The 72,089-nt window shown below is 46.5% G+C and overlaps 2 protein-coding genes across 2 annotated transcripts in view; one reads left to right on the top strand and one right to left on the bottom strand.

The window, feature by feature from the left end:
- Positions 1–27,070, bottom strand: part of LOC121538524 (FH1/FH2 domain-containing protein 3) — a 157,030-nt gene extending 129,960 nt beyond the window's left edge. The window contains exon 1 of the mRNA XM_041846639.2: positions 26,448–27,070. Within this exon, the coding sequence (XP_041702573.2) occupies positions 26,448–26,612 (165 nt within the window). The 5' untranslated portion in view covers positions 26,613–27,070. The remainder of the gene's footprint in view (positions 1–26,447) is intronic.
- Positions 27,071–33,772: 6,702 nt separating this feature from the next.
- LOC121538525 (sodium-dependent neutral amino acid transporter B(0)AT1-like) lies at positions 33,773–62,840 on the top strand. The gene is made up of 12 exons (XM_041846640.2): positions 33,773–34,220; positions 56,382–56,522; positions 57,109–57,246; positions 57,408–57,589; positions 58,168–58,278; positions 58,396–58,508; positions 58,714–58,842; positions 59,323–59,479; positions 59,734–59,938; positions 60,160–60,319; positions 60,892–61,054; positions 62,028–62,840. Exons 1-12 carry the CDS (start codon positions 34,019–34,021, stop codon positions 62,223–62,225), a joined length of 1,899 nt encoding a protein of 632 aa, XP_041702574.2. The 5' UTR covers positions 33,773–34,018; the 3' UTR covers positions 62,226–62,840.
- The last annotated feature ends 9,249 nt before the right edge of the window (positions 62,841–72,089 follow it).

The raw sequence follows: 72,089 nt of genomic DNA, 5'->3' as shown, positions 1-72,089 counted from the left end.
TTACCCAGCGTGCTAGTTGTGGCTAGAGAGAGGGTGTTACCCAGCGTGCTAGTTGTGGCTAGAGAGAGGGTGTGACCCAGCGTGCTAGTTGTGGCTAGAGAGAGGGTGTGACCCAGAGTGCTAGTTGTGGCTAGAGAGAGGGTGTGACCCAGCGTGCTAGTAGTGGCTAGAGAGAGGGTGTTACCCAGCGTGCTAGTTGTGGCTAGAGAGAGGGTGTGACCCAGCGTGCTAGCTGAAGCTAGAGAGAGGGTGTTACCCAGCGTGCTAGTTGTGGCTAGAGAGAGGGTGTGACCCAGCGTGCTAGTAGTGGCTAGAGAGAGGGTGTTACCCAGCGTGCTAGTTGTGGCTAGAGAGAGGGTGTGACCCAGCGTGCTAGCTGAAGCTAGAGAGAGGGTGTGACCCAGCGTGCTAGTTGTGGCTAGAGAGAGGGTGTTACCCAGCGTGCTAGTTGTGGCTAGAGAGAGGGTGTGACCCAGCGTGCTAGCTGAAGCTAGAGAGAGGGTGTTACCCAGCGTGCTAGTTGTGGCTAGAGAGAGGGTGTTACCCAGCGTGCTAGTTGTGGCTAGAGAGAGTGTGACCCAGCGTGCTAGTTGTGGCTAGAGAGAGGGTGTTACCCAGCGTGCTAGTTGTGGCTAGAGAGAGGGTGTTACCCAGCGTGCTAGTTGTGGCTAGAGAGAGGGTGTTACCCAGCGTGCTAGCTGAAGCTAGAGAGAGGGTGTTACCCAGCGTGCTAGTTGTGGCTAGAGAGAGGGTGTGACCCAGCGTGCTAGCTGAAGCTAGAGAGAGGGTGTTACCCAGCGTGCTAGCTGAAGCTAGAGAGAGGGTGTGACCCAGCGTGCTAGCTGAAGCTAGAGAGAGGGTGTGACCCAGCGTGCTAGCTGAAGCTAGAGAGAGGGTGTTACCCAGCGTGCTAGCTGAAGCTAGAGAGAGGGTGTTACCCAGCGTGCTAGTTGTGGCTAGAGAGAGGGTGTGACCCAGCGTGCTAGTTGTGGCTAGAGAGAGGGTGTGACCCAGCGTGCTAGTTGTGGCTAGAGAGAGGGTGTGACCCAGCGTGCTAGCTGAAGCTAGAGAGAGGGTGTGACCCAGCGTGCTAGTTGTGGCTAGAGAGAGGGTGTGACCCAGCGTGCTAGTTGTGGCTAGAGAGAGGGTGTGACCCAGCGTGCTAGCTGAAGCTAGAGAGAGGGTGTTACCCAGCGTGCTAGCTGAAGCTAGAGAGAGGGTGTTACCCAGCGTGCTAGCTGAAGCTAGAGAGAGGGTGTGACCCAGCGTGCTAGCTGAAGCTAGAGAGAGGGTGTTACCCAGCGTGCTAGCTGAAGCTAGAGAGAGGGTGTGACCCAGCGTGCTAGCTGAAGCTAGAGAGAGGGTTTGACCCAGCGTGCTAGTTGTGGCTAGAGAGAGGGTGTGACCCAGCGTGCTAGTTGTGGCTAGAGAGAGGGTGTGACCCAGCGTGCTAGCTGAAGCTAGAGAGAGGGTGTGACCCAGCGTGCTAGTTGTGGCTAGAGAGAGGGTGTGACCCAGCGTGCTAGCTGAAGCTAGAGAGAGGGTGTGACCCAGCGTGCTAGTTGTGGCTAGAGAGAGGGTGTGACCCAGCGTGCTAGTTGTGGCTAGAGAGAGGGTGTGACCCAGCGTGCTAGTTGTGGCTAGAGAGAGGGTGTGACCCAGCGTGCTAGTTGTGGCTAGAGAGAGGGTGTGACCCAGCGTGCTAGTTGTGGCTAGAGAGAGGGTGTGACCCAGCGTGCTAGTTGTGGCTAGAGAGAGGGTGTGACCCAGCGTGCTAGCTGAAGCTAGAGAGAGGGTGTGACCCAGCGTGCTAGCCGTAGCTAGAGAGAGGGTGTGACCATGCATAGATCAGTACAGAGCGAACAGGGAAGACTAAACTCAACTGGCCCCGAGTGTTCTGTTGTTTGTCACTAGCTAGCTATACTGGAATGGACAGAAGTTTGGTGGTTTTGAAATGAGGGGTATTAAACCACTAACCCTACAGGGAGAAGGCTAAACTCTACTGGCCCTCTTGGTGACGGTCTGGCCAGACATACTAGAAAGGTTGGAAGTATTAAAACCACTAACCCTAACCTTAAAACGCCCCATAACCCTAGCATGTTTTGAAGAAATAGAATGAACAAGAACTGCATGATGCCAACTTGGGGGTTTCCCATTTCCCAATGGACAGTGCTTCACTACCAACCAATCGCCATTCTGTTGTGGATTATGACTTAACTCAGTATGGCACTAGTTTATTCCTTAAATAATCAATTGCTGTCAGATTAAAATGTTTGATGTAAAAAAGGCATGCAGAGCAGATTATTTCACTATTATCATTTGGGATTGAAGCTGGGTGGATCTAACCAACAGATGGCATGGGACATCATCTCGACGTGAGGCCACTTTTGAGGTCCGACAATGATCGCGTCCCAAATGGCACCCTATTCCCTACGTAGTGCACTACTTCTGACCAGGGCCCATAGGGGTGCCATTTGGGATGTAGCCACCGTGCATCTCTCTCTCTCTCTCTCTCTCTCTCTCTCTCTCTCTCTCTCTCTCTCTCTCTCTCTCTCTCTCTCTCTCTCTCTCTCTCTCTCTCTCTCTCTCTCTCTCTCTCTCTCTCTCTCTCTCTCTCTCTCTCTCTCTCTCTCTCTCTCTCTCTCTCTCTCTCTCTCTCTCTCTCTCTCTCTCTCTCTCTCTCTCTCTCTCTCTCTCTCTCTCTCTCTCTCTCTCTCTCTCTCTCTCTCTCTCTCTCTCTCTCTCTCTCTCTCTCTCTCTCTCTCTCTCTCTCTCTCTCTCTCTCTCTCTCTCTCTCTCTCTCTCTCTCTCTCTCTCTCTCTCTCTCTCTCTCTCTCTCTCTCTCTCTCTCTCTCTCTCTCTCTCTCTCTCTCTCTCTCTCTCTCTCTCTCTCTCTCTCTCTCTCTCTCTCTCTCTCTCTCTCTCTCTCTCTCTCTCTCTCTCTCTCTCTCTCTCTCTCTCTCTCTCTCTCAACCTGGGAACTGTAGCTCCTGGCCCTAAACACAATAAGGCTACAGAAAACCCCATCATACTCTCATACAGCTTCTACCCCCAAGCCATAAGACTGCTGAACCATTAATAAAATGGCCACCCGGACTATTTACATTGAAGTACCGGTACCCCTTGTATATAGCCTCATTATTGTTATTTTATTGTGTTACTTTAGTTTATTTAGTAAATATTTTCTTACCTCAATTTTCTTACAACTGCATTGCTGCTTAAGGACGTGTAAGTAAGCATTTCACGGTTGTATTCGGTCACATGTGACAAATACAATTTCATTTGATTTGATTTGACAAACCAGGGAATTAGAGACTAAGCAGGAACCGAAACCAAACCTCCACCTCTCCTCATCATGACATCCCTCCGCCCCAGTCTGGGTGAAGAAACCAAACCTCCACCTCTCCTCATCATGAGATCCCTCCGCCCCAGTCTGGGAGAAGAAACCAAACCTCCACCTCTCCTCATCATGAGAACCCTCCGCCCCAGTCTAGGAGAAGAAACCAAACCTCCACCTCTCCTCATCATGAGAACCCTCCGCCCCAGTCTGGGAGAAGAAACCAAACCTCCACCTCTCCTCATCATGAGAACCCTCCGCCCCAGCCCTCCGCCCCAGCCCTCCGCCCCAGTCTGGGAGAAGAAACCAAACCTCCACCTCTCCTCATCATGAGAACCCTCCGCCCCAGTCTGGGTGAAGAAACCAAACCTCCACCTCTCCTCATCATGAGAACCCTCCGCCCCAGTCTGGGAGAAGAAAAGGAAGCTGTTAGTGGCTAGTTGTAAGCCTAGTAGTCTTTACACTTGTTTAATCAGAAAAACCCTGACCTTGTTCTCCCAGTGAACAGAGAGAGGGAGGGCGTAATTACTTAAAACAACATCTCATGTGTGTGTGTGTGTCTGTGTGCGCATGTGCGTTAGTGTGTGTGTTTTAACAACGTTTTTCCATGTCTATGGGAACCACAGAGGAAGAAGTTCTTTGAACAGAGGAGAGGGTGTGTTCTGTAGCACTAATGCTGTTTTAATGGAGAGGGTTTGTTCATGAAATAAAGACAACTGTTTAGTCTTGGTGGTGTTGGGGGACAGCTTGACTCCATTCATGTCTAGTTGTAATAGACAGTTGGTTCATTGTGAGACGGAAATAACAACCTTCACTTACGGTATGTTCCCTCATGAATCGATCGTTGAGCACAGTATTATTTAGTTGCAAGTTCAGTTGATTGTGTGACTAGAATAACCACAATGTTAAGACTATCCATGTACTGCATATAGTCTGTTCACTCACGAATCCTTGAGTCCAGAGACCCTGGATTTTTATTTATTTTTATTTTTATTTCACCTTTATTTAACCAGGTAAACCAGTTGAGAACAAGTTCTCATTTACAACTGCGACCTGGCCAAGATAAAGCAAAGCAGTGCGATAAAAAACAACAACTGTGATGTCACGAGAGGCTGTGTCCTGGAGGGACGTTACATCCCCCTGAGGTGGCTGCAAACCCAGACAGCTATGGCTCCATCTGCTGGTATGGTCGGGAACTCCACCCCTCTATGGCCAATCTTCCCACGCAGCTGAAACAAATGAGGAGCTGATGAGCTGAAGGTTTGGGAAGTGAAGAGACACAGTCTCCAACCTGGGCTCTCTGGAGGACAAGAGTGCTGCATGTCCACTTCCATGAGGAATATAAGGATTTGGAGATACTTACCTTTGGGAAATACTCACCTTTGGATATATGCACCTGTGGAAATACGTGAGAGACATTTGGAAGGACGTTTTGCTGGGTTGGCCACTAGCTGCAACGTGGAATACAGTAAGACTGGGGAAAAGTTATTTGAGCGAGGGAGAGTTATGATTTTGGATGTGGAAGAGACATCCCTGAACTGTTAACCCTTAAAGAGCCACCAGAGAACAGAATTGTGTTATACTTTCGTTAGTTTCCCAAGACCTTTAATAAAATCCTTGTTTTGGTTGAACCTGGTCTCCTTGCACTACTTGAGCAATCCCGCTGAAAGCTGTGTAGCCTCTCGTGACATCACAGATGGTGGAGAATACGGGCACGCTCAAGCGTTAATAGTGCATGTCAGAGGAGGATACCGAAGGTTTGATCACCCAGTTTTCCAAGTTGGCCGTAGGCTCCCCGCCGACTGAAATGGAGGACATATTGAAAGCCCTTGTTGCTGGCCAGCAAGCCCAGATGCAAGCAAACGTGGCTCTCTTGGAGGAGCAAAAGAAAGCCAACCTTCTGAAGGCAGAGGAATTGCAGTTGCAGAGACAGAGGGTGGTCCAAAATACCCGCCCAATAAAGGCAAGTGACTTTATATCTAAGATGGGAGCTACCGATGACATTGAGGCATACCTGCATGCATTTGAGGCCACGGCCACTAGGAAGCCTGGCCCAAGCAACAGTGGGTTGGTCTGTTAGCCCCCCTTTCTAACCGGGGAATCGCTGAATGCTGTCCGGGACCTGGGCCCTGACCAGGTTACTGACTATGATGCCCTGAAGTCTGAGATCCTCAGCAGATATGGACTCACAAAGTTTGGTATGGCCCAGCGCTTTCACAGCTGGACCTTCCAACCAGACCAACCTCCTCGGGCGCAGATGCATGAACTTGTCCGAATCGCAGGAAATGGCTGGATCCGCAGAGGAATCCAGCAGCGGCGGTGGTGGAGGCCGTTGTGGTGGATCGTTACCTACGCGCCCTGCCTTATGAGGCAAAAGCGGTTCATCAGTCAACAGGCCTTGACCACGGCTGATCTGACCGTGGAAGCTGTGGAAAAGTACCAGGCCACAGCGGAGATGCTGAATGCTTCCGAAAAGACCCCAGGAGTGCGGCCCCACCACAAATGGGAAGAACCCGTCCAAAGGACCCCAAGGTCTCGAACCCAGCCACGTCAGGACTTATCCCGGCTCCAGGGGGAGCCAGAAACCAGGCGGGTCCAAGAAGAGTACACCAGGAGGGGGAAACTCGACAGTGTTGCCGGTGTGGGGAGATGGGACATATCTCCTGGCAGTGTGGGAAACCAGCCGATGAACCTATGCCCACTGCGGAGTCCTCCAGCTCAGCACCCACACACCGTTTTGCCTCGCTCTTGGGAGTCGTAGATGGCGGCCCAGATCGACCCCCCACCTGGCCGGTAACTGTGAATCACCATGATGTGGAGGCCTTACTGGATTCTGGTAGCCGGGCCACCCTGGTGCGTAAGGATTTGGTGGGCCCAACGTGTCTGACCCCGGGGAAAGTCCTCCCAGTTTCCTGTGTCCATGGGGACACCAGAGAATACCCCATTACTGAACTTACAATGACCAGCACACGGGGAACCATACACACGACGGCGGGGGTGGTTGATTCCCTCCCCGTCCCTGTCCCTAATTGGACGAGACTGCCCAGCCTTTTACCCACTCTGGAGAGAGTCTCAGGAGAGGATAACCCGAGTACCTCGGAAACGGAGAGGCAAGACTCATCCTGGGAAGGCTCCGGTGCAATCCTCCGAGTTACTCACTCCCGCCCGGGCTCTGATAGGGATGGCAGGTGCCCAGACCGACACAGAGACGGAGCTACAGAATCTGGACAAAGAACTGTCTGGTCTGAAGGGGACCGCTGAGAGGTATCGTTTGTTAAAGCAACAGTTAGACATGAAGACAGAAGAGTTAGATATCCTCCAGGCTAAACTCCAACAGAGCTCCTTCCCTAAGCAACCGGAGGAGCTGGAGAGGCTGCGCAGGACCATCGAGGAGTGTGAGGAGACCCTGCGCAGTAGTAAGGAGGTCCAGAAGAAGGCAGAGGAGAAGTACAAGGTGTTGGAGAACAAGATGAAGAATGCGGAGGCAGAGAGAGAGGAAGGAACTGAAAGCTGCTCAACAGAAGCTAAACTCTGCTAAAACCAAGGCTGATGCGTTCAGTAAGAAACTCAAGGAGAGACAACAGGAGGCTGAGTCCCTGGTCCTAGAGTTGGAGGAGTTGAAGAGAGAGCAGTCTGGCAAGCACCACGGCAATGCAGACGCCCTCTCCCGGCGTGATGCCTTCTTCGCTGCCTTTACCCCGACGAGGACGTCGGTCCCGAGGGGGATGTGTGATGTCACGAGAGGCTGTGTCCTGGAGGGACGTTACATCCCCCTGAGGTGGCTGCAAACCCAGACAGCTATGGCTCCATCTGCTGGTATGGTCGGGAACTCCACCCCTCTATGGCCAATCTTCCCACGCAGCTGAAACAAATGAGGAGCTGATGAGCTGAAGGTTTGGGAAGTGAAGAGACACAGTCTCCAACCTGGGCTCTCTGGAGGACAAGAGTGCTGCACGTCCACTTCCATGAGGAATATAAGGATTTGGAGATACTTACCTTTGGGAAATACTCACCTTTGGATATATGCACCTGTGGAAATACGTGAGAGACATTTGGAAGGACGTTTTGCTGGGTTGGCCACTAGCTGCAACGTGGAATACAGTAAGACTGGGGAAAAGTTATTTGAGCGAGGGAGAGTTATGATTTTGGATGTGGAAGAGACATCCCTGAACTGTTAACCCTTAAAGAGCCACCAGAGAACAGAATTGTGTTATACTTTCGTTAGTTTCCCAAGACCTTTAATAAAATCCTTGTTTTGGTTGAACCTGGTCTCCTTGCACTACTTGAGCAATCCCGCTGAAAGCTGTGTAGCCTCTCGTGACATCACACAACACAGAGTTACATATGGGGTAAAACAAAACAAAGTCAAAAATACAGAAACAGAAATACATATATATACAGTGTGTGCAAATTTAGCAAGTTATGGAGGTAAGGCAATAAAATAGGCTATAGTGCAAAATAATTACAATTTAGTATTAACACTGGAATGATGTGCAAGAGATGATGTGCAAATAGAGATACTGGGGTACAAATGAGCAAAATAAATAACAATATAGGGATGAGGTAGTTGGGCGGGCTAATTTCAGATGGGCTGTGTACAGGTGCAGTGATCGGTAAGGTGCTCTGACAACTGATGCTTAAAGTTAGTGAGGGAGATAAGTGTCTCCAGCTTCAGAGATTTTTGCAATTTGTTCCAGTCATTGGCAGCAGAGAACTGGAAGGAATTGCGGCCAAAGGAGGTGTTGGCTTTGGGGATGACCAGTGAGATATACCCGCTGGAGCGCAGACTACGGGTGGGTGTTGCTATGGTGACCAATGAGCTAAGATAAGGCGGGGATTTGCCTAGCAGTGATTTATAGATGGCCTGGAGCCAGTGGGTTTGGCGACGAATATGTAGTGAGGACCAGCCAACAAGAGCGTACAGGTCACAGTGGTGGGTATTATATGGGGCTTTGGAGACAAAACGGATGGCACTGTGATAGACAACATCCAATTTGCTGAGTAGAGTGTTGGAGGCTATTTTGTAAATGACATCGCCGAAGTCAAGGATCGGTAGGATAGTCAGTTTCACGAGGGCATGTTTGGCAGCATGAGTGAAGGAGGCTTTGTTGCGAAATAGGAAACCGATTCTAGATTTAACTTTGGATTGGAGATTCTTAATGTGAGTCTGGAAGGAGAGTTTACAGTCTAACCAGACACCTAGATATTTGTAGTTGTCCACATACTCTAGGTCAGACCCGTCTAGAGTAGTGATTCTAGTCGGGTGGGCAGGTGCAAGCAGCGTTCGGTTGAAGAGCATGCATTTAGTTTTACTAGTGTTTAAGAGCAGTTGGAGGCTACTGAAGGAGTGTTGTATGGAATTGAAGCTCGTTTGGAGGTTTGTTAACACAGTGTCCAATGAAGGGCCAGATGTATACAAAATGGTGTCGTCTGCGTAGAGGTGGATCTGAGAGTCACCAGCAGCAAGAGCGACGTCATTGATATACACAGAGAAAAGAGTTGGCCCAAGAATTGAACCCTGTGGCACCCCCATAGAGACTGCCATAGGTCCAGACAACAGGCCCTCCGATTTGACACATTGAACTCTATCTGAGAAGTAGTTGGTGAACCAGGCGAGGCAGTCATTTGAGAAACCAAGGCTATTTAGTCTGCCAGTAAGAATGCGGTGGTTGACAGAGTCGAAAGCCTTGGCCAGGTCAATGAAAACGGCTGCACAGTACTGTCTATTATCGATCGCGGTTATAATATCGTTTAGGACCTTGAGCGTGGCTGAAGTGCACCCATGACCAGCTCGGAAACCGGATTGCATAGCGGAGAAGGTACGGTGGGATTCGAAATGGTCGGTGATCTGTTTGTTGACTTGGCTTTCAAAAACTTTTGAAAGGCAGGGCAGGATGGATATGGGTCTGTAACAGTTTGGATCTAGAGTGTCACCCCCTTTGAAGAGGGGGATGACCGCGGCAGCTTTCAATCTCTGGGGATCTCAGACGTTACGAAAGAGAGGTTGAACAGGCTAGTAATAGGGGTTGCGACAATTTCGCGGCTAGTTTTAGGAAAGAAAGGGTCCAGATTGTCTAGCCCAGATGATTTGTAGGGGTCCAGATTTTGCAGCTCTTTTAGAACATCAGCTGTCTGGATTTGTGTGAAGGAGAAGCGGGGGGCATGGGTAAGTTGCAGCGGAGGGTGCAGAGCTGGTGGCCGGGGGTAGTGGTAGCCAGGTGGAAAGCATGGCCAGCCGTAGCAAAATGCTTGTTGAAATTCTCGATTATTGTAGATTTATCGGTGGTGATAGTGTTTCCTAGCCTCAGTGCAGTGGGCAGCTGGGAGGAAGTGCTCTTATTTTCCATGGACTTTACAGTGTCCCAAAACTTTTTGGAGTTAGTGCTACAGGATGCAAATTTCTGTTTGAAAAAGTTAGCCTTTGCTTTCCTAACTGCTTGTGTATATCGGTTCCTAACTTCCTCTGTAGCTCAGCTGGTAGAGCACGGCGCTTGAAACGCCAAGGTAGTGGGTTCGATCCCCGGGACCACCCATACACAAAAATGTATGCACGCATGACTGTAAGTCGCTTTGGATAAAAGCGTCTGCTAAATGGCATATTATTATTATTATTATTATTATTCCCTGAAAAGTTGCATATCGCGGGGGCTATTTGATGCTAATGCAGTACGCCACAGGATGTTTTTGTGCTGGTCAAGGGCAGTCAAGTCTGAGGAGAACCAGGGGCTATATCTGTTCTTAGTTCTGTATTTCTTGAATGGGGCATGTCTATTTAAGATTGAGAGGAAATTACTTTTAAAGAACAACCAGGCATCCTCTACTGACGGAATGAGATCTATATCCATCCAGGATACCTGGGCCAGGTCAATTAGGAAGGCCTGCTCGCTGAAGTGTTTTTGGGAGCGTTTGACAGTGATGAGGGGTGGTCGTTTGACCGCGGACCCGTTACGGACGCAGGCAATAAGGCAGTGATCGCTGAGATCCTGGTTGAAGACAGCGGAGGTGTATTTAGAGGTAAGTTAGTCAGGATGATATCTGTGAGGGTACCCATGTTTACGGATTTAGGGTTGTACCTGGTAGGTTCGTTGATAATTTGTGTGAGATTGAGGGCATCTAGTTTAGATTGTAGGATGGCCGGGGTGTTAAGCATATCCCAATTTAGGTCACCAAGCAGTACGAACTCTGAGGATAGATGGGGGGCGATCAATTCACATATGGTGTCCAGGGCACAGCTGGGGGCTGAGGGGGTCTGTAGCAAGCGGCAACAGTGAGAGATTTATTTCTGGAAAGGTGGATTTTTAGAAGTAGAAGCTCAAACTGTTTGGGCACAGACCTGGATAGTATGATGGAGCTCTGCAGGCTATCTCTACAGTAGATTGCAACTCCACCCCCTTTGGCAGTTCTATCTAGACGGAAAATGTTATAGTTGGGGATGGAAATTTCAGAATTTTTGGTGGCCTTCCTAAGCCAGGATTCAGACACTGCTAGAACATCAGGGTTGGCGGAGTGTGCTAACGCAGTGAATAACTCAAACTTAGGAAGGAGGCTTCTGATATTTATGTGCAGAAAACCAATACTTTTACGGTTACAGAAGTCAACAAATGATAGCTCCTGGGGAGTAGGAGTGATACTGGGGGCTGCAGGGCCTGGGTTAGCCTCTACATCACCAGAGGAACAGAGGAGGACTAGAATAAGGATACGACTAAAGGCTTTAAGAACTGGTCTTCTAGTGCGTTGGGTACATAGAATAAAGGGGGCAGTTCTCCGAGCGTTGTAGAAAAGATTCAGGGCATTATGTACAGAAAAGGATATGGAAGGATATGAGTACAGTTCAGGTAACCCTAAGCGTTGTGTAACAATGAAAGAGATAGCGTCATTGGAGGCATCGATTGAGCCGGTCTCGGCGTGTATGGGGGGAACAAAGGAACTGTATGAGGCAGTTTGAGAGGGACTAGGGGTTCTACATTGAAATTGTATAATAAGAACTAACCCAAACAGCAATAGGCAAGGCATAATTGACATGGGAGAGAGGCATAAAGCAGTCACATGTGTTATTAGAGAGAGCTAAGACACAACTGGAAATAGCGATAACGTTTGGGCTAAGACTAAACAGAATAAACAGGACAGGGTACCGTGTAAAGGAACAGTCCAGCAGGCATCAGCTGTGCAGCTGAGTGATCATAAGGTCCAGTGAACAGCAATATGTGAGTCCGAGAGCAGTTCAAATTGGTGCTTTGGCACAGCTAGCAGGGAGCACAGTTGTGGTTTGCGTGTGCTAGCGGGCCGGGGGTAGCAGATGGATCTTCGTGGTCGTCGCAACGGGAAGCCTGTTGAAACCACATCAGACTATTTCGTCGGCAAACCAGTCGTGTTGGATCGGCGGGGCTCAGTGTCAACACTAGGAGGTCCCGTCCGGTTACAGAGAGGTAGATAGCCGGGAGATGGGCCTGAGGCTAGCTCAAGGCTAACTGGTGCTTGCTATAGGGCAATGGTAATGGTAATCAGCCAACAACAGGTTGAAGCTAGCTAGCTAGCTGGTTGTGATGATCCGGCGCTAGGGTCCAGTGATTCCGGCAGAAAGTCCAATAAGCTCTGGGTCGATAGCACGCTGGGTCGATAGCACGCTGTGCAGACTGGCCGACGAATTGTCCAGGCTAGAGCTAGAACTGGCTGGTGGATAGTGTAGGCCACGGACAGTGGGGAAGACGCTAACGGTGACTAATAACAGGTAGCCATTCAGTTGCGGCTACACTAGAATCAGCTTACGATTCTTGATGAAAGTTATAAAGAAATAATAGAATCCTTTCCACGTTGGGTGAGGCGGGTTGCAGGAAAGTATATTTAGTTAAAGAATGAAAGTAAAAAAATTGAGAAATATAGACAAAAACAAGAAACGGGATATTTACACAGGACGAAAAATAAACGCGACCGCACTGCTACGCCATCTTGGATCAATGATGCAATGATGCATTGAAAAGTTTATCTTGCAGTTGATTATAGATCTGCTGTTGAGAGCCATTAATACTACAGGACTGAGGTTACTGTTAGTTAGCAAGGAACTTCACAGTTGTCCTGTTGGTCACTATAATATGCAAATCTACTGCAACTTGTGTCTGTTTAGTGGCTTTGTCTGCTTAGACAAATCAACAGTCACAATGTAAAAGTGTAGTCCAGAAGAGAAAGTGTAGTCCAGAAGAGAAAGTGTACTGCAGAAGGGAAAGTGTAGTCCAGAAGAGAAAGTGTAGTCCAGAAGGGAAAGTGTAGTCCAGAAGAGAAAGTGTAGTCCAGAAGAGAAAGTGTAGTCCAGAAGAGAAAGTGTAGTCCAGAAGAGAAAGTGTAGTCCAGAAGGGAAAGTGTAGTCCAGAAGGGAAAGTGTAGTCCAGAAGAGAAAGTGTAGTCCAGAAGAGAAAGTGTAGTCCAGAAGAGAAAGTGTAGTCCAGAAGGGAAAGTGTAGTCCAGAAGAGAAAGTGTACTGCAGAAGGGAAAGTGTAGTCCAGAAGAGAAAGTGTAGTCCAGAAGGGAAAGTGTAGTCCAGAAGAGAAAGTGTAGTCCAGAAGAGAAAGTGTAGTCCAGAAGAGAAAGTGTAGTCCAGAAGAGAAACCTTTCAAATGGCCAGGCTACACACAGGAGAGGACAGGTAGTCTCCTCTATTCTAAGGTCAGTGGTACAGTCTTTAACTGTCAGGCCTTGTCAAGCCTTAAGCCACTCGTATCCCTCTAGGCTTCCCTGCTGCCCTGCTGCCCTGCTTCCCTGCTGCCCTGCTTCCCTGCTTCCCTGCTGCCCTGTCTGTCTGTCTGTCTGTCTGTCTGTCTGTCTGTCTGTCTGTCTGTCTGTCTGTCTGTCTGTCTGTCTGTCTGTCGCGGACAAAGGGATTGGCCAGGAATTAGGTTTGTGTCAGGGTTAGTTTAGCTGTGCGTACAATGTTGTCTTTGGTCTGATTCCAGACCTGCCTGCTCCAAATACTCACACAAATGTAAACACAAGGAATGTGTCCACACACCTAAACGCACCAAAAAAGACAGACAGAGCAAGACACAAACATGAATGTAGCACGCATGCACCCCCAACCTCATTTTCAGACCATTCTGATTTCAGTTGACTCTGTCACGGTGGATGCCTGCGCTTCGTCCAAGGTCATGCAGTAAAACTAGAGAGCCAAAGTGATGCTCCAGCCCTAACCCACAGGCATTCTGGGACACTGGTCTATATTTTACATTTGAAAGATCTCAGCCATCAGTCTCATAATGACATGTTAGGAGGAAGACAAAAATCACACACAGAGAGAGAGAGAGAAAGAGAGAGAGAGAGAGAGAGAGACAGAGAGAGAGAGAGGGGGGGGGGAGAGAGAGAGAGAGAGAGAGAGAGCGCGCTGGACAAGAACCTGACACCCTCAGCACACAGGGGGACAAACACTTACCTGGAGGAGAGGTGACAGAATTCCGTCCCCCATAGACACAACTACGACAACATAACCAACCAACAAAAAACGTGTCACAACTCCTGCAGCTCTGGAGGGTTCGAAGGTACTCCTACAGTAGGTACACCTACAGCTCATCTCTTGGCAGTAGTACTGTAGACTACTTTATCACCGACCTCAACCCAGAGTCTCTTAAGAGCGTTCAGAGTCAGCCCACTGACACCCCTATCAGATCACAGCAAAATCACAATCTACTTCAACAGAGCAATAATCAACCATGAGGCATCTTGCATGGAGCCCCAGGCCGAGAGAGATTGACAGTTATTTTGTGTTTCTTCCATTTGCGAATAATCGCACCAACTGTTGTCACCTTCTCACCAAGCTGCTTGCCGATGGTCTTGTAGCCCATTCCAGCCTTGTGTAGGTCTACAATCTTGTCCCTGACATCCTTGGAGAGCTCTTTGGTCTTGGCCATGGTGGAGAGTTTGGAATCTGATTGGTTGATTGCTTCTGTGGACAGGTGTCTTTTATACAGGTAACAAACTGAGATTAGGAGCACTCCCTTTAAGAGTGTGCTCCTAATCTCAGCTCGTTACCTGTATAAAAGACACCTGGGAGCCAGAAATCTTTCTGATTGAGAGGGGGTCAAATCCTTATTTCCCTCATTAAAATGCAAATCAATTTATAACATTTTTTACATGCGTTTTCTGGATTTTTTTGTTGTTATTCTGTCTCTCACTGTTCAAATAAACCTACCATGAAAATGATAGACTGATCATTTCTTTGTCAGTGGGCAAATGTACAAAATCAGCAGGGGATCAAATATTTTTTTCCCTCACTGTATGTAAACTTCTGACCCACTGGAATTGTGATACAGTGAATTATAAGTGAAATAATCAGTCTGTAAACAATTGTTTGAAAAATTACTTGTGTCATGCTCAAAGTAGATGTCCTAACCGACTTGCCAAAACTATAGTTTGTTAACAAGAAATGTGTGGAGTGGTTGAAAAATGAGTTTTAATGACTCCAACCTAAGTGTATGTAAACTTCCGACTTCAACTGTATATATGGGGCATACAACAATCTCAGCTCTGTAGATTTTGCTGCGAAGAGACAGAATCACTAGAACATGTATTCTGGTATTGCCCCTATGTAGTTTTTTTCTGGTCACAGGTTCAGGAATGGTAAAAAAAAATCACAACATTCACTTAAAATTAACCTTACAAATAGCAGTGTTGGCCGATTTTGGAAAGCCAGTCAGTCAATAAATAATATAATAATACTCGTAGGAAAGGTTTTCATATTTAGCTCACAATCTGTGGATACTATATGATTAGAAAGGTTCCAAATGTATGTAAAACATCACAGCACAATTGAAAAATATATGGCACATGGAAACCAAACAAGGGTGGTCTATGGTGATAGGTGGGATGGGGCTGAGAGTGGCTGACGGGTGGTCTATGGTGATAGGTGGGATGGGGCTGAGAGTGGCTGACGGGTGGTCTATGGTGATAGGTGGGATGGGGCTGCGAGTGGCTGACGGGTGGGATTAAAGAGCTTATGTTTGGTAATGTATTATTGTTGTGTGATTGCTTTATATAAAAGTACCACGTATGTCAAATGTGTATGTAAAATGTATATGTGAAATGTATGTATATGTAGCAGAAAAGCTGTAAGAAAGCAAAAAAGATATTTGTCCTCCGAAAAGGCGAAGTTATCTATCCAAAATGGAGATGTATGGATACACCACTTCTCCAACCTTTTGGGCCATATAACAATGAACACAGATCAAAAACATATACATGATAATTTACAAAACTTAGAATAAACTATTAAAGACTAAAAGAACCCACTGGATTCTCAAATTACGTTGGATGAGCTACAGGACAAAATACAAACCCTCCAACCCAAAAAAGGCATGTGGTGTTGATGGTATACTAAACTAAATGATAAAATATACAGACCACAAATTCCAATTGTTAAACTCTTCAACATTATCCTCAGCTCTGGCATCTTCCCTAATATAAAAATCCTCTGCAATATCATCAACAGCAGATTCCAACATTTCCTCAGTGAAAACAACGTCCTGAGCAAATGTCAAATTGGCTTGTTATCAAATTACCGTACGACAGACCACGTATTCAACCTGCACACCCTTATTGACAAACAAACAAAACAAAACAAAAGCAAAGTCTTCTCATGCTTTGTTGATTTCAAAAAAGCTTTTGACTCAATTTGGCATGAGGGTCTTATATACAAATTGATGGAAAGCGGTGTTGGGGGAAAAACAACAAATTGGCAATAAACACACACATTTCTTTCCTGCTGTTTTTTTCAGGGCCATGGGGTGAGACAGGGATGCAGCTTTAGCCCCACCCTCTTCAACATATACAGTCTATCAATGAATTGGAGAGGGCACTAGAACAGTCTGCAGCACCCGGCCTCACCCTACTAGAATCTGAAGTCAAATGTATATTGTTTGCTAATGATCTGGTGCTTCTGTCCCCAACCAAGGAGGGCCTACAGCAGCACCTAGATCTTCTGCACAGACTCTGTCAGACCTGGGCCCTGACAGTAAATCTCAGTAATAATGGTGTTACCAAAAAGGTCCAGTTGCCAGGACCACAAATAGAAATTCCATCTAGACACTGTTGCCCTAGAGCACACAAAGAATTACACCTACCTCGGCCTAAACATCAGCGCCACAGGTAACTTCCACAAGGCTGTGAACGATCTAAGAGACAAGGCAAGAAGGGCCTTCTATGCCATCAAAAGGAACATAAAACTCAACATCCCAATTAGGATCTGGCTAAAAATACATCAATCAGTTACAGAACCCATTGCTCTTTATGGTTGTGAGGTCTGGGGTCCGCTCACCAACCAAGAATTCACAAAATGGGACAAACACCCAATTGAGACTCTGCATGCAGAATTCTGCAAAAATATACATTGTGTACAATGCAAAACCTCAAATAATGCATGCAGAGCAGAATTAGGACTAAACCCGCTAGTTATCAAAATCCAAAAAATATCTGTTAAATTCTATAACCACTTAAAAGGAAGTGAAGCCATCACATTCCACCACAAAGCCATCACCTACAGAGAGATTAACCTAGGAAAGAGCCAGCTGGTTCTAGGACACAAACAGACCCTCACAGAGCCCCAGGACAGCAACACATTTAGACCCAACCAAATTATGAGAAAGCAAAAAGATAATTACTTGATACACTGGAAAGAATCAACCAAACCAAAAAACTGAGCAAATTAGAATGCTATCTGGCCTTAAACAGAGAGTACACAGTGGCAGAATAACTGACCATTGTGACTGACCCCAAATTAAGAAAATCCTTGACTGTGTACAGACTCAGTGAGTATAGCCTTGCTATTGAGAAAGGCTGCCGTAGGCAGACCTGGCTCTCAAGAGAAGACAGGCTATGAGCACACTGCCCACAAAATGAGGTGGAAACTGAGCTGCACTTCCTAACCTCCTGCCAAATGTATGACCACATTAGAGACACATATTTCCCACAGATCACACAGACCCAAAAATAATTTGAAAACAAATATAACATTGATAAACTCCCATATCTGTTAGGCTAAATACCGCTGTGTGCAGTCACAGCAAAAAGATGTGGCCCGTTGCCATGAGAAAAGGGCAAACAGTGGAGCACAAACAACATTGTAAATACAACCTAAACTCAGCAAAAAAAGAAACGTCCTCTCACTGTCAACTGCGTTTATTTCAGCAAACGTAACATGTGTAAATATTTGTATGAACATAACAAGATTCAACAACAGACATAAACTGAACAAGTTCCACAGACATGTGACTAACATAAATTGAATAATGTGTCCCTGAACAAAGGGGGGGGTCAAAATCAAAAGTAACAGTCAGTATCTGGTGTGGCCACCAGCTGCATTAAGTACTGCAGTGCATCTCCTCCTCATGGACTGCACCAGATTTGCCAGTTCTTGCTGTGAGATGTTACCCCACTCTTCCACCAAGGCACCTGAAAGTTCCCCGACATTTCTGGGGGGAATGGCCCTAGCTCTCACCCTCCGATCCAACAGGTCCCAGACGTGCTCAATGGGATTGAGATCCGGGCTCTTCGCTGGCCATGGCAGAACACTGACATTCCTGTCTTGCAGGAAATCACGCACAGAACGAGCAGTATGGCTGGTGGCATTGTCATGCTGGAGGGTCATGTCAGGATGAGCCTGCATGAAGGGTACCACATAAGGGAGGAGGATGTCTTCCTCGTAACGCACAGCGTTGAGATTTCCTGCAATGACAGCAAGCTCAGTCCGATGATGCTGTGACACACCGCCCCAGACCATGACGGACCCTCTCCTCCAAATCGATCCTGCTCCATAGTACAGGCCTCAGTGTAACGCTCATTCCTTCAACGATAAACGCGAATCAGACCATCACCCCTGGTGAGACAAAACCGTGGCTCGTCAGTGAAGAGCACTTTTTGCCAGTCCTGTCTGGTCCAGCGACGGTGGTTTTGTGCCCATAGGCGACGTTGTTGCTGGTGATGTCTGGTGAGGACCTGCCTTACAACAGGCCTACAAGCCCTCATTGTGCGTTCCTGGTGTAACTCGGGCAGTTGTTGTTGCCATCCTGTACCTGTCCCGCAGGTGTGATGTTCGGATGTACCGATCCTGTGCAGGTGTTGTTACACGTGGTCTGCCACTGTGAAGATGATCAGCTGTCTGTCCTGTCTCCCTGTAGCGCTGTCTTAGGCGTCTCACAGTACGGACATTGCAATGTATTGCCCTGGCCACATCTGCACGTTCACGCAGATGAGCAGGGACCCTGGGCATCTTCCTTTTGGTGTTTTTCAGTCAGTAGAAAGGCCTCTTTAGTGTCCTAAGTTTTCATAACTGTGGCCTTAATTGCCCACCGTCTGTAAGCTGTTAAGTGTTTTAACGACCGTTCCACAGGTGCATGTTCATTAATTGTTTATGGTTCATTGAACAAGCATGGGAAACAGTGTTTAAACCCTTTACAATGAAGATCTGTGAAGTTATTTGGATTTTTACGAATTATCTTTGAAAGACAGGGTCCTGAAAAAGGGACGTTTGTTTTTTTGCTGAGATTATATTTATCTGTTTATTTATTTTCCCTTTTGTACTTCAACTATTTGCACATTGTTACAACACTGTATATAGCCAATAATATAACATTTGAAATGTCTATATTATTTTACAACTTTTGTGAATGTAATGTTTACTGTTAATTTCTCAATGTTTATTTCCCTTTTGTTTATTGTCTATTCCTGTTTACTGGTGGTAACCGTAGCAACATGACCACTGAGGCAGTGCTAGCAGCACCAGCAGCAGAGACAGAGACTCCTCCCCCTCCCCCCACGAGCTGAAACTAGCCATTTACGATTCCCCACATGGCAGTTTTTTGTCATTGTTGCTAGCCATCTGGCCCTCCAGAACCACAACAACTCATGGACTTCTGCCCTATTGAAGCTTGCGCATCATTTTCGTGATGTTGTCAGCCGACCCATCTATACAACAAAGAAAGGCAAAAGGGAAGACAAATACAAATGTTTGAGGACAGTGAAAAGGACCAGGAAAACAGGTTTCTGACAGTAAACGTGTACCAGAACGGCACTGTCATGGTCCGGGCCACTCAGCTCTTTTGTGCAGGACTTCCTGGGGATGATAGCAGAAACCAAAAAGGACAAGGAACTCCGACCTCTCCACTTACCTCAGGCACTCCAACAGCAGGAGCCTAGATCCACACAACAGGTCTGTCCTCCCCCCTGCCTGCCTACGATCACCAGAGCCAAGACCACACCACCGTCAGCCTGCTGAGAGACGGGCCGGCTCGGTTAGAGGTATGGGTTACTGAGCTAAAAGGAGCAGCCCCCCAGCTACACCACCTCCAGCCCAGACACAGAGCTTCTACAGGACCAGGGCCCGGTTGCATAAAACACCTTATCTTTTCCCTTAAAGTTTCCTTAACTTTAAGTCAGTTGCACAAAACATTTTAAGGTGAATTTCCCCCTTAAATTATGTGAAAAGGTTAAGAGTGCCCATGCAGTCCCTTAACTGCTTAATTCAGTATGGATATCAATGTAAACAGCATTTGTGGAGGTGAATGTTGCTTTCATCTGCTCTGGTTACAAAAGTAAAACATCAACCGGCTGGAGGTGGTCCTCTGTAGCTCAGCTGGTAGAGCACGGCGCTTGTAACGCCAGGGTAGTGGGTTCGATCCCCGGGACCACCCATACGTAAAAATGTATGCACACATGACTGTAAGTCGCTTTGGATAAAAGCGTCTGCTAAATGACATATTATTTATTATTATATTATCAACCAGCTAGCTATCCATGGCTACAACGCTAGCTAGTTAGCTATAGCTACTCTGTCAGCTAGCATGACATGCTAGAAAGTAATAGAAACAAGTTCAGAAAAAAGTAACTACAAGAAACATGTTTTATTATCTTCTGAACCAATTTGGTTAGCCTGTCTTGATTGTAGGTTATATTTTCCTATCTCATAAGATGTTTAGTCAGTGAATCAGGCCATCTCCTTGGTAACCTGATACTCTTTCTACCATATATGCCTTCAAACTACCGTAAAACCCCTAAGTATGCCCTTACGTCAGGAAATATTTGAGGGGCTCTATGCAACGCCCTTAAACAATTCCCTTAAGTAAGGAACAATTATTTATTAAGGGAATCCCTTAAGGGAAACACTTAAGACGTTTTATGCAACTGGGCCCAGATCAACCAGTGCAGGACCCAGATGACGAACTCTGTCCAGGAGCTGAGAAAGAGCCTTACCACAGCTCTTGAGGAGGTAAAAGTCACCATGAGATAGAGAGCCTTACCACAGCTCGAGGAGGTAAAAGTCACCATGAGGAGAGGGCCTCACCACAGCTCTTGAGGAGGTAAAGGTCACCATGAGGAGAGGGCCTCACCACAGCTCTTGAGGAGGTAAAGGTCACCATGAGGAGAGAGCCTCAAAACAACTCTTGAGGAGGTAAAGGTCACCATGAGGAGAGAGCCTTACCACAGCTCTTGAGGAGGTAAAGGTCACCATGAGGAGAGGGCTAGTGCAGGTAAAGGAAGAGATGGTAAAGGAGTTGTCTGTCATCAAAAGGCTGCTGCAGCACAGAGAACCGACTGTAGAGACTCCTAGAGAGAAGCTGCAGGCCCGGCGCTCTGCCCCCCTCCGACACACCCAAATCAAATCAAATTGTATTTGTCACATGTGCCGAACACAACAGGTGTAGACCTTACCGTGAAATGCTTACTTACAAGCCCTTAACCAACAATGTTTTAAGAAAATAGAGTTAAGAAAATATTTACTAAGCCCCCACACACCCCTGCTTGTACACAGGCCCTGTGTACCCCAGCCCCAGCCCCAGCCCCAGACTGTAAACCCTCTACTCTGGCATAAGACACAGAGGTGTCGAAGATCCATCTGCTAGCCCCGGCCCGCTAGCACACGCAAACTACAACTGTGCTCCCTGCTAGCTGTGCTGAAGCACCAATTTGAACTGCTCTCGGACTCACATATTGCTGTTCACTGGACCTTATGATCACTCAGCTGCACAGCTGATGCCTGCTGGACTGTTCCTTTACACGGTACCCTGTCCTGTTTATTCTGTTTAGCCTCAGCCCAAACGTTATCGCTATTACCAGTTGTTGTCTTAGCGCTCTCTAATAACACCTGTGATTGCTTTATGCCTCTCTCCCTTGTAAATATGCCTTGCCTATTGCTGTTTGGGTTAGTTCTTATTATACAATTTCACTGTAGAACCCCTAGTCCCTCTCAAACTGCCTCAAATAGTTCATTTGTTCCACCCCCCATACACGCCGAGACCGGCTCAATCGGTGCCTCCAGTGATGCTATCTCTTTCATTGTTACCCAACGCTTAGGTTTACCTCAACTGTACTCATATCCTTCCATATCCTTTTCTGTACATAATGCCCTGAATCTTTTCTACAACGCCCGGAGAACTGCCCCCTTTATTCTATGTACCCAACGCACTAGAAGACCAGTTCTTAAAGCCTTTAGTCGTATCCTTATTCTAGTCCTCCTCTGTTCCTCTGGTGATGTAGAGGCTAACCCAGGCCCTGCAGCCCCCAGTATCACTCCTACTCCCCAGGAGCTATCATTTGTTGACTTCTGTAACCGTAAAAGCCTTGGTTTTCTGCACGTAAATATCAGAAGCCTCCTTCCTAAGTTTGAGTTGTTCACTGCGTTAGCACACTCCGCCAACCCTGATGTTCTAGCAGTGTCTGAATCCTGGCTTAGGAAGGCCACCAAAAATTCTGAAATTTCCATCCCCAACTATAACATTTTCCGTCTAGATAGAACTGCCAAAGGGGGTGGAGTTGCAATCTACTGTAGAGATAGCCTGCAGAGCTCTATCATACTATCCAGGTCTGTGCCCAAACAGTTTGCGCTTCTACTTCTAAAAATCCACCTTTCCAGAAATAAATCTCTCACTGTTGCCGCTTGCTACAGACCCCCCTCAGCCCCCAGCTGTGCCCTGGACACCATATGTGAATTGATTGCCCCCCATTTATCCTCAGAGTTCGTACTGCTTGGTGACCTAAATTGGGATATGCTTAACACCCCGGCCATCCTACAATCTAAACTAGATGCCCTCAATCTCACACACATTATCAACGAACCTATCAGGTACAACCCTAAATCCGTAAACATGGGTACCCTCATAGATATCATCCTGACTAACTTACCCTCTAAATACACCTCCGCTGTCTTCAACCAGGATCTCAGCAATCACTGCCTTATTGCCTGCGTCCGTAACGGGTCCGCGGTCAAACGACCACCCCTCATCACTGTCAAACGCTCCCAAAAACACTTCAGCGAGCAGGCCTTCCTAATTGACCTGGCCCAGGTATCCTGGATGGATATAGATCTCATTCCGTCAGTAGAGGATGCCTGGTTGTTTTTTAAAAGTAATTTCCTCTCAATCTTAAATAAACATGCCCCATTCAAAAAATACAGAACTAAGAACAGATATAGCCCCTGGTTCTCCTCAGACTTGACTGCCCTTGACCAGCACAAAAACATCCTGTGGCGTACTGCATTAGCATCAAATAGCCCCCGCGATATGCAACTTTTCAGGGAAGTTAGGAACCAATATACACAAGCAGTTAGGAAAGCAAAGGCTAACTTTTTCAAACAGAAATTTGCATCCTGTAGCACTAACTCCAAAAAGTTTTGGGACACTGTAAAGTCCATGGAGAATAAGAGCACTTCCTCCCAGCTGCCCACTGCACTGAGGCTAGGAAACACTATCACCACCGATAAATCTACAATAATCGAGAATTTCAACAAGCATTTTGCTACGGCTGGCCATGCTTTCCACCTGGCTACCACTACCCCGGCCACCAGCTCTGCACTCTCCGCTGCAACTTGCCCATGTCCCCCCCCGCTTCTCCTTCACACAAATCCAGACAGCTGATGTTCTGAAAGAGCTGCAAAATCTGGACACCTACAAATCAGCTGGGCTAGACAATCTGGACCCTTTCTTTCTAAAACTAGCCGCCGAAATTGTCGCAACCCCTATTACTAGCCTGTTCAACCTCTCTTTCGTAACGTCTGAGATCCCCAGAGATTGGAAAGCTGCCGCGGTCATCCCCCTCTTCAAAGGGGGTGACACTCTAGATCCAAACTGTTACAGACCCATATCCATCCTGCCCTGCCTTTCAAAAGTTTTTGAAAGCCAAGTTAACAAACAGATCACCGACCATTTCGAATCCCACCGTACCTTCTCCGCTATGCAATCCGGTTTCCGAGCTGGTCATGGGTGCACTTCAGCCACGCTCAAGGTCCTAAACGATATTATAACCGCGATCGATAATAGACAGTACTGTGCAGCCGTTTTCATTGACCTGGCCAAGGCTTTCGACTCTGTCAACCACCGCATTCTTATTGGCAGACTAAATAGCCTTGGTTTCTCAAATGACTGCCTCGCCTGGCTCACCAACTACTTCTCAGATAGAGTTCAATGTGTCAAATCGGAGGGCCTGTTGTCTGGACCTATGGCAGTCTCTATGGGGGTGCCACAGGGTTCAATTCTTGGGCCGACTCTTTTCTCTGTGTATATCAATGATGTCGCTCTTGCTGCTGGTGACTCTCAGATCCACCTCTACGCAGACGACACCATTTTGTATACATCTGGCCCTTCATTGGACACTGTGTTAACAAACCTCCAAACGAGCTTCAATGCCATACAACAACTGCTCTTAAACACTAGTAAAACTAAATGCATGCTCTTCAACCGAACGCTGCTTGCACCCGCCCACCCGACTAGAATCACTACTCTCGACGGGTCTGACCTAGAGTATGTGGACAACTACAAATACCTAGGTGTCTGGTTAGACTGTAAACTCTCCTTCCAGACTCACATTAAGAATCTCCAATCCAAAGTTAAATCTAGAATCGGTTTCCTATTTCGCAACAAAGCCTCCTTCACTCATGCTGCCAAACATGCCCTCGTAAAACTGACTATCCTACCGATCCTTGACTTCGGCGATGTCATTTACAAAATAGCCTCCAACACTCTACTCAGCAAATTGGATTTAGTCTATCACAGTGCCATCCGTTTTGTCACCAAAGCCCCATATACTACCCACCACTGTGACCTGTACGCTCTTGTTGGCTGGTCCTCACTACATATTCGTCGCCAAACCCACTGGCTCCAGGCCATCTATAAATCACTGCTAGGCAAATCCCTGCCTTATCTTAGCTCATTGGTCACCATAGCAACACCCACCCGTAGTATGCGCTCCAGCAGGTATATCTCACTGGTCATCCCCAAAGCCAACACCTCCTTTGGCCGCCATTCCTTCCAGTTCTCTGCTGCCAATGACTGGAACAAATTGCAAAAATCTCTGAAGCTGGAGACACTTATCTCCCTCACTAACTTTAAGCATCAGTTGTCAGAGCAGCTTACCGATCACTGCACCTGTACACAGCCCATCTGAAATTAGCCCACCCAACTACCTCATCCCTATATTGTTATTTATTTTGCTCATTTGTACACCAGTATCTCTATTTGCACATCATCTCTTGCACATCTATCATTCCAGTGTAAATACTAATTGTAATTATTTTGCACTATAGCCTATTTATTGCCTTACCTCCATAACTTGCTACATTTGCACACACTGTATATATATATATATATATTTTTTAATTATGTTGTATTTTTGACTTTGTTTTGTTTTACCCCATATGTAACTGTGTTGTTGTTTTTATCGCACTGCTTTGCTTTATCTTGGCCAGGTCGCAGTTGTAAATGAGAACTTGTTCTCAACTGGCTTACCTGGTTAAATAAAGGTGAAATAAAAAAATAAAATAAAAGGTGGCCAGCCTCATTGACTCAAATGGGAAATTAATCCAAGAGGATAAACTCTTCCCCCACCACAAGGTGTCCAAAATATGGTGCCCCAAAACGCAGGATGCACTCCACATCCTGTCCCAGCCTGACTTTGGCACACCACGCCACATTATTATTCCCACCGGCACCAACAACCTGCGAGAGGAGCAGGAGAGAGCAGGCAGCCTGGTCAACAGAGTAGCAGAGAGGGCCTCTGAGTGGTTCCCCAACTCACACATCACCATCTCCACTCTGCTGCCCCGCAAAGACTTTCATCCGCGTACCATTCAGAAAGTCAGTGCTGACATCACCAGAGTGTGTGCTCTACCTCCGAACGTGCACATTGTTCACCACCCAACACTCACCTCCACCTGAGGAAGCAGACAGTTGGGATGTTTGCCAAGACTCTAAAAGGACGTGGCACTTGGTAAACAAACACCCATCGTCGCACTGGACAGAGGCCCACCCAGAGACCCCTACACAGACCGCCGCACCACCAAGGAGCCCCAGGCCCCCCTCAACGCCCCACCAGACCCAGCGCACCCCATAGGCCCAACCCACCACCAGAGCATCACCACCTCCATCGGCGCTGCCAGACTGGACCGGGCCCAGCCTACTACCCAGCACCAGACCATCACCTCTACCAGACCAGAGAGGCAGTCCCCCGACCCAGACCTGGCCCCCATCTCCACTCCACGGGGCTCAACAGCAGGACCAGCGGCAGCTACAGGGAGCCCTACAGGAGAACTCTGTAGGGTTGAGTGAGATTAAACAGCTCCTCCGGTACATCTGCACTAAACACACACACACACACACACACACACAGATAGCTATTGCACTAAAAGTTTACTTGTTCAATGAATAAGAAGAAAAACAAACAAAAAAGGAGAATGAATGTTTGCCGTTTCCTGTTAATCTCATGCTTAACAACTCAGAAGTTATTAGCTGCCGTATTTCTGACCTGTGCAACATGAAGACATGCCCTAGCGGTGATATACTTGGAGATAAAACAGATATAGAGAGAGAGAAAGAATACAGACACACAAATTCTGTTTGACAACGGTGTGAAAGTTTGTTGACAGTCTGACATTGCATCGCTGTAGCCTACCAAATATATCCTACTTGCAGCCATGCAATTATCCTAGCCTTGCCTGCACAATCAATCAACTGAGTACGCGGTTGGTCTTATAAATACCTGGTAAATTGTGACTGACACGACATTGTTTATATATGGGCAAACAAAAAACAACATTGAAATGCATTAATCCAGGCTAAAATAGGTCTGGCAAAATTAAAACATTGCAAACCTTGTGCGGTGCTCCAAGTAGCCGGTGGACTCCCGCTATCTGATTGATAAGCGGGATATCCTCTCGGAACGTGTAGTGAGGTGGTCGGGTCGGTTCCGGGAAGTTGGTGCTGTTGAATGGATCTGTGTCGTCTAAGAACTGAACCCTGCAGACAAACGTAGCCATTATGTATCCATGCAAGAAGCTCCTCCGATGAGGGGGCACCTAACACGGGTTAATGATTAGACCCGTCGCCTAGCAAGGAGCACTCCCCGTCTCTCTGTCTCCTTTCGCCCGTAACAACAACAAAAACAGCAGGTTGCCAAGTTTGATCAGCCGCTCGCAACCGCTATGGTTGGTTGGGCTACTAAAATCAGAATAGTGTGGTCGACTTGTCATGAAGTCTGGTTGGACCAGCACAAGAAACTGTTTCGTTTCGCCGGTTGGTTAGTGCGTCTATAGGGAGAACCGATTAGTCCCGTTACTCTGTTCTGGGACCGTGTCACTGTGTCGTCTCTGTTGTCACTTGTCACAGCAGGTGGCCAATGACAAGAGAGGCAGGCAAGGCGCTGGAGAGGGAGAGAGATTTGTGACCGGTTGCTACAAGAAAAAGGCAACCAGTGAAGAACAAACACCATTGTACACTGAACAAAAATATAAACGCAACATGTAAAGTGTTGGTTTCATGAGCTGAAATAAAGAATCCCATAAATGTTCCATATGCACAAAAAGCTTATTTCTCTCAAATGTTGTGCACAAATTTGTTTACATCCCTGTAAGTGAACATTTCTCCTTTGCCATGATAATCCTTCCACCTGACAGGTGTGGCATATCAAGAAGCTGATTAAACGGCATGATCATTACACAGGTGCACCTTGTGCTGGGGAAAATAAAAGGCCAATAAAAAATGTGCAGTTTTGTCACACAACACAATGCCACAGATGTCATAATTTTTTTAGGGAGCACGCAATTGGCATGCTGACTGCAAGAATGTCCACCAGAGCTGTTGCCAGAGAATTGAATGTTAATTTCTCTCCAATGTCATTTTAGAGAATTTGGCAGTATGTCCAACCGGCCTCACAACCGCAGACCACGTGTAACCATGACAGCCGAGGAACTCAACATCCAGCTTCTTCACCTGCGGGATCGTCTGAGACCAGCCACTCGGACAGCTGATGAAACTGAGGAGTATTTCTGTCTGTAATAAACCCGTTTGTGGGGAAAGACTCATTCTGACTGGCTGTGCCTGGCTCCCAAGTGGATGGGCCTGGCTTTTTGTTCAGTGTAAATACAATCCATATTTATGTAGATGTATTTTCCCTTTTGTGTTACAACACAGTACATAGCCATAACATAACATTTGAAATGTCTCTATTCCTTTGAAACTTTTGTGAGTATAATATTTACTGTTCATTTCTGATTGTTTATTTCACTTTTGTTTATTATCTATTTCACTTGTTTGGCAATGTAAACATATGCCCCCCGTGTAGCTCAGTTGGTAGAGCATGGCGTTTGCAACGCCAGGGTTGTGGGTTATATTCCCACGGGGGGGGCAGTATGAAAATGTATGCACTCATTAACTGTAAGTCGCTCTGGATAAAATGTTAAATGTAATGTTGCCCATGCCAATAAAGCCCCTTGAATTGAGACTGAGCGAGAGCAAAAGCGAGAGAGAGAGATTAGTCTGCATGGGACAGACGGTTTTTTCGTCTAGAGGGAGAGAAAATCCATCCCTTCCCACCTTCTCTTTGGTATTAGCGCAACAGCGAGGGTTGAGTCTGATTTCAAAGCAAATGGTGACCTCTTCTGGCATACTGTTGATCATGCACCAGCGTCATAGAAGTTCACAGCTGTAATTCAATCTAACCCGCAATGAGGTAGTCTATTTACGTTGCAGCTAAGGCCATTCAAAGGAAGGTGCTTACAGTTTTCAAGAAGTTTGAGTAGTTTGTTAACTAAGTACTGCAAACAAACATTGGAGTGGTCAGTTTGATTGAATTCCAGTGTCTGAGTACTTCTGCATACAGCATAGGCCTACTACCTTGAAACCAACCATTATCACACTGTAATGTGTTCTCAATGGATGCAACCAACCATTATCACACTGTAATGTGTTCTCACTGGATGCAACCAACCATTATCACACTGTAATGTGTTCTCACTGAGAGCATCCCAAATGGAATCATATTTCCTATATAGTGCACTACACTCTTAGAAAAAAGGGTAATATCTCAAATCAAATCAAATCAAATGTATTGGTCACATACACATGGTTAGCAGATGTTATTGAGAGTGTAGCGAAATGCTTATGCTTCTAGTTCCGACAGTGCAGCAATATCTAGCAAGTAATATCTAACAGTTCCACAACAAATACCTAATACACACAAATCTAAGTAAAGGAATGGAATAAGAATATATATATATATGGGCAATGTCATTGTCAGAGCAGCATAGGCTAAGATGCAATAGATAAACTCAGCAAAAAAAGTACGAAAGGGAAAATAAATAAATAGATAAATATAATCTCAGCAAAAAAAAGAAATGTCCCTTTTTCAGGACCCTGTCTTTCAAAGATAATTCGTAAAAATCCAAATAACTTCACAGATCTTCATTGTAAAGGGTTTAAACACTGTTTCCCATGCTTGTTCAATGAACCATAAACAATTAATGAAAATGCACCTGTGGAACGGTCGTTAAGACACTAACAGCTTACAGACGGTAGGCAATTAAGGTCACAGTTATGAAAACTTAGGACACTAAAGAGGCCTTTCTACTGACTGAAAAACACCAAAAGAAAGATGCCCAGGGTCCCTGCTCATCTGTGTGAACGTGCCTTAGGTATGCTGCAAGGAGGCATGAGGACTGCAGATGTGGCCAGGGCGATGAATTGCAATGTCCGTTCTGTGAGACGCCTAAGACAGCGCTACAGGGAGACAGGACGGACAGCTGATCGTCCTCGCAGTGGCAGACCACGTATAACAACACCTGCACAGGATCGGTACGTCCGAACATCACACCTGCGGGACAGGTACAGGATGGCAACAACAATTGCCCGAGTTACACCAGGAACGCACAATGAGGGCTTGTAGGCCTGTTGTAAGGCAGGTCCTCACCAGACATCACCAGCAACAACGTCGCCTATGGGCACAAACCCACCATCGCTGGACCAGACAGGACTGGCAAAAAGTGCTCTTCACTGACGAGTCGCGGTTTTGTCTCACCAGGGGTGATGGTCTGATTCGCGTTTAACGTCGAAGGAATGAGCGTTACACCGAGGCCTGTACTATGGAGCAGGATCGAGGTGAAGGGTCCGTCATGGTCTGGGGCGGTGTGTCACAGCATCATCGGACTGAGCTTGTTGTCATTGCAGGCAATCTCAATGCTGTACGTTACAGGGAAGACATCCTCCTCCCTCATGTGGTACCCTTCCTGCAGGCTCATCCTGACATGACCCTCCAGCATGACAATGCCACCAGCCATACTGTTCGTTCTGTGCGTGATTTCCTGCAAGACAGGAATGTCAGTGTTCTGCCATGGCCAGCGAAGAGCCCGGATCTCAATCCCATTGAGCACTTCTGGGACCTGTTGGATCGGAGGATGAGGACTAGGGCCATTCCCCCCAGAAATGTCTGCGAACTTGCAGGTGCCTTGGTGGAAGAGTGGGGTAACATCTCACAGCAAGAACTGGCAAATCTGGTGCAGTCCATGAGGAGGAGATGCACTGCAGTACTTAATGCAGCTGATGGCCACACCAGATACTGACTGTTACTTTTGATTTTGACCCCCCCTTTGTTCAGGGACACATTATTCCATTTCTGTTAGTCACATGTCTGTGGAACTTGTTCAGTTTATGTCTCAGTTGTTGAATCTTGTTATGTTCATACAAATATTTACACATGTTAAGTTTGCTGAAAATAAACGCAGTTGACAGTGAGAGGACGTTTCCTTTTTTTGCTGAGTTTAGTATCTAGAACCTAAAACGGTTCTTCCGCTGTCCCCATAGGAGAACCCTTTGAATAACTATTTTTGATTCCAGGTAGAACACTTCTGAGTTCCCTTTACACAAAGGGTTATTCATGGAACCCAAAAGAGTTCCTCCTGGAACCAAAAACGGGTTTTCCTATGGGGGCAGCCGAAGAACCCTTTTGGAACCCTTTTGACTAGGGCCCATAGAACTCTGGTTAAACGTAGCGCTCTATATAGGGAATAGGGTGCCATTTGGTTAAACGTAGCGCTCTGTATAGGGAATAGGGTGCCATTTGGTTAAACGTAGCGCTCTATATAGGGAATAGGGTGCCATTTGGTTAAACGTAGCGCTCTATATAGGGAATAGGGTGCCATTTGGTTAAACGTAGCGCTCTGTATAGGGAATAGGGTGCCATTTGGTTAAACGTAGCGCTCATATAGGGAATAGGGTGCCATTTGGTTAAACGTAGCGCTCTATATAGGGAATAGGGTGCCATTTGGTTAAACGTAGCGCTCTATATAGGGAATAGGGTGCCATTTGGTTAAACGTAGCGCTCTATATAGGGAATAGGGTGCCATTTGGTTAAACGTAGCGCTCTATATAGGGAATAGGGTGCCATTTGGTTAAACATAGCGCTCTATATAGGGAATAGGGTGCCATTTGGTTAAACGTAGCGCTCTATATAGGGAATAGGGTGCCATTTGGTTAAACGTAGCGCTCTATATAGGGAATAGGGTGCCATTTGGTTAAACGTAGCGCTCATATAGGGAATAGGGTGCCATTTGGTTAAACGTAGCGCTCTATATAGGGAATAGGGTGCCATTTGGTTAAACGTAGCGCTCTATATAGGGAATAGGGTGCCATTTGGTTAAACGTAGCGCTCTGTATAGGAATAGGGTGCCATTTGGTTAAACGTAGCGCTCTATATAGGGAATAGGGTGCCATTTGGTTAAACGTAGCGCTCTATATAGGGAATAGGGTGCCATTTGGTTAAACGTAGCGCTCTGTATAGGGAATAGGGTGCCATTTGGTTAAACGTAGCGCTCTATATAGGGAATAGGGTGCCATTTGGTTAAACGTAGCGCTCTATATAAGGAATAGGGTGCCATTTGGTTAAACGTAGCGCTCTATATAGGGAATAGGGTGCCATTTGGTTAAACGTAGCGCTCATATAGGGAATAGGGTGCCATTTGGTTAAACGTAGCGCCTATATAGGGAATAGGGTGCCATTTGGTTAAACGTAGCGCTCTATATAGGGAATAGGGTGCCATTTGGTTAAACGTAGCGCTCTGTATAGGGAATAGGGTGCCATTTGGTTAAACGTAGCGCTCTGTATAGGGAATAGGGTGCCATTTGGTTAAACGTAGCGCTCTGTATAGGGAATAGGGTGCCATTTGGGACACATAATCTCTCCTCTGAATGGTCTGACTGGCAGAAGACACTTTCAAATATTTAACAAAGGAGGACAGAACATCTCAAACAGCCCTACGGTAAGAAACGTATTAAATAACAGTAGCTGGACATTGGGCTTTCATCCCAGTGTCCCTCGAACACAGTCCTCTGGCTTCATTATGGCATGTCCTCCAACAAATCATTCATTAATTCTTTTACAATCCCAGGGTTATCCTCTGTTGGCATTTGAGTTGTGTGGGAGACATGTTCACTGACTGTTGTAACATCAGACATCACTTATCTAACCAACACAACCTCTTTCAGCCGGACAAATAACAGGTAAATCAAATGCATTCTTAAATAGAGCGAACAACTCCCGATAAATTGCATTGGGACAGTTGTGAAATCCGGAACATTACAGATCTGTAGATTGTAGAATTTACAGAGAATGCATTTAGGAATTTGGCCTGGTGAACCCCACTGTACACTTAGCTAGCTACCATCCCCATAGCCTACATTGCACTGAGTTTCTAAACCCCAGAGGCGCAACATCACGGGAACATCCGGGAACGCTTGTGAAACAGACCAAACAGACCAGGCCGGGGTTTGGGGTTTGAGAAGTCAATGAGAGAAGTGAAAAATTATTCCTTAGTTGTTAATTTTCGCCAAATCTAAAAGCACAAGCTAGATTCGAGCCAATGTCTTAAGTGGTTGATTATGTTATTACTCCAACCCTGGGAAAGTGACAAACTGACACGTTTTCATTTTCGTCAAAAAACAACTTTATATAGAAGGAGTGCCTTTGATTTTGACGGCTTGCAAATGCGGAGTTCAGTGCGAGACAACCGTTAGTCCCAATGATGTGTTTCTACCCATGAGCTTGCCTAGCCAACGTCGCCATGATGTAACCTACAAACGTGATCGGAGATTTCTATTGGATAAGCGTATGCCGTACGGTCTTTGGCGTGACTGGCTCATCTGTGGCTGTATGGAGAAAAATGCCCTATTTTTTCCTCTGATTGGCTCAAAGTCAAGTTGTTGGCCACTGACAAACGTTGCGTTCATCGCTAACAGGTCGGCACGCAGCACGTTCTAGCAAGCGAAGGAAAGGCCTACCTATCGACAGTGAGGTTCTCTGGGTTTCATGATTTAGCTTGGGTTAGGGGTTAGTGATAACAACATATTCTCTAACTCTCTTAACCTACTTGAGTTTAGAATGGGTGATGTCCACTTATTAACAAAATGATAAGGACTGACCATTTGTATAACAAGGAATTGTCCATTCTCTGTTTCCTGATCTTGTAAAGGATTATTCAAATGTAAAGGAATATTAAACTATGCATTTTTGAGTTGTAAAGATTTGTCTGTCAATAACTTGACTATTCATATCAGATTCAAAGCTTCATTAGAATGAAGGATAACGCCACTGTTGCTAAAGCAAAGTGAGATAATGACATCAACAATAACAGTATAAATTATAATTATAATACATCAATAATAATACATATAGTTTTCATACAGATTCAGTATATTCTCTGAAATGCCAGATTAACCATTGATGCAAAAAAACTATGAATAATTGTGTGGCAACTGAAAACTTCTGTTTGTGGAACTGCATAATCTTAGTACAGTTAGGGTTTTGCTGTGTTGATTTAGAAGTATTCAAAGATTAACCGTTTGTGTTCAATCTTTATCATCTGAAGGTTCCAGTTTCCTAAGTGGTATATTTGCCAACCTCATCTGTCTTTGTAGAGAACATCTAATTGGGCCATATATTTGATAATCTTATGATATTTTGGTAAATGATTCAAAAGGCAGTCAATCATTAAATTTGGGATGGCAGCCTCACCCAATACTAAATACACACCTGGCCCACACACACACACACACACACACACACATATTCCCTCCACACAAAGAGTGACCGTGACAGCACCAGATAGAGAAAGAGAGAGAGAGCGAAAGAGAGAGAGAGACAGAGAGAGACAGAGAGAGACAGAGAGAGAGAGAGAGAGAGTGAGAGATACATAATACCCCGTGAAGACTAAATGGCACAAGAGACTGCCACACACCTCTGCTGTCTCTTCCTGTGACTGAAGAATCACCATTCAGGAAACATCTCTTGTTGCGGGAGCAGCAGATACTTAGTGGAGTGGATATTACCTGCTTTCTCTAGGCTGAAGCCTGATCGCCTTCTGATCTCCTGATCACCACAGCCTGCCAGCCGGCCACCATGAGATTCCCCAAGCTCCCCAACCCAGGTCTGGATGACCGGATCCCGTCTCATCAGGAACTGGAGAGGATGGAGAAGGAGGAGGCCGGGGACAGGCCCAAATGGGACAACAAGACCCAGTACATGCTGACCTGTGTGGGCTTCTGTGTGGGGCTGGGGAACGTGTGGAGGTTCCCTTACCTGTGTCAGAGCCATGGAGGAGGTAAGTTATGCTATACAGTTGGGGCCGGTTTCCCGGACACAGATTAAGCCTAGTCCTGGACTATAAAACATGTTCGCTTTTTAGTCCAGGACTTAATCTGTGCCTGGGAAACCAGCCCTTGGAGCTTTGTGTGGGGGTTAAGGATTAGTAGCAGTAAGAGAACGAAAGCTGAAAGTAATACTTTTTGAGTGGATAAAGTGTATTTTATTGTGGCTGGTTGATTACACAGTAACGATTCCAACTGTAATGACTCCTGGTGTAGCAATGACTCTGGTAACGGTAACAGAGCGATTCATTTAAGAGCTTGAACTGTGTCGTTAACTACATTTATGGAGCTTATAAAATCGAGATAGAGCTTTAAAACAATATCTCAAAAGAGAGGAATGTACTGTACACTAGTTGATCCATTTATACTGATAGTTATTCAGTCATTGAAATTCAGAGATTTCATGAGTTAAAGGATAAAAGGCCACTTGTTGTGTAGATTATTACCAATGATTCCAGCTAAGAACACAAGTTCTAAATATGTTAAATTACAGATTTATTTTTATTTTATATTTACTAAATACAGATATATCTCACAGCTGGCTATGCAAAACATTTAAGTCCTTGTTGACCTCGTTTGGCAAGTCTATCCCTAAAAAACATTTGAGAGGATACTGTCACGCTCGTCGAACAGAGATGAGGACCAAGGCGCAGCGTTGCAGGCAAACATACTCTTTAATTAGAGACACGATCAAAAACAACAAACGATACGTGACAGTTCACGGTCTAACATAAACAGACTAGAAACAAGATCCCACAAACTCTGTGGGGAAACAGGCTGCTAAAGTATGGTTCTCAATCAGAGTCAACAAGCAACAGCTGAATCACGTTGCCTCTGATTGAGAACCACACTGGCCAACATAGAACCACAATACCAGAATGTGAAACCTAGAACAACACACATAGACTTTACACACCCTGGCTCAACATATTAGAGTCCCCAGAGCCAGGGCGTGACAGTACCCCCCTAAAGGCGCGGACTCCGACCGCGCCCACCAAACACCACAGGGAGGGACCGGGTGGGCACTCCGCTAGGCGGCGGATCCGGCTCGGGCCTGATCCCCGCTCCCTCTCCAACCCCCCAAAGTACCCCTGGTCCGGTCTGGCCCCGCTGGCCGGAGCTGGACTGCACACTGGTGGAGCGGATTGCTCTAGCTCCGGCGTGAAGCATCTGACCGGTGCCGGACCAGCCACCGGTGGAACAGGCACGGGCCGTGCCGGACTGACGACGCACACCACTGGCTTGGTGTGGGGAGCAGGAGCGGGCCGAGCCGGGCTGACGAAGCGCACCACTGCCTTGGTGCGGGGAGCAGGAGCGGGCCGAGCCGGGCTGACGAAGCGTCCCACTGACTTGGTGCGGGGAGCAGGAACGGGCCGGACAGGGCTGACGAAACGCACCACTGATTTGGTGCGGGGAGCAGGAATGGGCCGGACTGGGCTGGCGACGCGCACCACAGACTTGGTGCGGGGAGCAGGAATGGGCCGGACTGGGCTGGCGACGCGCACCACAGACTTGGTGCGGGGAGCAGGAACAGGCCGGGCCGAGCTGGCGATGCGCACCGTAGACTTGGTGAGAGTGGCAGGAACAGGCCGGACCGTACTGGGAACACACACCACTGGCCCTACGTGGGGATCAGGAACAGGCCGGACCGGACTGGCAACACACGCCAGTACCTCTCGCCGTGCCTCTACATCCTCCTTCCCCCTGGTGACCAGTGACTCCCGTAACCTGGCGGCCTCCTGCTGCCCCGTCGTCCACGGCGTTAGCCCCCCCCTAAAATATTTATGGGCTTCACTCCTACCCGTGGACCAGGTCTCCATGCTCCTCGCCAGCCTTTCGCCCTTCTGCCTCCACGTCAAGCCCCTCTCTTCCTCACATGGCTTGACCCAGTCGAGGAGGCGAAGGAGATCCGCTAGAGATCTCTCAGGCGCTGGCTGCTGGACTTGCTGCTTGGTCCAGTCTTGGTGGGATCTTCTGTCACGCTCGTCGAACAGAGATGAGGACCAAGGCGCAGCGTTGCAGGCAAACATACTCTTTAATTAGAGACACGATCAAAAACAACAAACGATACGTGACAGTTCACGGTCTAACATAAACAGACTAGAAACAAGATCCCACAAACTCTGTGGGGAAACAGGCTGCTAAAGTATGGTTCTCAATCAGAGTCAACAAGCAACAGCTGAATCACGTTGCCTCTGATTGAGAACCACACTGGCCAACATAGAACCACAATACCAGAATGTGAAACCTAGAACAACACACATAGACTTTACACACCCTGGCTCAACATATTAGAGTCCCCAGAGCCAGGCCGTGACAGATACACTTTCAGTGAAGTACATTATCTCTCTGGGAGAGGAGACGGGGGAAAGTGCCCAGTAAAAAAAAACCATAAAAACAGAAAGCGTCATGATGAGTTTACCACCACCATTTAGGGTGATTTGGGTGAAATATGATCTAACACTCTTATACCGTTTGTGAACACTGAACAGATGCTGTTACTGGGAAAAACATATACAGTATTTTATAGCGTCAAAGCGCTGACTAATGGCGTAGAGTTACATGTAAATTAAATATGTTGAATCTCACCTGACTATCGGTTACTGTCACGATCGTCGACAGATGAAGTGGACCAAGGCGCAGCGTGATAAGCGTACATTCTTTTATTTGTGTACACACACGAACCAAAACAATAAACCAAACGATACGTGAAGTCCTAGGTTATACACAAAACCCTACGGAACAAGATCCCACCATAAACTAGTGAAAACAGGCTGCCTAAGTATGGTCCCCAATCAGAGACAACGAGCTACAGCTGTCTCTGATTGGGAACCACCCTGGCCAACATAGATATAAGCGATCTAGAACAAAAGCATAGAAAATGTAACAGAAACTCCACACCCTGGCTCAACATTCAAGAGTCCCCCGAGCCAGGGCGTGACAGTACCCCCCCCCCCAAAGGCGCGGACTGCGACCGCGCCACACCAACACAACGGGGTAGGGGCCGGGTGGGCATTCCGCCTTGGAGGCGGATCCGGCTCCGGGCGTGACCACCACTCTCTGTCTACCCCCCCGTAGCGCCCCTGGTCTGGTCTGGCCCCGCTGGCCGGAGCTGGACTGGACACCGGTGGAGCGGACCGCTCTGGCTCCGGTGTGGAGCAGCTGACCGGTGCCGTACCAGGCACCGGTGGAACAGGCACGGACCGTGCTGGACTGACGACGCGCACCACTGGCTTGGTGCGGGGAGCAGGAACGGGCCGGACCGGGCTGGCGACGCGCACCACTGGCCTGGTGCGGGGAGCAGGAAACGGGCCGGACCGGGCTGACGACGCGCACCACTGGCTTGGTGCGGGGAGCAGGAACAGGCCGGACCGGGCTGACGCACGCCGCACCACTGGCTTGGTGCGGGGAGCAGGAACAGGCCGGACCGGGCTGGCGGCGCGCACCACTGGCTTGGTGCGAGGGACAGAACAGGCCGGACCGGGCTGGCGACGCGCACCACAGGCTTGGTGCGAGGGACAGGAACAGGCCGGACCGGGCTGGCGACGCGCACCACTGGCTTGGAGCGGGGAGCAGGAACAGGCCGGACCGGGCTGGCGACGCACACCACAGGCTTTGTGTGGGGAGCAGGAACAGGCCGGACCGGGCTGGCGACGCGCACCACAGGCTTGGTGCGGGGAGCAGGCACAGGCCGGACCGGGCTGACGACTCGCACCACAGGCTTGGTGCGGAGAGCAGGAACAGGCCGGACCGGGCTGGCGATGCGCACCACAGGCTTGGTGCGGGGGACAGGAACAGGCCGGACCGGGCTGACGACGCGTACCACAGGCTTGGTGCGGGGGACAGGAACAGGTCGGGCCGGACTGGGAACACACACCACTGGCCTTGTGCGGGAATCAGGAACGGGCCGGACCGGACTGGTGACACACACCACTTGCTTGGTGCGAGGAGCGGGACTGGGTTTCCTCATAAACCTCCGCTCCCTCTGCTGCCTAACCAGTTCCTCTCGCCGTGCCTCTACACTCTCCTTCTCCCTCGTGACCAATAGCCCCCGTAACCTGGTGGCCTCCTCTCCTAGTCCGCCGATTCGCCCTGTAGCTGCCTCCAGCAGCCCCGTCGTCCATGCCGTGTGCCCCCCCAAAAAAAAATTACTTGGGGTTGCCTCTCGCGTGTCCGTTGTCGGCACGGTTGGCGCCGTTTCTCCTCTCCTGCCTGGGCATTTACTTTTGCCCATGGCCCTCTGCCCGCGAATATGTCCTCCCAAGACCACCATTGGCCCACCTGCGACATCACCATACTCCCCTCCTGGGCACGCTGCTTGGTCCTCTGGTGGTGGGATCTTCTGTCACGATCGTCGACAGATGAAGCGGACCAAGGCGCAGCGTGATAAGCGTACATTCTTTATTTGTGTACACAACACGAACCAAAACAATAAACCAAACGAAACGTGAAGTCCTAGGTTATACACAAAACCCTACGGAACAAGATCCCACCATTAACTAGTGAAAACAGGCTGCCTAAGTATGGTCCCCAATCAGAGACAACGAGTTACAGCTGTCTCTGATTGGGAACCACCCTGGCCAACATAGATATAAGCGATCTAGAACAAAAGCATAGAAAATGTAACAGAAACTCCACACCCCTGGCTCAACATTCAAGAGTCCCCCGAGCCAGGGCGTGACAGTTACTCCATGCTGGGTATGTTGTGGTTAAGATGGTTCATATTCATTACGCAGCAAAGGGAAGAAAATGGACGGAAACATGCCCAAGAAGAAATGCGTGTTGTTGCTAAAAAGTTTTGGTACGTTTTTCTATAGTATACCCTAATGAATACGACCCTGCATGGGGACCTGTTCATTTCAAGACCGAACAGATGGGAGTAGAGAGTAAAATAAATAAAAATGTATAAACATACAGTACAACAGATTCGGCGACTCCAGTCCTTGAGAGCCGGGGATGTGCAGACATTTGTTACAACCCAGCTCTAGCACAACTCATTAAACAAATCTACAGTAGTTGTCCGTGATCACAAAGGCCTGCACACACCCTCCAACACCGCAGTTAATCAACCTTAATGTGCAGCAGCGTTTCCTAATCAGTTTCAGCCCACCTTTAGGCCGTGGCTAAGTGCATGGAGATAACGACGCCCTTTGGATTTACCTTTGTCCCTGAAATCATCAGGTTCGGTTGTGAGATAATTTCAGTCACAATCCTTTTTCAAATTAAAACAAATTAAAATAATTGGCATATACATTACTCTTACAGAATTTTCACGTTGGTGAGGATATTGGAAATGTAATCAAAGCCTATTGGATGATAATTTGTTTGTAACTAGGACAGAATAATATATAACTGACTTTTTCCGGCATAACATAGGTACTGCAGATCCTCTTATTGTATGGGGTATTTTTAAATGTGTCTTTAGAGGACATGCAGTTCAATACTCATCTCTAAAACAAAAGCAATTTAGGTCAAAATAGTTCATATTAAGAAAGGAAATGGAATGGGTTGAATAGTTATGCACGCTCAAGTCATCTGTTTTTTTTGGTCTTATTTCTTGTTTGTTTCACACATTTTTTTTATTTTGCATCTTCAAAGTGGTAGGCATGTTGTGTAAATCAAATGAAATAAACCCCCCCAAAATCAGGTTGTAAGGCAACAAAATAGGAAAAATGCCAAGGGGGGGTGAATACTTTCACAAGCCGCTGTAGCCTGTCCATGTCGTCGTTCAGCCACGTTTCGGTAAAACATAACGATAAAGATATTACAGTTTTTAATGTCCCGTTGGTAGGATATTTGTGATCGTAATTGGTCAATTTTGTTATCCAATGATTGTACGTTGGCTAATAGGACTGATGGTAGAGGCAGATTACCTTTACACCCCCCACCCCGTTTACACCCCCCACCCCGTTTACACCCCCCACCCCATCTAGCTCTGTTTAGCTGCTATCATTTACATTTTACATTTACATCATTTAGCAGACGCTCTTATCCAGAGCGACTTACAAATTGGTGCATTCACCCTATAGCCAGTTGGATAACCACTTTCCAAATATTTTTTTTATTATTATTATTATTATTTTATTTTTTGGGGGTAGAAGGATTACTTTATCCTATCCCAGGTATTCCTTAAAGAGGTGGGGTTTCAAATGTCTCCGGAAGGTGGTGAGTGACTCCGCTGTCCTGGCGTCGTGAGGGAGCTTGTTCCACCATTGGGGTGCCAGAGCAGCGAACAGTTTTGACTGGGCTGAGCGGGAACTATGCTTCCGCAGAGGAAGGGAGCCAGCAGGCCAGAGGTGGATGAACGCAATGCCCTCGTTTGGGTGTAGGGACTGATCAGAGCCTGAAGGTACGGAGGTGCCGTTCCCCTCACTGCTCCATAGGCAAGCACCATGGTCTTGTAACGGATGCGAGCTTCAACTGGAAGCCAGTGGAGTGTGCGGAGGAGGGGGGTGACGTGAGAGAACTTGGGAAGGTTGAACACCAGACGGGCTGCGGCATTCTGGATGAGTTGTAGGGGTTTAATGGCACAGGCAGGGAGCCCAGCCAACAGCTGAGTTGCAGTAATCCAGACGGGAGATGACAAGTGCCTGGATTAGGACCTGTGCCGCTTCCTGTGTAAGGCAGGGTCGTACTCTCCGAATGTTGTAGAGCATGAACCTGCAGGATCAGGTCACCGCCTTGATGTTAGCGGAGAATGACAGGGTGTTGTCCAGGGTCACGCCAAGGCTCTTCGCACTCTGGGAGGAGGACACAACGGAGTTGTCAACCGTGATGGCGAGATCATGGAACGGGCAGTCCTTCCCCGGGAGGAAGAGCAGCTCCGTCTTGCCAGGGTTCAGCTTGAGGTGGTGATCCGTCATCCATACTGATATGTCTGCCAGACATGCAGAGATGCGATTCGCCACCTGGTTATCAGAAGGGGGAAAGGAGAAGATTAGTTGTGTATCGTCAGCGTAGCAATGATAGGAGAGGCCATGTGAGGATATGACAGAGCCAAGTGACTTGGTGTATAGGGAGAAAAGGAGAGGGCCTAGAACTGAGCCCTGGGGGACACCAGTGGTGAGAGCACGTGGTGCGGAGACAGCTTCTCGCCACGCCCACTTGGTAGGAGCGACCGGTCAGGTAGGACGCAATCCAGGAGTGAGCCGCGCGGGAGATGCCCAGCTCGGAGAGGGTGGAGAGGAGGATCTGATGGTTCACAGTATCAAAGGCAGCAGACAGGTCTAGAAGGACAAGAGCAGAGGAGAGAGAGTTAGCTTTAGCAGTGCGGAGAGCCTCCGTGACACAGAGAAGAGCAGTCTCAGTTGAATGACCAGTCCTGAAACCTGACTGGTTTGGATCAAGAAGGTCATTCTGAGAGAGATAGCAAGAGAGTTGGCTAAAGACGGCACGCTCAATAGTTTTGGAAAGAAAAGAAAGAAGGGATACTGGTCTGTAGTTGTTGACATCAGTGGGATCGAGTGTTGGTTTTTTTTGTTGCAACTCTCGCTCTCTTGAAGACGGAAGGGACATAGCCAGCGGTCAAGGATGAGTTGATCAGCGAGGTGAGGTAGGGGAGAAGGTCACCGGAGATGGTCTGGAGAAGAGAGGAGGGGGATGGGGTCAAGCGGGCAGGTTGTTGGGCGGCCTGCAGTCACTAGTCGCAAGATTTTATCTGGAGAGAGAGGGGAGAAAGAAGTCAAAGCATAGGGTAGGGCAGTGTGAGCAGGACCAGCAGTGTCATTAGACTTAACAAACGAGGATCGGATGTCGTCAACCTTCTTTTCAAAGTGGTTGACGAAGTCATCCACAGAGAGGGAAGGGGGGATTCAGCAGTGAGGAGAATGTGGCAAAGAGCTTCCTAGGGTTAGAGGCAGATGCTTGGAATTTAGAGTGGTAGAAAGTGGCCTTAGCAGCAGAAACAGATGAAGAAAATGTAGAGAGGGAGGGAGTGAAAAGATGCCAGGTCGGCAGGGGAGTTTAGTTTTCTTCCATTTCCGCTCAGCTGCCCGGAGCTCTGTTCTGTGAGCTCGCAATGAGTCATCAAGCCACGGAGCTGGAGGGGGAGGACCGAGCCGGCCGGGAGGATAGGGGACACAGGGAGTCAAAGGATGCAGAAAGGGAGGAGAGGAGGGTTGAGGAGGCAGAATCAGGAGATTGGAGGGAGAAGGATTGAGCAGAGGGAAGAGATGATAGGATGGAAGAGGAGAGAGTAGTGGGAGAGAGAGAGCGAAGGTTGCGGCGAGCGCGTTACCATCTGTGTAGGGGCAGAGTGAGTAGTGTTGGAGGAGAGCGAGAGAGAAAAGTATACAAAGTAGTGGTCGGAGACATGGAGGGGAGTTGCAGTGAGATTAGTAGAAGAGCAACATCTAGTAAAGATGAAGTCAAGCGTATTGCCTGCCTTGTGAGTAGGGGGACGGTGAGAGGGTGAGGTCAAAAGAGGAGTGGAGTGGAAAGAAGGAGGCAGAGAGAATGAGTCAAATGTAGACGTAGGGAGGTTGAAATCCCCCAAAACTGTGAAGGGTGAGCCATCCTCAGGAAAGGAACTTATCAAGGCGTCAAGCTCATTGATGAACTCTCCAAGGGAACCTGGAGGGCGATAGATGACAAGGATATTAAGCTTAAATGGGCTAGTGACTGTGACAGTGTGGAATTCAAATGAGGAGATAGACAGATGGGTTAGGGGAAAAATTGAGAATGACCACTTGGGAGAGATGAGGATTCCTGTGCCACCACCCCTCTGACCAGATGCTCTCGGGGTATGCGAGAACACATGGTCAGACGAGGAGAGAGCAGTAGGAGTAGCAGTGTTTTCAGTGGTAATCCATGTTTCCGTCAGCGCCAGGAAGTCGAGGGACTGGAGGGTAGCATAGGCTGGGATGAAGTCAGCCTTGTTGGCAGCAGAACGGCAGTTCCAGAGGCTGCCTGAGACCTGGAACTCCAGGTGTGTGGTGCGTGCAGGGACCACCAGGTTAGAGAGGCAGCAGCCACGCGGTGTGAGGCGTTTGTGTAGCCTGTGCGGAGAGGAGAGAACAGGGATAGGCAGAGGCATAGTTGACAGGCTGTAGCAGATGGCTACAATAATGCAGAGGAGATCGGAATGAAATGAACTAAACATCTGGGAAAGGAGAGAGCAGGGCCTCCCCTCACCAAAAAAATATAACTCTCTCAACTTCCACCTCAGAAACTATAATTGTTTCACTGAACCACCCGAATAAAACTCTCCCAACTTCCACTTTAGAAATTAGAATTGTTGTAAACTACAGCGGTTCAATGTTTCAAGGAATAGACTCAACTTACTTATTCAGCTAGCTAACTATGACGCCATAGCTAACTAGCATGCTAGCATCCAATAACACACAGTTTAGCACCAATACTTGGTTACAACAAACTACCAATAGTGTGTTAACACACTAAACAGATAATTCGTGTCCGTGTCTAGTTCTTTCATAACGCAGCAATAATTAAACGTTGGCTAGCTAGCACAAAGATATTGTATTTAGCTACTACAGTACAGCTAGCTGGTAGTGTTGGCTAGCTAGCAATGGCTGCTGTGTTGACTTTGTTTGAAAAATGGCGTCGCTGCGAACGAATGTAGCTGGCTAAAAGGATATTGTATTTAGTAGCTACCGTTGCTAATAGCTACTCGCCAGCTAGTTCAGGAGGTGAGTTAGCTAGCTAGCTTCGTGCTACACCCGGCACCGCCGAATACAAAAGTAACCTACAATAACTACATACAACAACTACCCACAACAGCCCACGATGCCTACCTATAATACCTAATAATATACAGCCCACGATGCCTACCTATAATACCTAACTACAATCTAAATACATAGTTTAAGCCTTACTCGACAAAGCCCAAGCTATGTATAAAGCCAAACTTACCCGACGCCAGCTGTCTGGGTGGCAGACTGCAATCAGTAGCTGTAATTAAGTACAGCAGCTACCAACCACCTAACGTTAATGCCTCGGATAATGAGGTTAGAAACACAGCTGAATGGTAGGCAGCTAGCTGGCTCAATCACAGGTACTCTTAAGCGTGAAATAACATTGGAAACAACTAACCACAGTTGCTAAAAGTTACCAGTAGCTACCCGCTAGCTAGCTAGCTTTGTTGGTCCAAGTAGTGGGTTAGCTAGCCTCGTGCTTCGCCGGGGTCCGCCGAATACAATACTTACCTACAATAATTACCTACAATAACCTACAATAACCTACAATAACTACCTAAGTAAACTACCTATAATGCCTAACTACAATACCTACCTACAATCTAAATACATGGTTTAAGCTTTACTCAACACCATATAAGAAGCCAAGCTTACCTCCTGCTAGAGAAAACACAACCTCTCCCGACCACCGTCACCGTCACGTGTCCATGCTATCACATGGACACTCTCGATGGGGGAGTGGACTTTCAACCTGAGGTTACTCCCAGCCCCCCACCAGGCTCTCTGTACCAGACTCTCTGTAACAGACTCTCTGTACCAGGTTCTCTGTACCAGGTTCTCTGTACCAGGCTCTCTGTAACAGACTCTCTGTACCAGACTCTCTGTACCAGGCTCTCTGTACCAGACTCTCTGTACCAGACTCTCTGTACAAGGCTCTCTGTACCAGACTCTCTGTACCAGACTCTCTGTACCAGGCTCTCTGTACCAGGTTCTCTGTACCAGGTTCTCTGTACCAGGTTCTCTGTACCAGACTCTCTGTAACAGACTCTCTGTACCAGGCTCTCTGTACCAGACTCTCTGTACCAGGTTCTCTGTACCAGACTCTCTGTACCAGACTCTCTGTAACAGACTCTCTGTACCAGGCTCTCTGTACCAGACTCTCTGTACCAGGTTCTCTGTACCAGGCTCTCTGTACCAGACTCTCTGTACCAGACTCTCTGTACCAGGCTCTCTGTACCAGACTCTCTGTACCAGACTCTCTGTACCAGACTCTCTGTAACAGACTCTCTGTACCAGGTTCTCTGTACCAGGATCTCTGTACCAGGTTCTTTATATATAGGGAATAGGGTGCCATTTGGGAAGTAGTCAATGTGTCTGTTTGAAGAGAGCTCCCAATACTTCATTTGACCACTAGATTAAGGGTTATTTAGAAGCTATATTGAGATGAGTATTATTAGCTAATAACTACCTTTATGAAAAGTATAGCTTTCTTTTCCTTATGGGACGTTTTAAGAAGACAGAGATTGTGGTATTTGCAGAATAGAATTGTAGATTGACAGTTTTTTTGGTGGTTTGTCGAAAAGTGTAAAAAATAGTATGGTGCTCCATTTTACCAGGGTTATTGACATGGGTTTATCCATTAATCATTATGCACAAAACTTTAAACATAGTTTTAAATTAATCGTAGTTAAATTGAATTATTCTGCTAAACTAAGTTTACTTTTGACTTTAAACTCTAGATCAAATGTAATCCAGTTGCTCCATTGTTTTAGAAACGAATGTAAACTCAGATCAGGGATTAATTCTACAAACTGGTTTAAGTTGATAACAAGTCAGTGTATCTGCTGTGCTTACAGTGACTTCAGAGAGGATTCATACCCCTTGACTTTTTCTACACTGTGTCACAGGATTGAATTGAGATTATGTGTCACTGGCCTGCACACAATACCCCATAATGTCAAAGTGGAATGATGTTTTACTAATTGTACTAATTCATTAAAAATGAAAAGCTGAAAAGTCAATAAGTATTCAACCCCTTTGTTATAGCAAAGCCTAAATAAGTTCAGGAGTAAAAAATGTGCTTAACAAGTCACATAATAAGTTGCATGGACTCACTCTGTGTGCAATAATAGTGGTTAATATGATTTTTAAATGATTACCTCATCTCTGTACATTTACATTTACATCATTTAGCAGACGCTCTTATCCAGAGCGACTTACAAATTGGTGCATTCAACTTATGATAGCCAGTGGGACAACCACTTATTTTCTTCTTTTTGTTAATGGGGGGTAAGGGGGAGTAGAAGGATTATTCCTTAAAGAGGTGGGGTTTCAAGTGTCTCCGGAAGGTGGTCAGTGACTCCGCTGTCCTGGCGTCGTGGGGGAGCTTGTTCCACCAGTGGGGTGCCAGAGCAGCAAATAGCTTTGACTGGGCTGAGTGGGAACTGTGCTTCTGTAGAGGTAGGGGAGCCAGCAGACCAGAGGTGGATGAACATAGTGCCCTCGTTTGGGTGTAGGGTCTGATCAGAGCCTGAAGGTAAGGAGGTGCCGTTCCCCTCACAGCTCCGTAGGCAAGCACCATGGTCTTGTAGTAGATGCGAGCCTCAACTGGAAGACAGTGGAGTGTGCGGAGGAGCGGGGTGACATGAGAGAACTTGGGAAGGTCGAACACCAGACGGGCTGCGGCGTTCTGGATAAGTTGTAGGGGTTTAATGGCACAGGCAGGGAGCCCAGCCAACAGCGAGTTGCAGTAATCCAGACGGGAGATGACAAGTGCCTGGATTAGGACCTGTGCTGCTTTCTGTGTAAGGTAGGGTCGTACTCTGCGAATGTTGTAGAGCATAAACCTGCAGGATCAACTCGGAGATGCCCAACTCGGAGAGGGTGGAGAGGAGGATCTGATGGTTCACAGTATCAAAGGCAGCGGATAGGTCTAGAAGGATAAGAGCAGAGGAGAGAGAGTTAGCTTTAGCAGTGCGGAGAGCCTCCGTGACACAGAGAAGAGCAGTCTTAGTTGAATGACCAGTCTTGAAACCTGACTGGTTTGGATCAAGAAGGACATTCTGAGAGAGATAGCAGGAGAGTTGGCTAGAGACGGCACGCTCAAGAGTTTTGGAGAGAAAAGAAAGAAGGGATACTGGTCTGTAGTTGTTGACATCGGAGTGATCGAGTGTAGGTTTTTTGAGGAGGGGTGCAACTCTCGCTCTCTTGAAGACAGAAGAGACATGGCCAGTGGTCAAGGATGAGTTGATGAGCGAGGTGAGGTAAGGGAGAAGGTCTCCGGAAATGGTCTGGAGAAGAGAAGAGGGGATAGGGTCAAGCGGGCAGGTTGTTGGGCGGCCGGCCGTCACAAGTCGCAAGATTTCATCTGGAGAGAGAGGGGAGAAAGAAGTCAAAGCATAGGGTAGGGCAGTGTGAGCAGGACCAGCGGTGTCATTTGACTTAATAAATGAGGATCGGATGTCATCAACCTTCTTTTCAAAATGGTTGACGAAGTCATCCACAGAGAGGGAGGAGGGAGGGGGAGGAGGAGGATTCAGCAGGGAGGAGAAGGTGGCAAAGAGCTTCCTAGGGTTAGAGGCAGAGGCTTGACATTTAGAGTGGTAGAAAGTGGCTTTAGCAGCGGAAACAGAGGAAGAGAATGTAGAGAGGAGGGAGTGAAAAGATGACAGGTCCGCAGGGAGTCTAGTTTTCCTCAATTTCCGCTCGGCTGCCCGGAGCCCTCTTCTGTGAGCTCGCAATGAGTCGTCAAGCCATGGAGCAGGAGGGGAGGACCGAGCCGGCCGGGAGGATAGGGGACATAGAGAGTCAAAAGATGCAGAAAGGGAGGAGAGGAGGGTTGAGGAGGCAGAATCAGGAGGGAGAAGGATTTAGCAGAGGGAAGAGATGATAGGATGGAAGAGGAGAGTGTAGCGGGAGAGAGAGAGCGAAGGTTGCGACGGCACATTACCATCTGAGTAGGGACAGAGTGAGTAGTGTTTTGAGGAGAGCGAGAGAGAAAAGGATACAAAGTAGTGGTCGGAGACTTGGAGGGGAGTTGCAGTGAGATTAGTAGAAGAACAGCATCTAGTAAAGATGAGGTCAAGCGTATTGCCTGCCTTGTGAGTAGGGGGGGACGGTGAGAGGGTGAGGTCAAAAGAGGAAAGGAGTGGAAAGAAGGAGGCAGAGAGAAATGAGTCAAAGGCAGACATAGGGAGGTTAAAGTCACTCAGAACTGTGAGGGGTGAGCCATCCTCAGGAAAGGAACTTATCAAGGCGTCAAGCTCATTGATGAACTCTCCAAGGGAACCTGGAGGGCGATAAATGACAAGGATGTTAAGCTTGAATGGGCTAGTGACTGTGACAGCATGAAATTCAAATGAGGAGATAGACAGATGGGTCAGGGGAAAAAGAGAGAATGTCCACTTTGGAGAGATGAGGATTCTTGTGCCACCGCCGCGCTGACCAGATGCTCTCGGGTATGCGAGAACACATGGTTAAACGAGGATAGAGCAGTAGGAGTAGCAGTGTTTTCTGTGGTAATCCATGTTTCCTTCAGCGCCAAGAAGTCGAGGGACTGGAGGGTAGCATAGGCTGAGATGAACTCTGCCTTGTTGGCCGCAGAACGGCAGTTCCAGGGGCTGCCAGAGACCTGGAACTCCACGTGGGTCGTGCGCGCAGGGACCACCAGATTAGAGTGGCAACAGCCACGTGGTGTGAAGCGTTTGTATGGCCTGTGCAGAGAGGAGAGAACTGGGATAGACAGACACATAGTTGACAGGCTACAGAGAAAGGCTACAATAATGCAAAGGAGATCAGAATGAAATGAACTAAACATCTGGGAAAGCGAGAGAGCGGGGCCTCCATTTACATTTACATTTTAGTCATTTAGCAGACGCTCTTATCCAGAGCGACTTACAGTTAGCGCATACATTATTTTATCGAACCCACAACCCTGGCGTTGCAAACGCCATGCTCTACCAACTGAGCTACATCCCCTGCCGGCCATTCCCTCCCCTACCCTGGACGACGCTGGGCCAATTGTGCGCCGCCCCATGGGTCTCCCGGTCGCGGCCGGCTACGACAGAGCCTGGATTCTAACCTCACCTATGTTTCACTGAAACACTCAAATATAACTCTCCCAACTTATAATTGTTGTAAACTACAGCGGTTCAATGTTTCTAGGAATAGACTCTAACTTAGTTTATTCAGCTAGCTAACTTGGTACACCGAATCATATGACGCCAAAGCCAACTAGCATGCCAGCCTCCAATAACACGGTTTAGCACCAATACTCGGTTACAACAAACAACCAGTGTGTTAACACGCCAAGCAGATCATTAGTGTCCGTATCTAACGCTGTGTAAAGTTTTGAGGTAGTTTTGACAGTTTGAGTGAGTACGTCGTCAACTTATTCAGCCAGTTAGTTAGCTAGAATAGTTAGCATACTAGCTAGCTCTCTGCCAATGAACTAACCCCTCCTCCCACGGCACGAACACACAGAGAGCCAAGCTAACGTTAGCTAGTCACCCATGTCCCGAATTCCCTTGAAAGACTCTGGTTACCAGTATGTAAAAACAAAACAAAAATAAATGTAGGTTATAGCTTACCCTTAGTAGCTACTGTTAGCCAGTTGTGCAAAGCTAGCCACTGAATCGATTCAGCCAGTTCGTGTATTTCCCAACGGAGAGAAAGCGTCTCCAAATATTAACGCTAGGTCGTTCCAGCTATTGTTTAGTTAGCTATCCAGGTAGCTACATTTCGAGTACAGTAGCTACTAACTACCTAATGTTAACGCTTCAGATAATGAGGTTAGAAAAACAGCTGAATGGTAGCTAGCTAGCTAGCTGGCATAATTACAGGTACTCTTAAGTGTGGAATAATATTGGAAACAACTATCCACAGTTGCTAATAGTTACCAGTAGCTACCCGCTAGCTAGCAAGAACTCTAAGATAACCTGCCTAAATGACTACCGACCCGTAGCACTGACGTCTGTAGCCATGAAGTGCTTTGAAAGACTGGTCATGGCTCACATCAACAGCATAATCCCAGAAACCCTAGACCCACTCCAATTTGCATACCGCCCCAACAGATCCACAGATGATGCAATCTCTATCGCACTCCACACTGCCCTTTCCCACCTGGACAAGAGGAACACCTACGTGAGAATGCTATTCATTGACTACAGCTCAGCATTCAACACCATAGTGCCCTCTAAGCTCATCACTAACCTAAGGATCCTGGGACTAAACACCTCCCTCTGCAACTGGATCCTGGACTTCCTGGACGGGCCGCCCCCAGGTGGTAAGGGTAGGTAACAACACATCTGCCACACTGATCCTCAACACGGGGGCCCCCTCAGGGGTGCGTGCTCAGTCCCCTCCTGTACTCTCTGTTCACCCATGACTGCATGGCCAGGCACGACTCCAACACCATCATTAAGTTTGCCGACGACACAACAGTGGTAGGCCTGATCACCGACAACGATGAGACAGCCTAGGGAGGAGGTCAGAGATCTGGCCGTGTGGTGCCAGGACAACAACCTCTCCCTCAACGTGACCAAGACAAAGGAGATGATTGTGGACTACAGGAAAAAAAAAGAGGACTGAGCACGCCCCCATTCTCATCGACGGGGCTGTAGTGGAACAGGTTGAGAGCTTCAAGTTCCTTGGTGTCCACATCACCAACGAACTATCATGGTCCAAACACACCAAGACAGTCGTGAAGAGGGCACGACAAAGCCTATTCCCCCTCAGGAGACTAAAAAAGATTTGGCATGGGTCCTCAGATCCTCAAACAATTCTACAGCTGCACCATCGAGAGCATCCTGACTGGTTGCATCACCGCCTGGTATGGCAACTGCTTGGCCTCTGACCGCAAGGCACTACAGAGGGTAGTGCGTACGGCCCAGTACATCACTGGGGCAAAGCTCCCTGCCATCCAGGACCTCTATACCAGGCGGTGTCAGAGGAAGGCCCTCAAAATTGTCAAAGACTCCAGCCACCCTAGTCATAGACTGTTCTCTCTGCTACCGCACGGCAAGCGGTACCGGAGTGCCAAGTCTAGGTCCAAAAGACTTCTCAACAGCTTCTACCCCCAAGCCATAAGACTCCTGAACAGCTAATCATGGCTACCCGGACTATTTGCACTGCCCCCCCCACCCCATCCTTTTACGCTGCTGCTACTCTGTTAAGTATTTATGCATAGTCACTTTAACTCTACCCACATGTACATATTACCTCAACTACCTCAACTAGCCGGTGCCCCCCGCACATTGACTCTGCAATGGTACCCCCTGTATATATAGCCTCCCCTACTGTCACTTTATTTTACTGTATATATAGCCTCCCTACTGTCACTTTATTTTACTTCTGCTCTTTTTTTCTCAACACTTTTTTTGTTGTTGTTTTATTCTTACTTTTTTTGTTTAAAATAAATGCACTGTTGGTTAAGGGCTGTAAGTAAGCATTTCACTGTAATGTCTGCACCTGTTGTATTCGGCGCATGTGACCAATACAATTTTATTTTATTTTATTTTATTTTATTTATTGGTCCAGGTAGTGAGTTAGCTAGCCTCGTGCTTCACCGGGCTCAGCCGAATACATTACTTACCTACAATAATGACCTACAATAACCTACAATAACTACCTAGATAAACTACCTACAATACCTAACTACAATACCTACCTACCTACAATCTAAATACATGGTTTAATCTTTACTCAACACCATATGAGCCAAGCTTACCTCCCGCCAGAGAGAGACACAACCTCACCCGTCGCTGTCCAAGGGTTAGAGAGGTACACATACATAAGGTCCCTCAGTTGAGCAGTGAATTTCAAACACAGATTCAACCACATAGACCAGGGAGGTTTTCCAATGCCTCACAAAGAAGAGCACCTATTGGTAGATGAGTAAAACAAAAATACAAAAAGCAGACATTGAATATCCCTTTGAGCATGGTGAAGTTATTAATTACACTTTGGATGGTGTATCAATACACCCAGTCACTACAAAGATACAGGCGTCCTTCCTAACTCAGTTGCCGGAAAGGAAGGAAACTGCTCAGAGATTTCCACATGAGGCCAATGGTGACTTTAAAACAGTTACAGTTTTTTGGCTGTGATAGGAGAAAACTGAGGGTTGATCAACAATAATAATAAATAATATGCCATTTAGCAGACACTTTTATCCAAAGCAACTTACAGTCATGTGTGCATAAATTTTTACGTATGGGTGGTCCTGGGGATCGAACGTCTTGCATTGCAGGATTTGAGTCCCTGGCGGCGTAGTGTGTTACTGATGGTAGGCTTTGTTACTTTGGTCCCAGCTCTCTGCAGGTCATTCACTAGGTCCCCCCGTGTGGTTCTGGGATTTTTGCTCACCGTTCTTGTGATCATTTTGACCTCACGGGGTGAGATCTTGCGTGGAGCCCCAGATCGAGGGAGATTATCAGTGGTCTTGTATGTCTTCCATTTCCTAATAATTGCTCCCACAGTTGATTTCTTCAAACCAAGCTGCTTACCTATTGCAGATTCAGTCTTCCCAGCCTGGTGCAGGTCTACAATTTTGTTTCTGGTGTCCTTTGACAGCTCTTTGTGGAGTTTGGAGTGTGACTGTTTGAGGTTGTGGACAGGTGTCTTTTATACTGATAACAAGTTCAAACAGGTGCCATTAATACAGGTAACGAGTGGAGGACAGAGGAGCCTCTTAAAGAAGAAGTTACAGGTCTGTGAGAGCCAGAAATCTTGCTTGTTTGTAGGTGACCAAATACTTATTTTCCACCATAATTTGCAAATAAATTCATTAAATATCCTCCAATGTGATTTTCTGGATTTTCTTTTCTCAATTTGTCTGTCATGGTTGAGGTGTACCTATGATGAAAATTACAGGCCTCTCTCATCTTTTTAAGTGGGAGAACTTGCACAATTGGTGGCTGACTAAATACTTTTTCCCCCCACTGTACACTATGTGGACACCTGCTCGTCGAACATCTCATTCCAAAATCATGGGGATTAATATGGAGTTGGTCCCCCCCTTTGCTACTATAACAGCCTCCACTCTTCTGGGAAGGCTTTCCACTAGATGTTGGAAGATTGCTGTGGGGACTTGCTTCCATTCAGCCACAAGAGCATTAGTGAGGTAGGGCACTGATGTTGGGCGATTAGGCCTGGCTCTCAGTTGGCGTTCCAATTCATCCCAAAGGTGTTTGATGGGGTTGAAGTCAAATCTCGACAAACCATTTCTGTACGGACCTCACTTTGCGCACAGGGGCATTATCATGCTGAAACAGGAAATGGCCTTCCCCAAACTGTTGCCAGAAAGTTGGAAGCACGGAATCGTCTGGACTGCCAGAATGTCATTGTATGCTGTAGCGTTAAGATTTACCTTCACTGGAACTAAGGGGATTAGTCCGAACCATGAAAAACAGCCCCTGACCATTATCCACCTCCTCCACCAGACTTTACATTTGGCACTATGTATTCGGGCAGGTAGCGTTCTCCTGGATCATTTATTCTGGTATTGCCCCTATGTAGCTTGTTTCTGGTTACAGGTTCAGGAATGGTAAAAAAAATACTTATTTTCCACCATAATTTGCAAATAAATTCATATAAAATCCTACAATGTGATTTTCTGGATTTCTTCTCCTCAATTTGTCTGTCATAGTTGACGTGTACCTATGATGAAAATTACAGGCCTCTCTCATCTTTTTAAGTGGGAGAACTTGCACAATTGGTGGCTGACTAAATACTTTTTCCCCCCACTTTAGCTCTGTTGGACATTCCTGCAGTCAGCATGCCAATGGCACGCTCCCTCAAAACTTGAGACATCTGTGGCATTGTGTTGTGTGAAAAACTGCACATTTTAGAATGGCCTTTTATTGTCCCCAGCACAAGGTGCACCTGTGTAATGATCATGCTGTTTAATCAGCTTCTTGATATACCACACCTGTCAGGTGGATGGATTATCTTGGCAAAGTAGAAATGTTCACTAACAGGGAAGTAAACAAATTTGTGCACAAAATTTGAGCGAAATAAGTTTTCCGTGTGTATGGAACATTTGTGGGATCTTTTATTTCAGCTCATGAAATTTTTACATGTTGTGTTTATATTTGTGTTCAGTATAAATACATTTACTCAGAACATAGTGAAGTAAGTGAATAAGCAACATGATGAGCCACGACGAAGGTCTATGTGACCAAAACAGTGCACGTTTCAATACAGAAATTCATACTTTAAAACCCTTGCATATTGTATTCGACATCTCTCCTTCCAGTGCTAAACGTAAAACAATGATTTTAGACCCTGTTCGTGCAAAACGGTTAAAAAATATGTTTCACGTTTGTTATACAGAAACGGTGTCTCCCTTCATATGCCGAACAGGATAGGAAACAGAGGTGTAAGCAACATTTTTCATGGATGGCTTCTCCTAGTCCTCCAACAGGGCCCCCCGTTCAGTAGACAAACATTGTGGAATGTTGCAGAAAGAAATGTGACAAATAGCGCAGCCATGATTCTTTGAATATGCATGTCAGAGAGGCGTGTCTGTTGTATGAAAAACCTATTTGTATCTGAACGTTCCACAATGTTTTTGCCATGCTGACCGCAACCCAAGCTAAGTGGAACCAGTCCTTTCACATCTGGGAACGCCTGTCTTTAAAGAGCCTCACCAGCCTTCCTAGAACCTCACGTTCTACCAGATTTACTTAACAAAAGGCCACGTCTCAATAAGTGCTACAGCAATCCTCTGACATGGCACAAGTGTGGGGGGGAAAGCGGGGGGGGTGACCTTTCCTCTTTTGGCCTCAATTGCGCCTCTATTGTTCCTGCAAGCAAAGGGGGGGAGGGCGATGACATCCGAGTGCACAATCAGACCGACTCCTTGAATTGCCAAACGTTGAATTTCACAACCTGGATCTAAAAAAAACACCTCAGATTAAGATCGTTTAATAGCTCCCATATACAGGGTTATATGTGGGATTGTCGTTCAGATTCAGATTGTTTAATAGTCACATGTACAGGGACTTTGAATTACTCCCCTCTGGGCGTAGGTATAGGGCACCCCTCAGCAGGAAAAATAGAACGAGACAATCATTTGTGCCAGGTGTGATATCCCTCTTAAATAGCTCGGGCAAATGTTCCCATTGACCCCGTAAGGCCAGCAGGCTAGTCTTTGTTTTAAATGTTTTAAATGTTTTATTTCTTATTTCCTACTTATTGGTGCGTGACTGTTATTGAAAGTTGTATTGTCAATCTTGTTTTGTATTTAACGCCACTTTAAATGTGTACATGACACTGCAACAAAATTTCCCCATGGGGACAATAAAGTAAGTAAAGTAAAGTAAAGCAGGGGGGATTGCAGGACTAGTGAAATAAAATAATAGAAAAAGAACTAGGACTATATACATCATAACAACTGTGGCAGTGATGATACATGCCTACTGGGGTGGAGGAAGAGTAAAGACTGTTGAGGGGGTGGGGGGGATGACCATAGGGGGAACAGCAGGCAGAGTAAAGACTGTTGAGGGGGGTGGGGGGTGACCATAGGGGGAACAGCAGGCAGAGTAAAGACTGTTGAGGGGGTGGGGGGGTGACCATAGGGAGGAACAGCAGGCAGAGTAAAGACTGTTGAGGGGGTGGGGGGGGTGACCATAGGAGGAACAGCAGGCAGAGTAAAGACTGTTGAGGGGGTGGGGGGGTGACCATAGGGGGAACAGCAGGCAGAGTAAAGACTGTTGAGGGGGGGTGGGGGGGGTGACCATAGGAGGAACAGCAGGCAGAGTAAAGACTGTTGAGGGGGTGGGGGGTGACCATAGGGGGAACAGCAGGCAGAGTAAAGACTGTTGAGGGGGGGGGGGGGGGATGACCATAGGAGGAACAGCAGGCAGAGTAAAGACTGTTGAGGGGGTGGGGGGGATGACCATAGGAGGAACAGCAGGCAGAGTAAAGACTGTGGAGGGTGTGGGGGGATGACCATAGGAGGAACATCAGGCAGAGTAAAGACTGTTGAGGGGTGGGGGGGATGACCATAGGAGGAACAGCAGGCAGAGTAAAGACTGTTGAGGGGGAGGGGGGATGACCATAGGGGGAACAGCAGGCAGAGTAAAGACTGTTGAGGGGGAGGGGGGATGACCATAGGGGGAACAGCATGACCACTGAGGGGTGGGGGGGGTGACCATAGGGGGAACAGCATATCCACTGAGGGGGGTGGGGGGTGACCATAGGAGGAACAGCATATCCACTGAGGGGGTGGGGGGGTGACCATAGGGGGAACAGCATGACCACTGAGGGGTTGGGGGGGGGGGGGTGACCATAGGGGGAACAGCAGCATGATTACCTTTAAGTGTGTGTACCTTACTGACTTTAATAGCCTGATCCCAGAAGTTGGCTTCAGCACATACAGATCTGGAATCAGGCTTTTATGATACCTCTCAATCTCATTTCCATCAGGATTTAATGATGCCTTCTATCTCACATTCCCAGGAGCGTTTATGATCCCATTCCTGATCCTGCTGGTTCTGGAGGGGATTCCACTGCTGCACCTGGAGTTCGCTATCGGACAGCGCCTCAGGAGCGGCAGTGTTGGAGTGTGGACGGCCATTAACCCATATCTGACTGGTGTTGGTGAGTCCAACAGAAACAGTACAAAACCCTGTGTACTGCTGTTAGAGAAGCACGTAGTTAGCTGACCACAAAACGTCCAATGTCAAAAAGAAAGTTCTGCAGTCTTCAAAGTGAGGTTATCATGTTTGCAGAGTGTGTATCTATCTTCTCCTTCTAATGGCCAGCATCCCAAATGGCACCGTATTCCCTACATGGTGAACTATCTTCGACCAGAGGCCTATGAGTCCTGGTCGAAAGTAGTATAGGGCTCTGGTTAAAAGTACCACATACGTTGCCATTTGGGATACAGCCATAACAGACCTAGACCTTACCTCACTGACATGTAGTGATATCTGGAATAACGCCTCAGGCAGAGGCTGGTGGCAGGCGCTATAGGAGGACGGGCTCATTGTAATGGCTGGAATGGAATTAATGAAACGTATCAAACACATCAACCATTTGGAAACCACACGTTTGACTCCGTTCCATGAATTCCATTCCAGCCATTACAATGAACCCGTCCTCCCATAGCTCTTCCCACCAGCCTCCTCTGGCCTCAGGCACACCACTGGCATGTGGTGACATCTGGAACGGTTGTGTCCTACAGGCGTCGCCTCCTTGTCAGTCTCCTTCCTGGTGGGCATGTACTACAACACTATCATCGCCTGGGTGATGTGGTACTTCTTCAACTCCTTCCAGAGCCCTCTGCCGTGGAGTCAGTGTCCTGTCAATGCCAACCTGACGGGTGTGTTCATATTCTGCATGGATTTAAAGTCACAAGTTCACTACAAAATCTAATTTAGCTTATCTTCTGAGGCATCTAGATGGATCTACAGAAGTCATTATCAGGCTAAATGCTGTTGGACTGGCCTTTGGGTGTGACAGTGTTTTTGCCGCCCCCTGTAGGTCTGGTATCAGAATGCGCCCGGAGTTCCCCAGTGGATTATTTCTGGTACAGAGACACCCTCAACACGTCCGCATCCATAGGGGACTCTGGAGGACTGCAGTGGTGGATGGTGTTGTGTCTACTGTGTGCCTGGCTGGTGTTGTACGTCTGCTGCCTTCGTGGCATTGAGACCACTGGCAAGGTACGATACCCATTCCCATTGAGACAACTGGTAAGGTACGATACATTTACATTTTAGTCATTTAGCCGACGCTCTTATCCAGAGCGACTTACAGTTAGTGAGTGCATACATTATTTTTATTATACTGGCCCCCCATGGGAATCGAACCCACAACCCTGGCATTGCAAACGCCATCCCTGCCGGCCAAACCCTCCCCTACCTTGGACGACGCTGGGCCAATTGTGCACCGCCCCATGTCTATCAATGGCAAGGTACGATACCCATTCCCATTGAGACCACTGGCAAGGTATGATACCCATTCCCATTGAGACCACTGGCAAGGTACGATACCCATTCCCATTGAGACCAATGGCAAGGTACGATACCCAGTCCAATTGAGATCACTGGTAAGGTACGATACACTGTCTCTTCGGGTTCTGTTCAGATAGGATTCTAGACTTAGTTTGAGGTGTTTTCCACAATATGGTACTTTTTTACATTTCAGTGCTATTTAGTGGATTGAAATGTAGTTTATAGTTCACCTTCTCCAGTGGACTATCATCCATTACAAGGTGGTTCTGCCCTCTCTGTCTTCACAGGCAGTGTACATAACATCCACTCTGCCCTACGTGGTCCTCACCATCTTCCTGATCAGAGGGCTGACTCTCAAAGGTTCTCTGGATGGAATAAAGTTCCTCTTCACACCTGATGTAAGTACATCCTCTCAAAGTGATAGTTCACCCCAAAAATGTTAGTTTCTCAGATGTTTTTCAGGCCTGAGTTCCCTTTGTTGTGTGCGGTATACATTGATGATTGTATTCTCATAGTTGAATGAGTTGATGAACCCGTCCACCTGGCTGGATGCAGGTGCCCAGGTGTTCTACTCTTTCTCCTTGGCCTTCGGAGGTCTCATCTCATTCTCCAGCTACAACTCTGTGCAGTAAGTAACCGCAGATTTATCGACGACTTCGTACCAAATGGGACACCATTCCCTACTGCATAAGTGCACTAATTTAGATAGAGCCCTATGAGCCCTGGTCAAAACATAGTTCACTGTGTCATAGGAAATAGGTTGCCATTTGGGACTCAATTCTATATTTAGACATAAGGTAGACAAGTCTATCTTGACTCTTCTGTTTCTCCAGCAACAACTGTGAGCAGGACGCCGTCATCATCTCCATCATCAACGGCTTCACGTCGGTCTACGCTGCTACCGTCATCTACTCCATCATCGGCTTCAGGGCCACAGAGAGGTTCGACGACTGTCTGGGAGGGTACGTGTTTTCAGTCTGGTTACGTTGAGCTCTGAGCTTGCTTTTTTTAGGCCAGGACTTAGGTTTAGTCTGTGTCCGGGAAAAAACGGCACTGAATGGACGGCCAGAACTGTCTCAATGACAATGATCACTTCGTAATTCTGTTTTGCTTGTCTTTGATATTCTGCACTGTGCATTGCTAGCAAATTCTAGCACGTAGTGGCCTTGTGGTTTTTGTGTATTATTGTTGTGTTGTGTATTATTGATTATTGTTGTGTTGTGTATTATTGTTGTGTTGTGTATTATTGATTATTGTTGTGTTGTGTATTATTGTTGTGTTGTGTATTATTGTTGTGTTGTGTATTATTGATTATTGTTGTGTTGTGTATTATTGTTGTGTTGTGTATTATTGTTGTGTTGTGTATTTTCAAGATTCTTGGCAAATGGTTCAAGGTTTGTACTCGACCTACCTCCAGCTCTGTGTGTTGTTGTCCCATCCAGAAACATCCTGGCCCTGCTGAACGCTTTCAGCCTTCCTGAGGGCAACATCACAGAAGGCAACTATGCAGAATCCCTACAGAATCTAAACGGCACCTTCCCAGAGATCGTCCGGGGTCTGAACCTCAAGACCTGCGACTTGCAAACTTTCCTCAGTCAGGTATTGAAACGTCAAACTTTCCTCAGTCAGGTATTGAAATGGCAAACTTTCTCAGTCAGGTATTGAAATTGCAAACTTTCTCAGTGACGTACGGTCTCCAGATCAAAAGCCTTTTACCCATTTCAATTGCCGCCATGTTGGTCATGGAACATTTGGTGCCAACATGGAGAATAGTTTGCCCAACTCTTACCGTTTATCTATGGATCTGGTTTTAGTCATGTTTGCCCTGATGGTGAGTCATTGTCTTTCAATAGGGTGTGGAGGGAACTGGTCTGGCCTTCATCGTGTTCACAGAGGCCATCACCAAGATGCCGGTCTCTCCTCTCTGGTCCATCCTGTTCTTCATTATGCTCTTCTGTCTGGGACTGTCCACCATGTTTGGCAGCATAGAGGGGGTCGTGGTGCCCCTTCAGGATCTCAACATCTTCCCTAAACGGTGGCCTAAGGAGGCGATCACTGGTAAGTACCTCGGCTTGAATCAATTGAGACCAAGTATCAATGGACGCATGATGCAATATACATTTCCAATGCAGCGGTCTCCAACTCCTGTCCTGGAGAGCTTAGTGCTGGGCTGGAACAAACACCTGCACATCCTGTAGCTCTCCAGGACTAGAAATGAAGACCACTGGTTAAATGTGCCTTGAAGAAATAACGCAGTGTTAATGTGTCTTCTGTTTCAGGTATTGTCTGTCTGGTGGCATTCATTGTTGCCCTGATATTTGCTCAGAGTTCCGGTAACTACTGGCTGGCCTTGTTCGACAGCTTCGCCGGCTCCATCCCTCTCCTAGTCATCGCCTTCTGTGAGATGGTAGCTGTGGTCTACATCTATGGCATAGACAGGTGAGTGTTCACCTCCTCTTCGTCCCCGATCCACCCCAACTTTTTGAGGCATCACCCACCACAGAAATCAATCCAAGTAGCTGTGAATTTGTGGCAACAGCTAACTAGCTAACGTGTGTTAATCTTTAATGATGCCAAAGTTGGTAGCCTCGTTAAAACCAGCCCTGATCTTGCAAGCTCACATTCTGTTTCACGTGATATGTGAAGTGAAACAAAACGTGAGCGTCCAAGATCAGGCTGGTTTAACGAGGCTACAAAGTTGGCATGCAATGTAGTATCCAAAGGTTAATGCTGCACCTAATTGCTTCTATTCCTGATGAGCGTCAAACAGTGAACAGTTCAAGAGAGGTCTGAAGCTGATGCATACGTTTTGTCTTTCCACGTCCTTAAGCTCCAGCCTCTCCAACATGTCTATTTGTCTGTATGTGTGTGTATCAGAGGAGTTGGGCACAGCAGGAGACAAATGTCCTTCTTCTATGAGTTAATTAAGTCTTCTTCTTCTTCTTCTTCTTCTTCTTCTTCTTCTTCTTCTTCTTCTTCTTCTTCTTCTTCTTCTTCTTCTTCTTCTACAGGTTTAACAAGGATATAGAGTTCATGATCGGTCACAAGCCCAACATCTTCTGGCAGGTGACCTGGAGGTTCATCAGCCCTTTAATCGTCTTAGTCATCTTCATCTTCTACTTCATTACCAAAGTCAGCTCCAATGTCACCTACATCGCCTGGAATCCAAGCTCGGTATGTTCCTCCTCTATATGTTCCTCCTCTACATGTTCCTCCTCTATATGTTCCTTCTACATGTTCCTCTTCTACATGTTCCTCCTCTACATGTTCCTCCTCTCCATGTTCCTTCTACATGTTCCTCCTCTACATGTTCCTCCTCTCCATGTTCCTTCTACATGTTCCTCCTCTACATGTTCCTCCTCTACATGTTCCTTCTACATGTTCCTCCTCTACATGTTCCTCCTCTACATGTTCCTCCTCTACATGTTCCTTCTACATGTTCCTCCTCTACATGTTCCTCCTCTCCATGTTCCTTCTACATGTTCCTCCTCTACATGTTCCTCCTCTACATGTTCCTTCTACATGTTCCTCCTCTACATGTTCCTCCTCTACATGTTCCTCCTCTACATGTTCCTCCTCTACATGTTCCTTCTACATGTTCCTCTTCTACATGTTCCTCCTCTACATGTTCCTCCTCTACATGTTCCTCCTCTACATGTTACTCCTCTACATGTTCCTCCTCTACATTCAAATCAGGGGCCGTATTGATATCGTATTGGGCGTCTCACAATAGGAGTGCTGATCCAGGATCAGTTTGACCTTTTACATCACATTGAATAACATTACATGGACAGGGGGGCCATGATCCTAGATCAGCCCTCCTGCTCTGAGACACTTAATGAATATGGACCCAGTTATTTTCCCCCAAGAAGATAACCTATTGTGTGACTGAACACTAGGTGCTTCTAGACTACGCCACCCCTTGGATTTAAACAGGAGCCATGGGGAACTAACTGACTACCTGTCACATATAGTCAATACTTATTTCTAGATATTAATAATAATAATTGCTAGCATTTTGATAGCATTTATATAGCGCCTTTCCAGTTTTCAAACTGCTGTAAAGGGGGGAGGGGGGGGACTCCCTCATCCACCGCCAATGTTTAGCATTCTCAAGGACTTGTTTTCTCATCTCTGTGTTCCGCAGGCTGACTTCCCCACCCTGGAGGTGTTGGAGTATCCCGCTTGGATCTACGCCATCATCTTCATCCTAGCAGGAATCCCCAGTCTGCTGGTGCCAGGCATGGCCATATTAAAACTCATCCAGACACGCTGCTGCAACAAAAATGTCTACAGAGCAGAAGTCGACACTGTCTCTGCCAAAGTTCAGATGGAAATGTCGTAGAATACCACGCCGCCAACATCATGTGGGACAACACTATGTTGGAGAATAAAAAGCAGAGTAAGAATCCAAAATGATTTGTCCAAAAATGTTTGGGGTCAATTCCATTTTAATTCAGTCAATTCAGGAAGTTTAAGAATTTAAAACAAATCTAAATTGAAACTGTTTATAAACGGGCACTTATCAACCTAAATTTACCAAATTGAAATGTGATTGACCGTAACCCTTTTGGTTATGATGCAAAGGAACTGATTTAAGGACAGCCGGGAATATATCTGAAATTGGCCGCAATGTCTCTTGATCATTCCACAAAGACCACACCAGTGCAATGAAACTGCTAGTTGTATTTATCTATGTGATAATCTAGAATTTCACTGGCATTTCTGTTGTGTGTTTTATTTATTATTTTGTTGTGGGTTTCTGATGCAATCAACATTCCATCGGAAAATGTTATAATTGTGCTATTTTTGCTGTCTGAAAGTCTAACGACATGTTCTTATGAATTATGGTGCAGAACGTACAGATTAATTTATATTAATATACTAGACTTTCATAACATGTTTGAACAAATATTAAATCTGATTAAAACATTTTTTTTTTGCCTATGTCTACATTAAAGGATGTGTGAGTTTCTGTCTTAATGGAACACAGGACACCATTGTACGTTACACAGCACAATGCTAATACATGTAGATGTAGATACACCATGTAGATACATGGTGTCATCTAATTGTGTACACCAGAACAGCGGTTCCCAACTCCAGTCCTCCAGTACCCCCAACAGCACAATGCTAGTACATGTAGCACAGGACTGCCCAACCCTGTTCCTGGAGAGCTACCGTCCTGTAGGTTTTTGCTCCAACCCTAATCTAGCACACCTGATTCTAATAATTAGCAGGTTGATAAGATGAATCAGGTTAGTAACACCTGGGGTTGGAGCGAAAACCTACAGGAGGGTAGCTCTCCAGGAACAGGGTTGGGCAACCCTGATGTAGCAGATACACGGTGTCATCTATTTGTGTACTCTAGAACATACCTGATTCAACTTGAGGGCCTGATGATTAGTTGACAAGTGTAATCAGGTGTGCGTGTAAAAAAAAATAAACGTGTACTGCTGGGGATACTGGAGGACCGGAGTTGGGATCCACTGCACTAGAAAACTAGCTATCTGCATATGTACATGGTGCTGCAGAACACTACAGAACACATGTTATAATTATAATTATAATATAATTAGTCATTTAGCAGACGCTCTTATCCAGAGCGACTTACAGGAGCAATTAGGGTTAAGTGCCTTGCTCAAGGGCACATCGACAGATTTTTCACCTAGTCGGCTCGGGGATTAGAACCAGCGACCTTTCGGTTACTGGCACAACGCTCTTAACCACTAAGCTACCTGCCGCCCACTAAGCTACCTGCCGCCCAGGTTACATAACACATGTTATGTAACCAATGCAATAAACCACCTCAGCCCTACGTCTTTCTGTTTATGGGAAGTGTTCAAAGGTAAACGTCAGCCCTACGTCTTTCTGTTTATGGGAAGTGTTCAAAGGTACACGTCAGCCCTACGTCTTTCTGTTTATGGTAAGTGTTCAAAGGTGCACGTCAGCCCTACGTCTTTCTGTTTATGGGAAGTGTTCAAAGGTACACGTCAGCCCTACGTCTTTCTGTTTATGGGAAGTGTTCAAAGGTACACGTCAGCCCTACGTCTTTCTGTTTATGGGAAGTGTTCAAAGGTACACGTCAGCCCTACGTCTTTCTGTTTATGGGAAGTGTTCAAAGGTACACGTCAGCCCTACGTCTTTCTGTTTAAATCAAATCCAATTTCAATTGTCATGCTTTGTAAACAACAGGTGTGACAGTAAAATGCTTACTTACGGGCCCTTCCCAACAATGCAGAACACAATACAAAAAAATTACAAGAATATATATTTTTTAAATGGTAACACGAGGAATAAATACAGCAATGAGCAATGAGCAATGATAGCTCGGCTATAAACACGGGGTACCAGCACTGAGTCGATGTACAGGTGTACGAGGTAATTGAAGTGGATATGTACAGTGCCTTCAGAAAGTATTCATACCCCTTGACTTATTCCACATGTTATCTGTTACAGCCTGAATTTGAAATGGATTTATATAATTTATTTCTCACCTACACCTAGATTTACATAAGTATTGACACCACTGAGTCAACACATGTTAGAATCGCCTTTGGCAGCGATTCCAGCTGTGAGTCTTTCTGGGTAAGTCTCTAAGAGCTTCGCACACCTGCATTGTACAATATTTCCCCACTATTCATCATGCAAAACTACAAATCCCTTCCAAGCTCCTGCACGTCATCTCTACCTGACACCTTTGCTAACAGGTATTGTGTCAATTTAAAACTTGCACAAGACAGTTCACAGAATTGTCAATTTTAAAGAAATGTAGCTAATTTATTAATTACAAAATTTAGCTAACATGATTATAATTATGATATTGTGATATATATATTTTTGAACCTTTATTTAACTAGACAAGTCAGTTAACAACAAATTATTATTTACAGTGACGGACTACCAAGAGGCAAAAGGCCTCCTACGGGGACGGGGGCTGGGATTAAAAATAGAAATAGAAATGTAGGACAAAACACACATTATGACAAGCGAGACACCACAACACTACATAAAGATCACGACAAGAGAGACACCACAACGCTACATAAAGATCACGACAAGCGAGACACCACAACACTACATAAAGATCACGACAAGAGAGACACCACAACGCTACATAAAGATCACGACAAGCGAGACACCACAACACTACATAAAGATCACGACAAGAGAGACACCACAACGCTACATAAAGATCACGACAAGCGAGACACCACAACACTACATAAAGATCACGACAAGCGAGACACCACAACGCTACATAAAGATCACGACAAGAGAGACACCACAACGCTACATAAAGATCACGACAAGCGAGACACCACAACACTACATAAAGATCACGACAAGCGAGACACCACAACACTACATAAAGATCACGACAAGAGAGACACCACAACGCTACATAAAGATCACGACAAGCGAGACACCACAACACTACATAAAGATCACGACAAGCGAGACACCACAACACTACATAAAGATCACGACAAGCGAGACACCACAACGCTACATAAAGATCACGACAAGCGAGACACCACAACACTACATAAAGAGAGACCTAAGACATCATCACAGCATGATAGCTATACATTAGATAGTTAATCCAGAGATTCTTACCTTTGCCTCGATTCGGCAGTCTCATCCAGACCATCATGGCATTTGTAGTTCTTTATGATAGCCACATTAGCGGCTAATTAGCATTTCATTTTTGGGGGGCAAATACAGGTAAATATATTGATAAAAGTCACCTTGTCCTAGAGAGATTTACACGGTTATCAAAACATCACGCCAGGGTAAGCCTACACGAAACACAGCCCTTATTTTAAGTGTTTCGAAAATCCCTTATGGGAAAAATGTATGGTGGAAAAATGATTGGAACCATTGGAACCAACCCTGGATGGCGCCGGAGAAGATGGCTGCCGTTTTACAGCCCTCTAACCAATTGTACTATTATGTGTGTTTTTTCATGTTATTTGTAATTTATTCTGTACATAATGTTTCTGCCATCGCCTCTTATAACCAAAAAGAGCTTCTGGATATCAGGACAGCGATTACTCACCTCGTATTGGACGAAGATTCTTTCTTCAACGAGGCGGCCGCGAAGGATATCCTACAGACACCCGACAAGGCCCAAATCCCTGTCATTCGCATGAGGAAGAGACGGAGATATCGTGGACGTAGGTCGGGGTGCCTTGTAAGGATCCGACGGCGAGCGAGTAAACTGCCTCTCCCATCAATCCTATTAGCCAATCTTCAATAATTGGAAAATAAATTAGATGACCTACGATTACGCTTATCCTACCAACGGGACATTAAAAACTGTAATATCTTATGTTTCACCGAGTCGTGGCTGAACGATGACATGGATAACATACAGCTAGCGGGCTATACGCTACATCGGCAGGATAGAACGGCTGACTCCGGTAAGACAAGGGGTGGCGGTCTGTGTATATTTGTAAACAACAGCTGGTGCACAAAATCAAATACTAAGGAAGTCTCAAGGTTTTGCTCGCCTGAGGTAGAGTACCTTATGATAAGCTGTAGACCACACTATTTACCAAGAGAGTTTTCATCTATATTTTTCATAACTGTCTATTTACCACCACAAACCAATGCTGGCAGTAAGATTGCACTCAATGAGCTGTATAAGGCCATAACTAAACAGGAAAATGCTCATTCAGAGTCAGCGCTCCTAGTGGCCGGGGACTTTAATGCAGGGAAACTTAAATCCGTTCTACCTCATTTCTACCAGCATGTTAAATATGCAACCAGAGGAAAAAAAACAGTAGACCACCTTTACTCCACACACAGACAAAGCTCTCCCTCGCCCTCCATTTGGCAAATCTGACCATAACTCTATCCTCCTGACTACTGCTTATAAGCAAAAACTAAAGCTGGAAGCTCGGCTAATAAAAAATGGTCAGATGACGCAGATGCTAAACTACAGGACTGTTTTGCTAGCACAGACTGGAACATGTTCCGGGATTCTTCAGATAGCATTGAGGAGTACACCACATCAGTCACTGGCTTCATCAATAAGTGCATCGATGCCGTCGTCCCCACAGTGACCATACGTACATACCCCAACCAGAAGCCATGGATTACAGGCAACATCCGCACTGAGCTAAAGGGTAGAGCTGCTGCTTTCAAGGAGCGGGACTCTAACCCGGACGCTTATAAGAAATCCCGCTATGCCCTCCGACGAACCATCAAACAGGCAAAGAGTCAATACAGGACTAAGATTGAATCGTACCACACCGGCTCTGATGCTCGTCGGATGTGGCAGGGCTTGAAAACTATTACAGACTACAAAGGGAAGCACAGCCGCGAGCTGCCCAGTGACACAAGCCTACCAGACGAGCTAAACTACTTCTATGCTTGCATTGAGGCAAGCAACACTGAAGCATGCATTGGAGCACCAGCTGTTCTGGATGACTATGTGATCACGCTCTCCGTAGCCGATGTGAGTAAGACTTTTAAGCAGGTCAACATTCACAAGGCCGCAGGGCCAGACGGATTACCAGGACCTGTACTCCGAGCATGTGCTGACCAACTGGCAAGTGTCTTCACCGACATTTTCAACATGTCCCTGACTGAGTCTGTAATACCAACATGTTTCAAGCAGACCACCATAGTCCCCGTGCCCAAGGACACTAAGATAACCTGCCTAACTGACTACCGACCCGTAGCACTGACGTCTGTAGCCATGAAGTGCTTTGAAAGGCTGTTCATGGCTCACATCTACACCATTATCCCAGAAACCCTAGACCCACTTCAATTTGCATACCGCCCCAACAGATCCACAGATGATGCAATCTCTATTGCACTCCACACTGCCCTTTCCCACCTGTACAAGAGGAACACCTACGTGAGAATGCTATTCATTGACTACAGCTCTGCATTCAACACCATAGTGCGCTCTAAGCTCATCACTAAGCTTAGGACCCTGGGACTAAACACCTCCCTCTGCAACTGGATCCTGGACTTCCTGACGGGCCGCCCCCAGGTGGTAAGGGTAGGTAACAACACATCTGCCACACTGATCCTCAACACAGGGGCCCCTCAGGGGTGCGTGCTCAGTCACCTTCTGTACTCCCTGTTCACCCATGACTGCATGGCCAGGCACGACTCCAACACCATCATTAAGTTTGCAGACGACAAGACGGTGGTAGGCCTGATCACCGACGATGGTGAGACAGCCTATAGGGAGGAGGTCAGAGACCTGGCAGTGTGGTGCAAGGACAACAACCTCTCCCTCAACGTGAGCAAGACAAAGGAGATGATCGTGGACTACAGGAAACGGAGGGCAGAAACACGCCCCCATTCACATCGACGGGGCTGTAGTGGAGTGGGTCGAGAGTTTCAAGTTCCTTGGTGTCCACATCACCAACAAACTATCATGCTCCAAACACACCAAGATATTACCTGCACATTGACTCGGTACTGGCACTCCTTGTATATAGCCTCGTTATTGTTATTTTATTGTGTTACAATTTTATTATTATTTGCAAATTTTTATTATTTATTATTATATCTGTATTGTTGGTTAAGGGCTTGTAAGTACGCATTTTCACGGTAAAGTCTACACCTGTTGTATTCGCCGCATGTGACAAATAAAAGTTGATTTGAATTCCAGTCTTGCCTTCCCAGGAGCTAACCAAAAACTAACAATGTATTTCAGAGACAGTGTTCATTTTTTATAAATGTTTCCAATAACGATTTGGAGAAGAAATAGACTTGACATGTTGTCAACAATCCTTTGATTCTAAGCCAACCCTGCTTGTTTTGCTCCACAACCTGTCTATAGCTAATGTTCAGTTATTTATTAAAGATGATCTGGATAGCGAGCTAGCTAACATTAGACATAATAAGTCAAACAGATCTTTCATGTCTTTTAATATTTGCTAAATCATGTTGAATGCATTTGCAGCAGATTCAAAAATGGACATTTCAGATCAACCAAACGTCCTTCTCATCTCGTCTTAGCAGTTGTCATTTTAGATCCAGACGGGGCTTTAACCTTTTACTGCAGTGGGCTGAATCAGGGTCACACAGGGTGTTTCTTGGAAGTCTTAAACAAAACTACTTTGAAACTAAAGTTTACACCTCACACACATGGTTATGAGCAACAACAAAAAAAGACACTTGTACCATGTCAGACATAGAGTTGAAATGTATACAATTTAGATTTTGCATCCCAATATTACACTTTATATACATCACAGAAGACTGAAATATAACAAAACTGTTTGACATAGAAACACCTGCTTTACAGTATTTAAAAATATATTTGTTTTATTAATTATGAACTATGAATTTTTTTTATAATATTCCACCCATGAGGGCAATTTGGTCATTTGACTGCAAGAAAGGGCTACAAAGTTTGACAATCGCCCCCTGCAGGTCTGGTGTCAGAATGCGCACAGAGCACCTCCGTGGATTACTTCTGGTACAGAGAGACACTGAACACCACTACAGCCATAGATACATCTGGAGGCCTCCAGTAGTGGATGGTGCTAGCCCTGGTGTCTGCCTGGACTCTGCTCTACGTCTGCTGTATCAAGGGGATCGAGACTACTGGCAAGGTACCAGCTCAGCTTTACTCTCTCCCTGCATGCCAGGGAGGTCAAATTCCAGCAGAATATTGGCCCTGCCTTGGGAACGGTGTGCCAGTTGTCTCGCTAATGTTTATTTCTCTTGCACTCTCAAAGGTTCTCTGGATGGGGTCAAATTCCTCTTCACACCAGATGTAAGCATTGACTTTATGTACTACCCATTTAAACGTTGTCATGATACTAATCCGTCACTTTGTGTTTTCTATTTCTCCAGGTTGATGAACCCGTCCACCTGGCTGGATGCAGGTGCCCAGGTGTTCTACTCCTTCTCCTTCGGAGGACTCATCTCCTTCTCCACCTACAACTCTGTACAGTAGGTAACTCCTTCTTACAACGTTTTAAAAACACTATTTTATTGAGGCTGCATCCTAATCCATGCGTAGAGTAACTCATAGATGCTCAAAGAAGTGATATCAATGGATCACAAGTGATCATATTGGTTGACAACGCTGTCAAGTATCTGTCAAAATTGGATTTAATTAATGGGGATTAGAGGAAGAGAATCAAATGAGTTTAATATGTTGGTCATACTTCCATGTGCTCTCTTCCTAGTAACATCAAGGCCCTGCTGAATGTAATATCTTCCTAGTAACATCATGGCCCTGCTGAATGTAATCTCTTCCTAGGAACATCATGGCCCTGCTGAATGTGATCTCTTCCTAGTAACATCATGGCCCTGCTGAATGTGATCTCTTCCTAGTAACATCATGGCCCTGCTGAATGCATTTGATCTTCCTGAGCACCACGTCACTGTGAACAACTATGAGGAAGTTCTCCAAGGTCTCAACGGCACATTTACAGTCATCATCCAATGATTAAACCTGAAGACCTGCGATCTGCAGCAGTTTCTCAGTGAGGTAGTGAAATTGCATGATGTCCAATCCAAGACATATCATTTATTCCAAGGGACACTAGAACTTCAGTCGGTACTGTGTTTGCTGTAGGGTGTGGAGGGAACTGGTCTGGCCTTCATCGTGTTCACAGAGGCCATCACCAAGATGCCGGTCTCTCCTCTCTGGTCCATCCTGTTCTTCATCATGCTCTTCTGTCTGGGACTGTCCACCATGTTTGGCAGCATAGAGGGGGTCGTGGTGCCCCTTCAGGATCTCAACATCTTCCCCAAGTGGCCCAAAGAAGTGTTGACAGGTTAGTGCCATACAGTAGCTGAGATTCTTCTTCTTCTTCTTCTTCTTCTTCTTCTTCTTCTTCTTCTTCTTCTTCTTCTTCTTCTTCGCTGCATTCAATTGAAATGACTTCAAACCAAGGCATTGTCTCATCATCATAGTTGTTCAGGGATCGAGATCACAAGCTTGTCATTGACCTTGGTGGGATCCTCTAAACAGTAAGGAGGAGCACCCTTGGAAGAACCTAAGGTTGACAACGTTTAACAAACGTCTTCTGTTTTGTCTTCTTTCAGGTGTGACTTGTATTGTTGGATTCACCATCGCTCTCATATCCACCCAACTACTGGCTGGCTCTGTTCCACAGCGTCGTCGGCTCCATCCCTCTCCTAGTCATTGCCTTCTGTGAGATTGTGTGTCTGTTGTTTACATCTACGGGATAGACAGGATTGTTTTATGATGGTCATACCAAGGATAATTTAACTCTTTGATTTTGAATTTCAGGACCTCTGCAGGTATAAAGAAATATATATACAGTAGCAATGAAAAGTTTGGACACACCTATTCATTCAAGGGTTTTTCTTTATTTTTTAAACTATTTTCTACATTCTAGAATAGTAGTGAAGACATCAAAACTATGAAATAACACATATGGAATCATGTAGTAACCAAAAAATATATTTTATGTTTGAGGTTCTTCAAAGTAGCCACCGTTTGCCTTGATGACAGCTTTGCACACTCCTGGCATTCTCTCAACCAGCTACATGAGGTAGTCACCTGGGATGCATTTCAATTAACAGGTGTGCCTTGCTAAAAGTCAATTTGTGGAATTTATTTCCTTCTTAATGCATTTGAGCCAATCAGTTGTAGGGGTGGTATACAGAAGATAGCCCTATTTGGTAAAAGACCAAGTCCATATTATGCCAAGAACAGCTCAAAAAAGCAAAGAGAAACGACAGTCCATCATTACTTTAAGACATGAAGGTCAGTCAATACAGAACATTTCAAGAACTTTTAAAGTTTCTTCAAGTGTAGTCGCAAAAGCCATCAAGCGCTATGATGAAACTGGCTCTCATGAGGACCGACACAGGAAAGGAAGACCCAGAGTTACCTCTGCTGCAAAGGATAAGTTCATTAGAGTTACCAGCCTCAGAAATTGCAGCCCAAATAAATGCTTCACAGAGTTCAAGTAACAGACACATCAACATCAACTGTTCAGAGGAGACTGCGTGAATCAGGCCTTCCTGGTCGAATTGCTGCAAAGAAACCACTACTAAAGGACACCAATAATAAGAAGAGACCTGCTTGGGCCAAGAAACACGAGCAATGGACATTAGACTGGTGGAAATGTGTCCTTTGGTCTGGAGTCCAAATTGGAGATTTGTGGTTCCAACCGCCGTGTCTTTGTGAGACACAGTGTGGGTGAACGGATGATCTCCGCATGTGTATTTCCCACCGTAAAGCATGAAG

This window comes from Coregonus clupeaformis, chromosome 24 (genome assembly GCF_020615455.1).
Source record: "Coregonus clupeaformis isolate EN_2021a chromosome 24, ASM2061545v1, whole genome shotgun sequence".
Lineage (NCBI taxonomy): Eukaryota > Metazoa > Chordata > Actinopteri > Salmoniformes > Salmonidae > Coregonus > Coregonus clupeaformis.
This window is presented reverse-complemented; position numbering and strand designations above follow the sequence as displayed.

What these genes read in the sequence shown, in the direction of transcription:
- LOC121538525 (XM_041846640.2), top strand. Translation starts at nt 34,019, where the DNA reads ATGAGATTCCCCAAGCTCCCCAACCCAGGTCTGGATGACCGGATCCCG. An exon ending in TTCGACGACTGTCTGGGAGG is followed by an intron (nt 58,843 to 59,322) that starts GTACGTGTTTTC and finishes TGTCCCATCCAG; the next exon opens with AAACATCCTGGCCCTGCTGA. An exon ending in TACATCTATGGCATAGACAG is followed by an intron (nt 60,320 to 60,891) that starts GTGAGTGTTCAC and finishes CTTCTTCTACAG; the next exon opens with GTTTAACAAGGATATAGAGT.